Here is a 72,089-nt window from a genome sequence, read left to right on the forward strand (position 1 = left end):
TTCTTCCTATTGGAGTAAGTAACCTTTTACTCCAACTCTTAATTATTGATTTCATCTTAGTAAGTTTTTTATCAAAATTCATTCTAGGTATTTTATGTAAATCTACATGAAATTCAATCCCAAGAAGGGTAAATCTATCTACTCCCCATTTAAAATTCAACTCTGGTAGAAAAATGTCATTACTGTATTTTTTGCTGCCTATCCAAACAACTTGTGTTTTACCTGTATTGACTTTTAGACCTGAAATTTTTGCAAAAAAATCCAATTCCTCAATTGATTTCTTCATTGATTTCTCGGTTCCATCTAGTATTAGTGAAGTGTCATCTGCATATTGAGAGTTTAAAATAGGGCAGTTATTAACATTTATACCATTTATATCTTTGTTATTTCGGATTCGTATTGCCAGAATCTCTACACACATTATAAATAAATATGGGGCGATCGGGTCGCCTTGGCGACAGCCTCGCTTGATATTGAAGAAAGATGACAAATTACCTCCTTGATTAATGGCAGAATTACTGTTAAAATGTAATATTTTAACCCATTTTCTTATATCATTACCAAAACCGAAATATTTCAAAACATTATCAATAAATTTCCAAGACACAGAATCAAAAGCCTTCTCAAAATCTATAAGCAAAAGCATACCAGGTATATTATTTTCTTCTGTATATTGCATGATGTCATAAATAAGTCTAGTATTTTCTCCAAGATAACGACCTGATAGAAAGCCAGTCTGATCCGAGTTAATTAGTTTATCTAAGACTGATTTAAATCTACTTGTAATTGATCCAGAGGCAATTTTATAAACAATATTTAGAAGGGATATCGGTCGCCAGTTTTTTATGAAATATTTAGATTTATTCTGTTTAGGAATACAAGTAATAATGCCCTGTCGTTGGGTAATGGATAATTGGCCATTTACAAAACCAAAATTTATAGACCGTACAATAAAATTACCTATCTTTTTCCAAAAACATTTAAAAAACTCTGAGGTAAAGCCATCAGACCCAGGACTCTTATTATTTTTCATATTTTTAAGAGTTACAGAAGCTTCTTTTAAAGATATCATACCCTCTAGACCCAAAGCTTCCTCTCTATCTAATTTAGGAACATCAAACTCATCAAGAAATTCATCAATATTTACTTCATTGGTGTTACTATCTATTCCATATAAATTTTCATAAAAAGTTTTTACCTCAGTCAAAATATCTTCCTGTTTTGTTATTATTTCCCCATTATTTTGCTGTAATTTTGGAATTATCTTCGATGTAAAGTTTCTATTTTCTAAATTACAAAAATAATTAGTGGGTTTTTCCCCTTCCTCAGTCCATTGAGCCTTAGCTCTCACTATACTGCCCTTAATTCTATGTGACCTTATATCTTCCAATTCTTTTTTTTTTAGATTTAAAACTTCAATGTCAACATTATTTTGACTTTCTAACAATTGCACTTCATGTAGGAGTTTTTTTTCTCTTAGTCGACTTTGTTTCTTTTTAAAAGATGAGTAGGAAATAGTTTTGCCTCTGATTTCCATTAAAAGAGTTTCTAGGAATAGCTGATCATTTATAAAAAATTGCAAACATGAATCAGGGATATCAGTTATCCTTTCAGGATTGTAAACTGGAAGACTATATTGCATTTTGATTTGTTCAATAGTGTCATTTATAATTTCAAGATAGTTTTGATCATGCAACAATGAATTATTGAATTTCCATAAGCCTTTACCTTTTTTAAATTCATTAAATTCTAAAGTTATTTTTGGGAAGGAATGATCAGATCTATATCCTGGATCTATGGCTGAATCAGAGATACTTGGTAGAAGGTTTACAGATACTAAAAAGAAATCTAATCGTGCTTGTTTTATTGGTCTACTCTTTCTCCATGTGTATCTTGAGGTATTAGGATGTTGCTCTCTATACACATCAACTAAATTCAAATTCTCTATAACTTCTAACATCTTTTCCCTAGCTTTTGGATTATTTACCCGTTTATAATTTTTATCATAATCTATGTCAGGGTCAATCACTAAGTTAAAATCTCCACAAATTATACAATTCTGATTATTAAAGTCTGAGATAGTTTCCGAGATCTTATCAAAAAAGGAAGGAGTGTCCAAATTTGGACCATATAGAGTGATTAATGTGGTTTTATTACCTTCAATTTCTAAATCCAATGCTAAAAAGTTGCCTGTCAAATCTTTTTTTTCTTTAAAAATCTTCACATCAAAGTTATTATTTATCAGCACTGCAGTCCCTCTTGCATTAGATTTAAAAGAGCTAAAATAACATTTATACCCCCATTCTGATTGAATTATATTTTCCATTTCATCTGTAAAGTGTGTGTCCTGAAGACAGCAAATATTGTAACTTTTGTCCCTTAAGTATGAAAAAACATCCTTCCTTTTTAATTTGTCCCCAAGCCCCTGACAATTTGCTGTTAATATCTTAATTCCTTCCATAAAAGTTATAAGAAAGTAACTCTAATCTCCCTAAATGGATTGATAAAATCAAAACTATTGCATGAAGAAATAATATTGTCAACTTGGACAATCGGTAACATGGATACACTAAAGTATTTTCTACATGTCTAGATATTACATTTAGAGGACTACGTGGATCAGATAACGTGTTTGAATCCTGCAAGTATGCGGCGTACATACATGTATCTGGAGTATCATATTGAAATGCCTGACCTGATAGAACAGAAGAAAGGAAAGAAAGGGAATTTAAACGAGACACAATAAGTACAAAAACATACAACAGAAAAAAACATACAAACAAACGGGAAACGTAAAATCATTGAAATAGGTCAAAAAGACTTACCACCAGCCAAACAAACTTGCACACTCACTCAGTCCCTCATGTACATGTACTGTCATACTCTCACAGAAAAAAAAATCCAGATCAAACAACAATCCATCGGTTGCCGGTGTAGCGTGTACTTTGCAAGTCCGTGAGAGTTGCAAGTTCCGCTTCCGGTACTTGTAAGTTTCACGGAGGGGGCACCGGTCGCCGTGAGAGTTGCAAGAACCGTGAGACTTGCAAGCCAGAACAGTTTGTCATTGGAACAGGTCATGAGTTGTGTGTTTTACGTCATTAAATATGTTAACAGATATTGCACTGTTACAATGATCGCGTTACAATGTCGGCGGCGACTGTCATTGCGTTTTTAGAATGACTGTGTACAAAATAGCCAGTGTAGGCAATATACTGTACCTGCATATCGATCGGAGTTAAATAAACTCTAAATTACGCCATAGGGTAATCTTACCTGCCGTGAAATATTGGTCAGATAATTATATATTCTACCTGCTGTTTTGCCTGAGGAGACAGAGGGAGGGAACCCCCGGAACAGCATGATCAATAGCCTACCCCTGACAACAGGAATCGGACTGTCGAGATGATGGGGGTGTCACCACAGGCAGCGACACTTGTTATATATCCCTGTCACATGTGGGCGTCACTGTATACTTTACATGAGCCAAAATCTGTTGTTTTTCTTTATTTGATGAAATTATTTATGGACATATTCCAAATGAATATTTATAAACAACACAGTTTACTGAATTGTAAATCATTTTTAAATAAAAATAGAAAGGATTAAATAAATAATCGCATACCTCATGATGCATAGGACATAGCTGTTTTGGTGATACATGTAGCTCTCATATTATTTGAAAACAATAACCCACATTAAATCCTGGTACCATGAGTATAAACTATGACAAGCTACAAAAAAATAGTATTTGGGTTTTTACCTATTTAATTCAGATATCTGTATTCAAATAGAGATGCATATGCAAGCACAAGTTGAATTAAATGTCAAAAATCTGTTTTAGAAAATATAAATGTTATATAAAAATTGCCGTTACCGTGAGAATTGCAAGTCGCCAACAAAAAAAAATCAATTGTCCATGTCTAAGGACATTTCACTGCATTTTTGTCACCCAAAGATACAAGTTCTTCATTCATGTTACCAGACACGGACCGAAAAAAACATGGAATTTACATCATTTTCAGAGAGAATGAACTCAAATATGTTCTTCGATGCCCACTGTATATGTAAAATATATGCTGTGTTTATTTGACCAAGAAGTATTTCAAATCACATGCTCTCTCGATCTCTCTCTCTTAAGAATTCACAATTAGCGGCTGTATGAACTGTCAGTTTAATTACCGAAATGGACAATAATTTACCCATATCGATATTTGTTCCAGTGATTTTGGAGAAGGCAAAATGTAAATAGTTTATGGATGCACAAGAGATGTCGCACGCACGACAGACGAAAGACAGTTAGTATAAGTTACTTGAGACTTTGTCTCAGGTGTCATACGAGTTACTTTATGCACTGCCATCCATTAGTTCTGTCAATGTGTAGGAAGTATTTTCAAATTCAGTAAATTAGATTTATTAATTAATCAATACCCTGATAGTGCTGAATTATCTCATTCTGGCTATGGAATTTCCTATGTGGGGGATAAAAAATACAAACTAATAATAGGTATACCACATCTTTTTAAAAAATTGATTTCATTATAGCCTGAATTTTTAAATTTAAGGGTTAACTGTAATATTTTTTTTTACATTATTGAGCAATAACGCAAAAAAACTGGGGTGTACTCTTTTCTTAAACCGCGAGTATGTTTATTTTGCTCCAGATATTTAAAAACACATCGATAAATACAAAATCCCGTGAATGATTACTCCGCTGACGTCACAGTATTTTTTTTTATGTTATGAGATGATAACATAATTTTCTGAGCCAATGAAAATGCTTGTTACAAGCAAAATTAAATTATATATATTTACCAGCGAATGTCCTCTTCATAGCCAGAATGCCAAAGAAGTCATTAGCAGGATAGTTAAAAAGACCATTTTGTCTGATATTACTTTTAAATATGATACTATTCTAAGTCAATTCATATTGATGATTGTAAAAATCCTCAACATGCAGGATTATTATTATAATAATGACCATTTTTCACTTCCCATGATGATCACTAAAGACATTGTTGTTCAGACCTTAATCTTTGGTAAAAGTTTTGATTCCAATTTAAAATGTTGATATCATTTCATCAATAAAATTAAACATTGAATATAATACATGAGCATTTATGTTGTTTTCTTTTCTTTTACAAAATGGAAGACTGAACAACTATGTCTTAGTGCTTTTAACACTTTCAAGATCCAAATAAATGAAAGCTCTGTTACAACATGACAAGACAAATAATTATGGTACTTTTCACATTTTATTCAGCACAAAGGAAAAGTTATAATGAATATTTCATTTGTCACAGCTACAAGCTACATAGCGAAGCAAGTGACTTAATAACTTTATATGTAAGTTAGAGAATGAAGGCCACACCAAAGTATTTGTAACTCCAATTGTTCCTACTAATGAAATTCCAAATAGACTTCATCAAAAGCAAGCACAGGGATCATACATCTTAGAAGTAGAACATCAAAGAAAACTTCACTGAATTTAATGTTTTAATATTTTTTATATATATAACATTTCTATAGTTTTTGAAATGTTTCCTCCTTTTTAATGACTTATATATCTGAAAAGTGTAACAGTCATAGCTTGACAAATGAATCATAAAATTTCATTTGGTGTGGCAATGATATATACAATTTACATATAATTCCAAATCTTGTGACACAAGAAAATATAATACAGATTCTGTTACAAAAAAGTAAATGTAATAGATGCAAAAGAAATCTACAAATTAACAAGAGGCCCATGGGCCTTAACGGTCACCTGAGATTTGAAATATTTCAGTTAATCTAATTGACCCTTTTTAGCCCCACACATCAGTCCCTGGGGGTCTGTCAGGGCCAACATGTGCATATCATTAAGCTGTCATCCAATGCTGATAATGTTAACAAATTAAATGTCAACAATTAAATGATTGTCAAAAATGTGGAAAGTCATCCCTATATAAACTATTGTAAAGTCTACCCCCTCCCCAGTAATAATATTAAAGTATTCATTGGACCAATCCAAAATTTTTTTGTGGTGGGAATATAACTATGACTATAATGCATTCCATGTTCACAAAAAAATGGAAATCTTAGGACAACTATAAAATGCTCAAATGAACAAAGGGTAGAAACATTCATATGAAACAACTTCATATCTTATATAAAGCCTATCAATTAATTTTCAAAATTGAGGCTAACGAGTGATCCCAGGGGAAAATTGGTACCCACAATTCAATGATCGGTTCTGTGTCACACTGATCTTCTATAACTCTCCCTTATTTTTTCTTTCTTAATATTCTGATTCAAAGAACAAATGGAACCTTCATGTACATGTGAAGTTTGAGAAACATCCCTTTTCAAGAAATAGTGATAATATAACAAACTTTAATTCTTCAAATCTAAGATGGGTGTCTGACGACCATTCTATTTTTCTCATCAAAAATCTAAATTGAATTGACACAACTTGATACCAATGGGAACCTACAAGCAAAATTTGAGCAATATTCCTTCAGTACTTTTCAAGAAATTATTTATATCCATTTTTCTAATTAACAGGAGACCAGGGGAATCTTGGTGTACACCATTGAACAATCTCTAATGGTTCTATGTCAGACTGATTTCATTACTTTTCCATTTCTTTTTTTTCCCTCTTCATAATCTGATGACAAGAACAAGTGAAGTTTGCAAAACACTCCTCCAGTACTTTAAGAAATACAATGTAGCTACAAAAATCTTCTAGTTCTCAAAATCAAAGATGGCCACCTGTCAGTCATTTTGTTTTAACACAACTGGGAACTAAGGGGAACCTACTCATCATGTTATAGAAATGTACCTCCAGTACTTTGACATAATGATAACAAGGATTGTTATGGACATAGAGATGATGGATGCAGGGCGATTTGAATAGTCCACCATCTGATGATGGCAGGATAAAAATAGGAATGATGTGACAAGAATTTTCATCACTGAAATAAACTTGTTCAAAAATAATGAAATTAAAACCTTTTCAGGGTAATACAATTTCCTATCATAATTATAATGAATACCAAGTTTCAAAGAGATTGTTAGAAAAATGTAGGAGATAACAAAAATTAACAGACAGATAAACTACACCATAACACATTGTTCATCAAATTTGACCAGTCCTAATAGAAATTGGAAGAGGAAGCTTTTCCAAACCAATTGGTAGCAATAATAAGCTATGAATGTCTATCTATACATGGCTTCACAGAAGCAGCATTCGTATTCCTCCTCGATGGCTGCCTTTGTCGGAATCCTGCAACACTTTGTGTGGAGCCAACGTCCACACACGCAACACTGGACCCATCTTTTGTGTCCTTTAGGTATCCTACAATCTGGCATGTCACACTTAGAGTCCGACTTTGCTGCTCCAGCATTGAGCAAAGATGCCTTAACATATTGTCTATATCTTTGGCAATGCACTTGTCTCATGACTGCTATGGGAACATCCTTGGCAATGCATTCCGCATTCATCAGGGTGAACACACCGCATGAATTACTGTCGGTCTGTTTGCTGCTTCTGATCTCCGGGAAGTTCCACACACCAAACTGTTCAGTAACATCTGGAAGTCTGTCCCGATTGGCCATGAATTCTGCCCACATCCTTGTCCATTTCTGACCAACCTCCCCATTCATAGAGTCCAGAACGTAGACAAGTCTTTGCTTTACGTCTGCAACCAGCAACACCCAGTGATTCCCATTGATGCATATTGGCAGGAATACATGAGTGTATTTGGAGAACTGAACCTGAAAATAACAAAATAGAATTGTAAAATTTCTGCTTAGTATATATAGACCATGGGCTGTAAGTTGACAAAAAATGCAATATGTGCCAAGTTGCATTCCAAATTTGGTCAGTATGTATTTAATTAGTCTTCAATTCAATCAACATTACATTTGATAAGCTGAAGGTAATTCTTTGTATCAATGTAGAAGATCCTTATCTGAGTTTCCTCTGGCCCTGACACTAACATTAAGTGAGATGTTAAAAGAAATTGTCGGGTAACATGGGTAAAATTAATTTTGACTTTGTTTTTCTTACATCAACACAGCATTTAAAAAGTTAATTTCTCCTGCTAAATAATAACAATTAAGTAGGCTAAGTACACATTTAAATATGCACAGCTAAAGACCTGATATGATTACAGTGGGTTAATAGATGAAAAATGATCATATGCATGTTTATACCACTTGTTTTTATCTTAATTCAACCATAACAACTGCTAATTGTAATGTGGTTCCGTTACACATGTCCTCCAAATGCCCCAGTAGTCGTACCAATGTGTTTGGCATCCCTCAAAACCCCTACATAGCAATTTTCATTCAAATCGAACAATATCTGAACTTCCACCAATCATAGGCCATGAAATGGAGGCCATTTTGTTAAATTGTGAAAATGAGGCTACGACAGTGACCGGTGTCCAATACCCAAATTCATTAAAATCAAAAAATATTTAAATTTAAATCTGTGTCTAATACCCAATTTCATTAAAATCAGATACTATTTAAATTTTGACCTATCAGAGGCCATGATGGCCATCTTTGATTTCTGATCTACCTTGCATACATCCATTTATGTGAGGAAAGAATAAAATTTAATAGCGAGAACATTATGGAAAGATTTTCCTTGTCCATTATTTACCTTCTTAAACATCCAGTGATCCAGGTGACCTTGATCCCATTGAACGGCTGTGTACGAGGGAAGGACATAAATGTGTCTGTTTGATTCTGATGTGTTCTGCTCCATCTTTTTCAGTGCCAAGAAGGAGTTGATGACCTGAAACAGCAATACAATATTACCTGTTAACATCTCATCTTAAATTCGTGGTATCTTACAGATCCATTGTAGAGATAATTAGAACGTAGACCTGACCGTCCAGTTTATGTTGTGATAAATAGAACACAGAGTGACCATCTAGTATATGTTGTGATAAATAGAACACAGAGTGACCATCTAGTATCTGTTGTGGTAACTAGAACACAGAGTGACCATCTAGTATATGTTGTGGTAACTAGAACACAGACCTGACCATCTAGTATATGTTGTGGTAACTAGAACACAGAGTGACCATCTAGTATATGTTGTGGTAACTAGAACACAGACCTGACCATCTAGTATATGTTGTGGTAACTAGAACACAGAGTGACCATCTAGTATATGTTGTGATAAATAGAACACAGACCTGACCATCTAGTATATGTTGTGATAAATAGAACACAGAGTGACCATCTAGTATATGTTGTGATAAATAGAACACAGAGTGACCATCTAGTATATGTTGTGATAAATTGAACACAGACCTGACCATCTAGTATATGTTGTGATAAATAGAACACAGAGTGACCATCTAGTATATGTTTTGTTATTAGAATCGAGACCTGACCATCAAAGATTTTTTATCAGCCGATACATGAAAATATCAATCTTGGAAGGAAAACAAGAGCTGTTGGAGAACAGCAAAGCTGGTCTCGCAAATGTTTGTCAATAAATAATTAAAATATATTAATTGGAATGTTTGGCAAATTGCATTAATAATATTTTTATTGTTTACTTGATCAGATTATGTTTTTTGAATTTTCAAAACCATACCAATTTTTATACATATATATAAATTATTCATTGACAAACATTCGGGAGACAAGCTATGTTGTTGTAGATTAAATGAATATATTAGATACAAATGTAATTGCTTTTGGACATATTTCTTCAATTTTTTGAAAAAATATTATCCTAATGAGAGTTGTCTACCTTGAAAAATGTGGACCGGTATAAATTGTCTAATGTGAGCATTTTCACATTGTTTTATTTTCAGTTTCACCCCAAGAAGGAATAGTGTAACTCCATAGAGACTCTTTTAACAAATATCAGCACCCTAGTACAATCATAAAGTGATGTGTTAATAGCTGTCAAAATTTGCACAAAAATTTTAAAAATGTGTTTTTTCCCCCAAAAAATCTTTCAGTTTAACTCTGGCAAGGGATAGCTTAACCCCCACAGGGAACCTAATACCATGTATTACTATGCCTTTCAACACTTACAACATAAACTTAACACAAAGTCCAAAGATTTAAAAACAAAAACAAAAAAACACAGATTTAAAAAGAATAAAATCCATCTTTTTTAAAGTTTTACACCAGGAAGGGATTGTCTTACTACATAGGGACTCTATTGCCAAATATCAGCACCCTAGTACAATTATAAAGTGATGTATCAATACCTTTCAACACTTGCACCAAAACCTTAACGCAAATTTTTTTTAAGTCCAAACATTTTCAAAAATCTGTTTTTTTCCCCCAAAAAAATCTTTTAGTTTAACTCCAGCAGGGGATAGTTTAACCCCAACAGGGATCATATTACCATAAATTACTATGCCTTTCAACTCTCGCACCAAAAATTTAACATTTTAAAAACCAACGCTGACGCCGGAGTGACAATTAACATAAGCTCTCACTCTTCTTCGAAGAGACGAGCCAAAAATTGCACATACAAATTTAATTCAATGCTTTTAAGCTGAATAATTAAGAACTGCTTTTACCTTGTCGTTTATCCACTTCCCATCCTCTAGAGTTGCCATGTCCACCGCCTCTAGTGTCTCGCCGCCAACTGTGAGTCTTTGTGTTGGGTAGAGTTGTGGGATCTCGTGAATGTCAACATCCTCAAGATGGCTTGGTACCTCCTTGAGTGTTTGTGCAATGGTCATCAGTGGCTGAAACTGATGACTGGCCATAACACATACTGCAGATGTAAGCATAGCCACTGATGTTTTCACTGACAAGTCCAAATCCAAATGTCTCAGATGAGGTAACAATAGTGTACCAAAGCACTCTAACTCTGCCTCCGATACACTGATAACCTCCTTCAAGAAACTCTGTTGTGGACAGTGGTGATATTGAAAACCTAAAGTGTTCAGAGATATCTTTGATAAGTTCAGTTCACTTATAAACTTAAAAAGTTCATTCAGACTGCCATCTGAACTGACATCTTCAATGTATTTCCCAACAGTGTCCTGCATACAAGAAACTGTACCCTCTTCAGAAGTATTGTCACAGGTGTCCTGCGCACACAAATCTGTCTCATGAGCGGTCTGATCTTTGAACAGTTTCAGGTGGTCTATGTTTGTTTTCCTCTTTAGAGTATGTCCTGAATCGTTCTGAAGAGTGGCACACTTGCCATCTATATTGACTACTTTATATGGACCATGGTAGTTCGGATCTAGATTTCCCTTCTTCTTTGTAGCAGCCTTCCTTGCATTATGAATCAGAACCATATTTCCCACACAAATGTCCTCATAACGCCTCCCTTTTCGCTGTCTTTCTTTGAAGTTTTTCTTTTGCTTTTCATGGGCTTTATCAATGTTCACCTTAGCTGTCTGGGCAATCCTCAGCGAGGCTTCTTCCCTCTGCTCAACATATTGACGTTTGGCCTCTTCCGTTGTTGTCGATGCCTCATGATCAGCCTGCAGTTAAAAGAAAACTATTATAAATGGAAATGCATCAATTGAAAATAGCATTCTCGGTAATTAAAAAAGAAAAGAACATTAAAATCTCAGAGCAAGGTTACTTCTTTTTTTTTCTTGCAAAGTACATAATTAGACTGACTCCCTTTTGTCATTTCATTCAATATTAACAAGCTGGAACACTTGCCCACTTTCTTCTGTTTGATAAGTAATGGAACACATTGAGTTTACTTATTGCCGTTTTAAACAGAGCCTTGAATTGAAACTCTACCAGGCCTATTTTTGAAACATTTACAACATGTACATTCATAACGAACGTTATTTCAACTAATTTCACAAATATATTACTATGGACACATATTACGAGCACATCATCATAACAGGATAAAAAGAAAATAATGTCCTTTCTTCGTCAACAATTCTGCGACCTGAACATTTTGTAGTGTTATAAACCTTTACCCCTTGATAAAATGATTAAGCTATATTATCCCCAAATATCCCATTAACTTTACTTCTCACCAGTTGCGCAAGAGTCCATTGTAACATAATTCCCTATAATGGATGTATTGAACAGGTGCATACCATCAAACTGTCATCCCAGGCAGATAATGTTAATCATGTTAGAATGAATCCCAATAGAAATTGAACAAGAGTATTTGATTCCACCATATCTGAATTTGAGAAGAAGATTTTTGAATTTGACCCTTTTTGGCCTTGCCCCTCTGGCCCCTGGTAGGTGGGGACCATATAATTCACAATTTTGGTTGACGTTTATATAGCCATAGAAGCTTCCTGCCAAATTTCATTGAATTTGGTTCAGCTGTTTAGGAGAAGAAGTCGAAAATTTTAATTGTTTACAGATGCACGACGAACAAAGCCGATTAGAATAGGTCACTTGAGACTTTGACTTTGTCTCAGGTGACCTAAAAAGTTGGAAATTGCCCCAATTCAAATGCAAAATAGACTGGCAGACTTGCACAAGTCCTGCGTTTTTTGTTCCTTTTTTTCAATTTATTTGTACATCCCTGATATAGTTTTACCATTCTGTTTGAGCTACACTTACGAAAAAAAATATCATTTGCACAATTGAAATATAATATTAAGATAAAAAGTTTTTATTTTGAGTATCAAATAAAAAAAAAGAACACACACAAATCTGCAACTTCATGTATACATTATAAAAGCATAGCACCTATATATTTTTAAAATTTGTTTTGAATGTTTTACTGCAGAACTATTTTTTCCTGGGAACATTTTTGCTAATCTTCTTAATAAAGCAACACTAAAAAGATAAACGGCAATAAATCACACCTACATGTACATGATGACATATCATGACTAGATTGGAACATCATGAAATGGACACTTAACTGTGATTAGCTTTTGAATGATTCTTCCAGCATACCAAGTACGACATTCCATAAAAATCTATTTATATTCAGTAAACCATAAGTAAAAATGGGCAATAAATCAATAAATTTCTATTGAATTAATGTCATTTTTAAACTCATCTAAACTTGCTAATTAAATGACAGAAGACTTGATATATCAAATGCAGATCTTACTATTAAACCTTATCTATCACATTCAAAAGGTCTGATAAGAAAATTAAAAATGGCAATAACTCTTTACATACCAATTGAATAAGTCTTATTTTGAAGTTGTCCTTTAAGGCTGAAGTTTCATCACAGTTATTTTCCAAATCTTCAAGATCTTTCTGATTATAAGGCCACAAACAAATTTTCCCAAGTTATCATGTTCACAGAAACAAATAGTAATTTAATAACAAAGGGCGGCAATTCTGCAAATTACTGTTCAATAATAAGCGTTTGTGAACTTATCTTGTTTACAAAGACCAACAATAATATTATTACAAAGAGCAATAACAATATATACAGAGTTTCATATTCATACCTTACGTAATATTTACTCAAGTTATCATGTTCACAAGGTCTAATAATAATATTACAAAGGGTAATAACTCTGTTGGTAATTGTTGTATAAATCCCAATTTTAATACTTGTCTGATATCTTATTGACATTACACTGCACACAAAGTTTCTACATACCGGTACTTAGTTGATATTTATTCAAGTTATCATGTTCACAAAGTCCAATAAAAATATTATTGCAAAGGGCAATAACTCTGTAAGTTACGGTTGAGTTATTCTGATTTTCGAACTTGTTAGAGATCTTATCAATCTTGGTAAACATTTACTCAAGTTATTGTGTTCACAAAGAAAAGCTAACAGACACGACACAGGACAAAAGATTATCACAATAGCAAGGTCACCATGACCTATAGTGATAGTCCATCAATCCATTAATTTTCAAGTAAAACTGAAATTAATTGGCACAACAAGGGACCATGGGGAATCTACAAATGCAGTTTGAGGAATATCCCTCCATCTGATGATGGTGGGCTAACAAGAAGTCCAGAGAGCCTGTATTGCTCACCTAGTTTGATTTGACCCAATGTCAATAAAATGTTCAAGTTAAATTCATTAATAGTTTTCTTTGTTAAGGACAAACAATGCTGTATATAGTTATGTCTCTAAGGGTATGAAAAGACCTGAAAATCATGTTTACAACATGATGGTGTTTAAAAACCCCAGGGCCTATTTCTATAACAGGGTTGTGTTTATTTCTTGATGACAAGCAAGGCTATATATGATAATGGGGTATGGGTTATTTGGTCAGACTCACCATTAATGCAAAATCTGTTCCTTTTTACCCAGGGATGTTTTTGATCAAATTTGGTTAAATTTCTATATATTACTTTATGACAAGTAGTGATTTAAATGTTGACATATGCTGTACTTTGTATGGCATAAGCTCTCTGGCCCTTCAAGCCAGGTGAGCTGAAAATAACAGGAAAGTGTACTGGAACTAACCTGTAAGTTGTTTCCAAAGTCTTTTGGGAGCTGACTTGGGTACCTTGCTTCTCGGCCATACAGAAGAAAGAATGGACTGTACTTTGTGCTGGATTGTGGTTTGGTTCTCATGGCAAACAAAGCTCCATCCAAAAAGGCATCCCAGTTAGTCTGATGCTCATTGACCATCTTACGCAGAGTACTGAAATAATTATACAAATTTATCACATAACTGACCCATCCTGCCGTTAAATAATGTAATACACCCATATTCGATTGGATGACATCATGAAATGAAAATAAAGATTTAAGATGTTGAGAAATTAGGGATAAGATTCTATGTCAATTATGTATGAGCAGTGGATATACATCATCCACCCTCTCCCCATCCCCTTGAAGGATCGAGGGGCTAGTCCAAATTTACTGTAGGATATACAAGAAAGTCACAATTTCAATAAAACACCAGAAGATATCTATAAGATACCCGTAAGATATTCTATCCCTAACAAGATGAGCTGTTGTAGAACAACATAAGTCATATTGCAAATGTTTGTCAATAAATGATTTAAATATATCAATTGGTATTGTTTTGCCAAACATGTCAAAAAGCATATTAAATTCACAAAATATCTTTCAGTTCAACTCAGGAATGTGATGGTTAAACCCCACAGGGACACAGATGTCGAATATCAGTACTCTAATACAATTTTTAATGCTGCATTAATGCCTGTTAACACCAAAAGATATCAAAAAGCAGGGTTTTTTTTCCAAAAAAATGTAAGGTTAACTCTGAAAGGGGATAGTATAACACTGCAGGGACACTAACACCACATATAAATGTGCCTTTAAACACTTGCATCAAAATGTTAATATTGAAAAACCAATGCCAATGATATTTGATTCTGCCATGTCTGGGTCTGGGAGAAGAAAATTTTGAAATATCAGTTAATTTGACCACTTCTGGCCCCACCTTGAGGGCCCTGGGTGGTGGGGATTATACAATTTAAAATTTTGGTTAAATTGTTTAGCCAATAAAGATTTCTGTAAAAAATTCATCAAAAATGGTTCAGGAGTTTTTGAGAAAGAGATGAAAATGTGAAAAAGTTCTTGAGAAAGAGATGAAAATGTGAAAATGGTTACTAATGATGGGCAACTCCAAATTAGAAATGGTCACTGAACTTGACCTAAAAATAGGGGCAGAGATCAAAAGCAAACCTAGAGAAATTTGATCACATTTCATTGTTTGAACTTTCCAACTAAATTGCCCTTTGATTTTGATTCAGTGACCTTGATCTTTGGACAATTGATTCCTTGTTTAATTCCAACTAAGTTTGCTTACTGTATAAGGTCTAGGCAAAATGGTCATTAATAAAAAGCTAGATCTTGACCTTTGACCCAGTGACCGTGACAGTTGGCAAAAGGATTCCTTTTTTACATTCAAACCAACTTTCATTTCTTATCTCATGAAAAATGTAAATCAGTGATAACACAAACAAGAGGCGGTCACCTGATTTTTTTTTTAAATATTTCAGTAAATTTGATTGACACTTTTTGGGATCAGTCAGGGCCAACATGTGCATACCATTAAGCAGTCACCCATGCTGATAATGTTAACAAATTTATAGTGAATTTCAAAACAACTAAAACAAAATTAATGATAGTCAAAAATGTGATTTCCCTATAACTAAAGTAAAGTTTATCCCCTCCCATGGGGCAAATGTGAGAACCCAGGGCTAGGAAATTCACAATTATGGTAAAGCACCTTAAGACCCTTCCATCTGTGAAGAGTATTTGATTCTACCTTAATTGGGTTGTAAGAAGAAGATTTTTGAAATTTCAGTCAATTTGACCCTTTTTGGCATGCCCACCAGCCCCTGGGCATCAACCAGGGCCAACATGTACATACCATCAAACTGTCATCCTATGCTAATAATTTGAACCAAGTTAGAATGAATTCCAATACAAATCCAACCAAAAATAGTCAAAATGTGATTTCCTTATAGAAACTATAGTAAAGTTTACCCCCTCCCCAGGGGCAAACGTGAGACCCCAGGTTCATGAAATTCACTATTTTGGTAAAGCACCTTCAAGACCCTTCCATCTATGAAGAGTGTTTGATTCTACCATATCTGAGAGTAGAGAAGAAGATTTTTGAAATAATAGTCCAAAATGTGATTTCCCTATACAAACTATAGTAAAGTTTACTCTATGAAGAGTGTTTGATTCCACCTTATCTGAGAGAAGATTTTTGAAATTTTAGTCAATTTGACCCTTTTTGGCCCTGCCCCTCAGGCCCCTGGGGGATGGGGACCATATAATTCACAATTTTAGTTGACCTTTAGCCATAGAAACTCTCTGCCAAATTTCATTGAATTTGGTTCAGTGGTTTTGGAGAAGAAAATGTAAATTGTTTACGGATGGACGACACACGACACACGACGCACGACACACGACGGCAGATAAAAGGCGATTAGAAAAGGTCACTTGAGACTTTGTCTCATGTGACCTAAAAATGTAACTTTGACCTCTACACCATGACTTTGACCTTTGATCAGTTCACATCTTGCGTATTTCACATCTTTCACATCTTGTGTATTTGCTTCATCATATGATTTAATGTTTATAAGTAAGAGATACATATATTTGACCTTGACCTTTGACACCAAGAGCTTAGTTGGCAAACTACTTTAATTCTGATCAACATAGCTTAATTGTGTTACAACACAAAACTGTCAGTTCTCAAGTACTTTGAAAAAATCATTCCGCTTAATTCTTATTACAAGGTATTGTTTGAATCCATCAAAAATGTTGTACTATTAAATCAATGATCAATGCCATTACTATATCTTGTGAAATCTGTAATGTATTATGTCTTTTAAATGTTGTGAAGATTGAGCACCTAAAGACAATTTTTGCCATAAGGAAGAGGGTAAATTTCAATTAGTGATGTGAGCCAGGGTACGAGGTAACAACACAGCCAATTCCCTTCATTGACATCATTAGGGAGTTTTAGCCATTTCATGAGTATACCTATATCAGAGAGTAAATGAGTTAAACAATGAGATCTCATATTAAAATACCTTGATTTGCTTTAACTCAGGTTTCAGTCCTGGCTTCAGAGGGTCTGACTTCTGGCATGGTTCACATGACTTGATCTGTGTGATAAAAAATCTTTGTTTTACTTTTTAACAGAACTCTAATATTGAAATAAGAACAAACTCCATCCAGGAATGCAGACACTTGAGCACTGAAAACAATCTTAATATGCCCATATATAGATGTGTGCAAGTGAATTTCAGTGAACAAAAAATGATTCATATTTTCAGGAAACTTGTATATTTGAAAACAAGAGATCCCAGAGGGATCTTGGCGACCACCATTGAATGATCTTTATAGGTTTCATGACAGATTGATCTTCTCTCTATTTTTCCCTTCCTCTAATATATTACTAATCTGTGTAAATTGAGAAACATCCCTCCAGTACTTTTCAAACAAGGGGAAGCTACGTATGAAATTTGAGATTAAGCGATAATTGCTGTCTGTCGGCCATGTTGTTTTCAGATTGGTCCTAAATGCAATATCAGGGAACTTCAATTGTCAGATGGTGGGCTAAATAAAGTATGAATTCTCAATTTTCTTGTCTATAGGACATTTTTGTTGACAATGTTGGACGTTTTTGTTGTCTACAGCATAGACATGAAGTACATATACAAGTGTACTAGATATACTACATGTAGCAATTATTTAAGTCACACCTTTGACCTTGATCTCTGACCTTGAGATCAAGGTCACCAAACTCCAATGACACTTCACTTTAGAAAGGGTGATGAAGCTACATCTTAAATGACCTTAAGCTTATATCCTTTTATCTGGACGAGACGTTATTATTAAAACTTATTTGCACTTATTTTACCTGTCACAGTGACCTAAAGTCATTTCATTGCAAATTGGTGATCATGCTATAATTTCATCAAATAATGTCAAAAGTTTAGAAGTCAAGCTCAGACAATACCAGATCAGAGACTTAAAAAAAAATCAATCAAAATACATATTTAATTGTCTTCCTTAATTCCCATTTGAAACATACTGTAATAACCAAATTACAAAACTGATCAACTGCATTATATTCAATTTACTTACATAGTCTTTCACTGTGTCTGTTAGTCCAAACCACCAATATCTGGCCCTTATGGATTGGATAGTCTTGTTTATTCCGCTATGTCCACCAAAGGCACTACCATGGAATTCAGCTAGGATGGCTTCTACTCTGTCCCTTAGAAGTACTTCAGCTCCATTTACATTTCCAGGTATAAACCGATACAAGACATCACCTGTTAAATAGCAAGCATTTCCAACAACTTAGTGAATATCAAAGATAATTCTCAAAACACACTATTAAATTATTTATGGACTGTGACAGTATATCAACTCAATACAGTAATAGGAAGCCAACGGGAAAGACTAATCAGTGTCAAATATGTCTAATGTCACTGTTTTAATGGTTTATAATGGTTATTAAGGAATGAGCCAATATGATCCAACCATGAGAAATGCAAGCCAGTGTTAAATATGTCTAATATCACTGGTTTAATGGTTTATAATGGTTATTTAGTACTCAGCCAATATGATGCAACCATGAGAAATGCAAGCCAGTGTTAAATACGTCTAATATCACTGGTGTAATGGTTTATAATGGTTATTTAGGAATGAGCACACATGATTTGGCCATGAAAAATGCAAGCTAGTGTTAAATATGTCGAATATCACTGGTTTAATGGTTTAAAATGATTATTTAGGAATGAGCACACATGATTTGGCCATGAGAAATGCAAGCCAGTGTTAAATATGTCTAATATCACTGGTTTAATGGTTTATAATGGTTATTTAGTACTCAGCCAATATGATCCAACCATGAGAAATGCAAGCCAGTGTTAAATATGTCTAATATCACTGGTTTAATGGTTTATAATGGTAATTTAGTACTCAGCCAATATGATCCAACCATGAGAAATGCAAGCCAGTGTTAAATATGTCTAATATCACTGGTTTAATGGTTTATAATGGTTATTTAGTACTCAGCCAATATGATCCAACCATGAGAAATGCAAGCCGGTGTTAAATATGTCTAATATCACCGGTTTAATGGTTTATAATGGTTATTTAGGAATGAGCACACATGATTTGGCCATGAGAAATGCAAGCCAGTGTTAAATATGCCTAATATCACTGGTTTAATGGTTTATAATGGTTATTTAGTACTCAGCCAATATGATCCAACCATGAGAAATGCAAGCCAGTGTAAAATATGTCTAATATCACTGGTGTAATGGTTTATACTGGTTATTTAGAAATGAGCACAAATGATTTGGCCATGAGAAATGCAAGCCAGTGTTAAATATGTCTAATATCACTGGTTTAATGGTTTATAATGGTTATTTAGTACTCAGCCAATATGATCCAACCATGAGAAATGCAAGCCGGTGTTACATATGTCTAATATCACCGGTTTAATGGTTTATAATGGTTATTTAGGAATGAGCACACATGATTTGGCCATGAGAAATGCAAGCCAGTGTTAAATATGTCTAATATCACTGGTTTAATGGTTTTAAATGGTTATTTAGTACTCAGCCAATATGATCCAACCATGAGAAATGCAAGCCAGTGTTAAATACGTCTAATTTCACTGGTGTAATGGTTTAAAATGGTTATTTAGGAATGAGCACACATGATTTGGCCATGAAAAATGCAAGCTAGTGTTAAATATGTCTAATATCACTGGTTTAATGGTTTAAAATGATTATTTAGGAATGAGCACACATGATTTGGCCATGAGAAATGCAAGCCAGTGTTAAATATGTCTAATATCACTGGTTTAATGGTTTATAATGGTTATTTAGGAATGAGCACACATGATTTGGCCATGAGAATGCAAGCCAGTGTTAAATATGTCTAATATCACTGGGTTAATGGTTTATAATGGTTATTTAGTACTCAGCCAATATGATCCAACCATGAGAAATGCAAGCCAGTGTTAAATATGTCTAATATCACTGGTTTAATGGTTTATAATGGTTATTTAGTACTCAACCAATATGATCCAACCATGAGAAATGCAAGCCGGTGTTAAATATGTCTAATATCACCGGTTTAATGGTTTATAATGGTTATTTAGGAATGAGCACACATGATTTGGCCATGAGAAATGCAAGCCAGTGTTAAATATGCCTAATATCACTGGTTTAATGGTTTATAATGGTTATTTAGTACCCAGCCAATATGATCCAACCATGAGAAATGCAAGCCAGTGTAAAATATGTCTAATATCACTGGTGTAATGGTTTATAATGGTTATTTAGAAATGAGCACAAATGATTTGGCCATGAGAAATGCAAGCCAGTGTTAAATATGTCTAATATCACTGGTTTAATGGTTTATAATAGTTATTTAGTACTCAGCCAATATGATCCAACCATGAGAAATGCAAGCCAGTGTTAAATACGTCTAATATCACTGGTGTAATGGTTTATAATGGTTATTTAGGAATGAGCACACATGATTTGGCCATGAAAAATGCAAGCTAGTGTTAAATATGTCTAATATCACTGGTTTAATGGTTTAAAATGATTATTTAGGAATGAGCACACATGATTTGGCCATGAGAAATGCAAGCCAGTGTTAAATATGTCTAATATCACTGGTTTAATGGTTTTAAATGGTTATTTAGTACTCAGCCAATATGATCCAACCATGAGAAATGCAAGCCAGTGTTAAATATGTCTAATATCACTGGTTTAATGGTTTATAATGGTTATTTAGGAATGAGCACACATGATTTGGCCATGAGAAATGCAAGCCAGTGTTAAATATGTCTAATATCACTGGTTTAATGGTTTATAATGGTTATTTAGTACTCAGCCAATATGATCCAACCATGAGAAATGCAAGCCGGTGTTAAATATGTCTAGGTAGCAGTATACAGTAATCAAAGTACTGAAAGTACTGAAGACACAAACGAAAACAAATTATTTTAACTGCTTTTGTTTAGTGGGGACATGGTCAACTTTGTATGGAACATCACCAATACCTTATTAGGACTAGGACAAAATATTGGCAAGAAAAGAAATTCATATCTACTTTTGATTGCAAGTGCGTCTTGGCAGCTAATTTTCAGAATAGGTACTCGGGTAATCTTATTTGACATCTTCAATGGGTTAATGTATACGTAGTTGTAGATGTAATATGAAGGTCCTAGATTACCTGTAAAATTAATGAGGCCTTTCTTTTCAAACTTTTGAGGATCCCATGCCTATAAGCGCTTCACAAATTATCATTATCATTAGCATTTGAAAAAATATTTATACATTTGATGTAGCGCCCCATCTAGCTACCAGCTTTTAGATAAGAGAGAGCTCAGGTTAAAAACATTTGTGTGATTGTTTTAGGATTTTATCGTGTGTGCGAGCCCTGGTTTGAATGATGTTATGTCAAGGTTTTGAATGATATTTTGTGGCAGATTGTTCTATCCCTTCAGTGCCTTCTGTAAAATAGCGATAACAAACTTCAATTGTCAAAATACAATATGGCTGCCTGTCGGCCATGTTGTTTTCCGATTAGTCTCAAAATGCAATATCCATAACTAGGCACCGAGGGGAACCTACATATAAAATTTGAGAAAGATCCCTTCAGCACTTTCGGAGAAATAGTGATAACAAACTTCAATTGTCCAAATCCAAGATGGCTGCCTGTCGGCCATATTGTTTTCCGATTGGTCTCAAAATGCAATATGCATAATTAATGTAAGCACCAAGAGGAACCTACATATGAAATTTGAGAAAGATCAATTCAGTGCTTTCTGAGAAATAGCAATAACAAACTTCAATTGTCAAAACCTAAGATGGCTGCCTGTCGGCCATATTGTTTTCCGATTGGTCTCAAAATGCATTATGCATAACCACCCACCAAGGGAAACCTACATATCAAATTTTAGAAAGATCCCTTCAGCACTTTTTGAGAAATAGTGATAACAAACTTCAATTGACAAAATCAAAGATGGCTGCCTATCGGCCTTATTGTTTTCCGATTGGTCTCAAAATGCAATATGCATAACTAATGTTAGCACCAAGAGGAACCTACATATGAAATTTGAGAAAGATCAATTCAGTGCTTTCTGAGAAATAGCAATAACAAACTTCAATTGTCAAAACCATTCTCTCTGAAAATGATGTAAATTCCATGTTTTTTTCGGTCCGTGTCTGGTAACATGAATGAAGAACTTGTATCTTTGGGTGACAAAAATGCAGTGAAATGTCCTTAGACATGGACAATTGATTTTTTTTTTGTTGGCGACTTGCAATTCTCACGGTAACGGCAATTTTTATATAACATTTATATTTTCTAAAACAGATTTTTGACATTTAATTCAACTTGTGCTTGCATATGCATCTCTATTTGAATACAGATATCTGAATTAAATAGGTAAAAACCCAAATACTATTTTTTTGTAGCTTGTCATAGTTTATACTCATGGTACCAGGATTTAATGTGGGTTATTGTTTTCAAATAATATGAGAGCTACATGTATCACCAAAACAGCTATGTCCTATGCATCATGAGGTATGCGATTATTTATTTAATCCTTTCTATTTTTATTTAAAAATGATTTACAATTCAGTAAACTGTGTTGTTTATAAATATTCATTTGGAATATGTCCATAAATACTTTCATCAAATAAAGAAAAACAACAGATTTTGGCTCATGTAAAGTATACAGTGACGCCCACATGTGACAGGGATATATAACAAGTGTCGCTGCCTGTGGTGACACCCCCATCATCTCGACAGTCCGATTCCTGTTGTCAGGGGTAGGCTATTGATCATGCTGTTCCGGGGGTTCCCTCCCTCTGTCTCCTCAGGCAAAACAGCAGGTAGAATATATAATTATCTGACCAATATTTCACGGCAGGTAAGATTACCCTATGGCGTAATTTAGAGTTTATTTAACTCCGATCGATATGCAGGTACAGTATATTGCCTACACTGGCTATTTTGTACACAGTCATTCTAAAAACGCAATGACAGTCGCCGCCGACATTGTAACGCGATCATTGTAACAGTGCAATATCTGTTAACATATTTAATGACGTAAAACACACAACTCATGACCTGTTCCAATGACAAACTGTTCTGGCTTGCAAGTCTCACGGTTCTTGCAACTCTCACGGCGACCGGTGCCCCCTCCGTGAAACTTACAAGTACCGGAAGCGGAACTTGCAACTCTCACGGACTTGCAAAGTACACGCTACAACGTCATACAGACTATGGTGTGAGTAAAACAAGAGTCCAGCTGACCGGGACCGCACCGGAAACCATAATGCATCAATATAAATATTGACTTAAGATCCGGTTTACATGTATGCAAACTATCATTATAGAGATTATCGGGTAAGTACATTTTCAAGTACAGTAAATCAATGCTGTATCTGCTCATATTTTTTATGCCTGAATTTAATCACACTAAGCTTCATTTTCTTTGTACGTTATTATTAATTAGGCCATAATATATGTCAATGATTAGGCTAATATCCAAGTACATAAGGTTAAAACATTAATTATACTTAAAATATTGGACAAAGCATACCAAGATCTGGACCAAGGATAACCAAACAGCACACATATACTCTTTAATTGATAGACTCGTATTACTATTTGGTAATACAGTTAAAGAACTGTATAAACATCATATATATATAAAAATCATCATTATTGCCAACATAAATCACCCAAAAGAAAGCTAAATGCCTATATACATGGATGTTACATTCCTTAATAAATGAAAACATCTCTATATATGTAAATGTACTTATACATGTATAAGATATTACTTTAAGGTATTATACTATCGGATATTACTTTAGCTTACAACACAGCTATATACATGTATATATATATATCAAATTATTATTGGAAGGAGTTGCACTCTCTTCAAGATTATATACCAATTACTATCTTTATTTTGTACGAAGATAGATACATGCCCTAAATAACGTAAGTAGATTCACATGTACATAATTGTGAAGTTACCATAGATCCATACAGTACAGCTAAGGAGTAAAAAAGAAAAATAATGGGCTAAAGAAAACCCCTAAAAAATGCCACCATAATTTTACTATTTTATCGGACTGAGAAGAGTATACATACTTGCATTAACTAGTATAAGTATTAATCCAGTTTCGACTCGCATTCATGAATAGCCTCAACACTTCACTATATATAAGTACATTTTAGGAGTAAAACTAACTCTCCTCTGTGTTGAACATAATACTGAAGCTATATTAATTTGAACTACCCAGAATATTAAAATAATTCTTTATATAGATTACATATTTTTGTAAAACATATATGTAAATGCATGCATATCTTAATCTATATTTATGTATTTTATGAGTCAAAAGTTTTACAGAGTTCACTTGTCCTTGAAAGATTGCACAACGGAAATATTAATAGCTCCTTGGGAAGTTTCTGTCATTTGTCAAGAACTCCTCAGTCAGTTCTGTTGTGTAGAGAAGTTGTCTCTTTTTACCATTTTTCAGCAATACAAAAAGTTTACCCTCCATACTCCAGGATTTCTCAACACAAGGTAACTCATAGGCCAATTTCAGTCTTTGTTGGTTAATCCTAGTGAGGTCCTCTGTGATGACAATTCCTGACTTTTTGAGAATTTTTCGGTTCCTGATAATCTCCATTTTCTTCCTTCTATGTGTAAATTTACATATCAGATTTCTCGGTCTTTGTCCAGTATACGGTCCAAGTCTGTGAGCCGTATCAATATCAGCCTCAGTAATTGGCACCTTCAATTTGTTTTTCACAAAATTAACTATCTTTTCTACACTCTGTTCTACAGTTTCATTTCTGTTTTTATCCTCAAGACCAATTATTCTAATAGAATTTTTTCGCCCTTGTTGTTCAATATCATTGTCAACCCACTCTTGTTTTCTTTGATTTTCCTTTAGGTCAATAACTTGTTGCTCCAACAGGGTCACTTTCTTATTAAGAACATCATTTCTTAGCTCTAAGTCCATCACTCTACTTTCAAGCCTTTCAACAAGATCTCTATTTTCAGCTTTCATCTCATCACCGAGTGCCCTTATCTGAGATCTCATGTCATCTTTAAGTGAGGCTAACACTACGCAGATTTCATCTAGTCTTTCATCAGTTGATAGTTTTCCGGATTTTAAATTAGCATCACTCAATCTGGGGTTATTATTTTTAGCAGTTTTTCCACTTGTACTACCACTCCTTAGATTACTAGCAGCCATGTTGGAAGTAGACAATAACTGAGGTAGAGTTCTCTTCAATATAAATATCAACTGGTCAGTATTTATGATACAGGAGAGAGTCACTTATGACTCCAAATCAAAACATATGTAAGAATGGCTGTTTGACTGCTCAGGTAGAATACATGCTGATCAAATTGTCTATAACATTGTTGTGTTTACCTGGCTGATGGTAGTCTTTCTAGTGTGGTCACTCAACCATGTGGAGTCCTGATCATCAGTCTAGTATTTTGAAATATTTTGAAGCTCATCAAAATCACCTTTCCCAAAGAAATTCACTGTCCAGTGTATGCACATTCCATTGTGAAGTATAATCATTAACCACACCTCAAACTAGAAGTTAAACAGTTGCTGATTTTTTCAAGTAAATAGAGGTTTTGATAGAGCACATGAAAACAAACTCCAACCAGGTCCTCAGTGACCTTGACCCTTCTGAGAGATTTAGCGATAATGGCTGTCTGTCCGCCATGTTGTTTTCGGATTGGTCCCAAAATGAAATACCAGGGACCAAGGGGAACCTACATATGAAGTTTGAGAAAGATTCCTTCAGTACCTTCTGTAAAATAGCGATAACAAACTTCAATTGTCAAAAACCAAGATGGCTGCCTCTCGGCCATGTTGTTTACGATCCGTCCCAAAATGCAATATACATAACAACAGACCAAGGGGAACCTACATATGAAATTTGAGAAAGATCTCTTCCTTCCTTTCTCAGAAATAGCGATAACAATCTTCAATTGTCAAAATCAAGATGGCTGCCTGTCAGCCATGTTGTTTTCCAATCGGTCCAAAAATGCAATATGCATAACTAGGGACCAAGGGGAACCTACATATGAAATTTGAGACAGATCCCTTCAGTACTTTATGAGAAATAGCGATAACAACCTTCAATTGTCATAATCCAAGATGGCTGCCTGTCGGCCATGTTGCTTTCTAACTGGTCCAAAAATGAAATATGCTTAACTTGGGACCAAAGGGAACATACATATGAAATTTGAGAAAGATCCCTCCAGTACTGTCTGAGGATTAGCGATAACAAGAATTGTTTACGGACGGACGGACCACGGACCACGGACGTAGGGCGATTTGAATAGCCCACCATCTGATGATGGTGGGCTAAAAACGACATCATGAAGTCGGACGTCACAGCTGATGACATTGTATATAATTGTACAGTCAGATTTAGTTATCGGTCCTTTCATGGAGTTCGTAGACGGTAGATACTACATGTATGCTATATTATGGAAATTTCATTTTCTTCGTACGATATATCAACGAATTGTTTGGTGTTAATTGAAGGGCATTTTTATTGCGTTTACGGTGGTATGTACGCAATGGGATACACATCGCCCCACTAACAAACACGGCGAGTTACTGGTAAACAATAGCAGTATCTACAATGCACTATATTAGAGACTCTAGGATATCCCGAAACTTCATCACTAGCCCTTCAGCTCTGGGTTGCGAGTTCGAAACCTGTCTGGAGCAGTTGCCAGGAACTGACTGTAGGCCGGTGGTTTTTCTCCGGGTACTCCGGCTTTCCTCCACTTCTAAACCTGGCTGTTAATAGGACGTTAAACAAAATAAACCAAACCAAATCTCGGCCAGGAGATAGAAGAACTGCGAACTCGGCCAGGGGACAAAACCCAAAACATTCCTCACAGGAGCGAACGCTCGACTCAAAGGCCAAAAGTAAGGTAGCTCAGTGTCATAAGAAAACGTAAGTTGCAAAGAGGGGAAAATTCAAATTTAGTTGAATCGTCCTAAATCATGAAATTTGGGCAACAAATACGATATCAGATCATAACAGAAATAGACGACTGTACATCGTCCATACCGCGATAGGAAATAATTTGAATTGTATTTAATCGTTTACTTATGAAATGATTGAAAGACAACTTTCAGAAATACACATATATTTTGGTAAATCTGCAGTGTACTCCAACTGGCCTCATTTAGTTTCAACCAATCAAATATTAGAAAGAAGATTTTATCTTGTAAGTCCAATTTGAATTTTATCATTTATTTTTTAACAAAGAGAGTGAAAAATGGCGTTCCCAATTTCGTTTTTTCTTTTCTTTCTGTTTCATATATCTACCGTTACGGACTTGTTGCAATTAATCTAAGGTTAAGTGTTTGTTTTTAACCATTTAAATTGATTGGGTTATGTTGGGAACATGGCGACGTCGAACATACAAGGCACGGAAGTGCAGATTGAGCACTTTTAGATATAACGGGAATTAGGTAGGCCTACATGCTGAGCTCTGCATAAACATCACGATTTCGAGGTCACAAAGAGCTATAAAAATCTTTGGTTGGCAGCTTGCCAATACATTGATAAAGGAATCAAAGGGCATCATGTTCCCCGTACCTGTACAATAGACAATACCCTTTATATAAAAACCTATTGTCCATGTGTATGTAATTCATATACTGACTTTGGTTCGGTTGATTCTAACATGACATTGACCTGGGAATTTTAAAATTCGGTAAAAAAACAAACACCCCTGTGTTCTTTATAACAAGGATGTAATGAACACCACAGTTCACTTCATTTGCACGATTTTCACTTCCCTGCATCAGTCCATGGAAGCAACAAAATTGACAATCAATCCTTAATTAGCCAAATCTACCCCTTTCCCAAGGCATGTTTTGTTCAATGTCCAACATGCACTAGCAGATCCAGGAGGGGGAAGGGGTGTTCATGGGGGTCAGGAACCCCCCCCCCCCCCCCCCTCCTTTCGGAGGAGGAATTTTTTTTATAGCCTTAACAAGAGGCCCAATGGGCCTGTATCGCTCACCTGGCTCTACAGCAAATTTGCAGTTGATTGAGGTCATTTCTACAGATACTATGCTGATAACAACTTTATTCAAATATCAGAGTAAGCTAGGTTTATTCATGTCAATATATTTTTTAGTCCTTCATTCCAGCATACTATTGGCCTAAGATCGGGTCTTGGCTCTTGGCTCTAAGCATGCTACAGACAGGCCCAATATCAAGTCCCTGGGCCTCTTGGTTATTGAGAAGAAGTATTTTAAAGATTTTAACCTATTTGACCCATGTGACCTTGAATGAAGGTCAAGGTCATATATTTGAACAAACTTGGTAGCCCTTCACCCAAGCATGCTACAGGCCCAATATCAAGTCCCTGGGCCTCTTGGTTATTGAGAAGAAGTCCTTTGAATATTATAACCTATTTGACCCATGTGACCTTGAATGAAGGTCAAGGTCATTTATTTGAACAAACTTTGTAGCCCTTCACCCCAGCATGCTACAGGCCCAATATCAATTCCCTGGGCCTCTTGGTTATTGAGAAGAAGTCGTTTGAAGATAATAGCCTATTTGACCCAGGTGACCTTGAATGAAGGTCAAGGTCATTTATTTTAACAAACTTGGTAGCCCTTCACCCCAGCATGCTACAGGCCCAATATCAAGTCCCTGGGCCTCTTGGTTATTGAGAAGAAGTCATTTGAAGATTATAGTCTATTTGACCCGTGTGACCTTGAATGAAGGTCAAGTTCATTTATTTTAACAAACTTGGTAGCCCTTCACCCCAGCATGCTACAGGCCCAATATCAAGTCCCTGGGCCTTTTGGTTATTGAGAAGATGTCGTTTGAAGATTATAGCCTATTTGACCCCTGTGACCTTGAATGAAGGTCAAAGTAATTTATTTTAACAAACTTGGTAGCCCTTCACCCCAGCATACTACAGGCCCAATATGAAGTTCCTGGGCCTCTTGATTATTGAGAAGAAGTTGTTTAAATGAAAAAGTTGACGCCGGGCGGATAGACGGACGGACGATGGACGCTGCACCATGGCATAAGCCTTCGGGCAGGTGAGCTAAAAATGGAGAAAAAAAATCGCACACACACTCTTTTGAAAACCTGGATCCGCGCCTGAACATGTGTTAGGAAACCAGAGTACCCAAAGAAAACCCACGTGGTCAAGCAGGTGCATGACCCCAAACTTATTGATGTCACGTTGGGGAATCAAACCTTGGCTTCGTAGGTGAAAGGCGAGTGTGTTACCACTGTACCACCAGATTACCCTTTGGTTTAGGTTTAAGATTGTGACTGTATTCCTAACGCAACAATGACAACAAAATTAATCAATAAAATCAAAATAAGCTTTATTTCCATTATAAACTTTCAATAAGAGGCTAAATTTGTTGACAAGATGAACATAAAATTATCTGTAATCCATAAGTTTCAGTAAATTACAACAATGACAAGAACACATGTAAATATAAAGACAAAAATGAGATTAACAAATACAGACTTAAGTTAACTTGGGCCTGGTTCCAAAGCCTGGTTAACACAACGGTATATCTAAACTTTCATTTGGACACAGGGACTTGACACCTCTATTACCCAGGATAAAATATTGAGCCACAGGGTTCAACTCCAAGATAATTAGGCCTATATGTGATCTGAGGGTCACACCCTTGGGGTTGAGATCTGGGGGTTCGGACTCTGGGGTTAAATAGTTAATCTGGGTCAGAGGAAGGCATCTAGCCCCTGTGCATTTGGTGTACGCTAAACATGTTTTAAGACAAATATAAATTGAAGAGAATACAAAATTACAGATTTGTTAATTTTCATATTTTTCAAAAAATATACCAATTATTGTAATTTTACAATTTGACTGAGCAACCATTTGACTTACCAGGATTTGAACAACTGAGTCAAGTTATTAAAGCAAGATGAAATAAAACGTCGATTATCATTAAGAATACAATGTACATCTAAAAGAATTCATAAAATGATGATTTTAAAATAAAAATATCTGACTGAATTTAAAGTAATTGCCACAAAAAAAAAAAAAATTTAAAATTGGAATTTAATAATAATGTTAAATTTGACTTATTCTGATAACTATACACTCAAAAAATTGAACATGTTATAATATAATAAACATAATAAACAAACACTTTTTATATTTATTGATTCTTGGATACTCTTGATCCAAAGTGACTACATATATGATAAAAATATGGAAAGAAAAAAAAAAAACTCAAATTATGATCAAACCAAAATAAAAGAATGTTCAGTGCTCTACGGTAATAAAATGATATAAAAATTCAACTACAAAATGTATATTGTAAACTAAAAGTTTAGACATAAAATTTTTTTTTTAGAAGTACACATCTAAATTATTCCAAGACAATTAATTTAATAATCATAACAATAATAAAAAAATACTCTGATCATGTACAGAAATAATTTCAATTTTCCTGGAAAGTCTACCCTGATCAAAATCTCCATATGTACTATAACCAATAGTACTACCCTTTTTGCAGACTAGAGGACACAGCTGACAAACTATGCTAGGCAAAGAAGGTAATAATTGTTCAAATGCAAGAAAAACTAATTTTTTACATGTAAATTTTTGGTTACCTGGAAAAGTAACTTATAAGATAATAATTTTTAAAAAATCAAAGAAAAACAACAAAGTTTCATGTACATTTGTATATGTGTGTTCTTTGAACAGTTTTATAACTGAAAAATATTAACTATGTAAACACCCATGTTGTTCGAACAGTTTTACTGCATAACACAAAATGTTTGTGTGTACTTTCTTTCATGGTTTCGAGCTTTCAAATTATTTCATAGTTATAAACTTTCTTGGTTAGCCGATGTACCAATGATATAACAATACTACATACAACAATATTTGTTGCGTTTATATCTGTGGTTCCGTAGCAACCAAGAAAACAATGAAAGTTTATATACAACAAATATTTCATGTTATATCGCAGCTGAAAAGCAGAATTGGATATATAATTATTGTTGCATCGGACAATGAAATATTTCATTTTTATTTGATCAGACTAGACATCTGTCTCAAAAATAATTTTGAAACAGACTGAATGGAACCACTTTGCATGGCAAGAGACATTTGAAGTGTAGTATTGTACCAGGGGAGGTAACCCAAGCAAAAAAACTGTCCTTTAACAGGAATAAGGAGTGCTGTTGCAAGTACACAGACTCATTTTAATATTGTTTCTGTTGATGTATACATACATAAATAATGACTATAATAGAAGTTAGAACTGTAATACTAGAATACACATAATATCACATACAAGACTAGGAGACTAAATACTGTATATCTAGCAATAAGCTGATACCTGTTGATAATACTATGTCTGATAAATTATAATAGGTCAATGACTGGTAATAAGCCCATATTTGGTAATAAGCCAATGACTGGTAATAAGTCCATATTTGGTAATAAACCAATGACTGGTAATAAGTCCATATTTGGTAATAAACCAATGACTGGTAATAAGCCCATGTATGACAATAAGCCTATATTTGGCAATAAGCCAATGACTGTTAATAAGTCCATATCTAGTAATAAGCGCCCACCCATGATTAAACGCATGTGAGCTAAGCTAACAAAAACCTATTTCACCGCCCTTCAGATAAGCACATTACCTTAAATGCAAGTGATGTGATGGTCTCTTGGGATTATCTCAGGATAAATATGGTTTAATGTCAGTGTATAGTTTGTAGCAAATTAGACATTCAAAAACCCATCTGGCTAGAACCCAACATGCATGCGTGCATATAACACATATAAAATTTACAGATCATTTTAGGTACAACTTCTAAAATCAAACATACAATTTCACTGATAACAAAAATGTTATAATTATATATATATATAACTAATCTGCTCAATCCTTTAACATGAAAGACGAAAACAAAAACATAATATATAAACTAACTGGGCAAACCAAACATAACATATATACAATGGTGATTGTGTGACTATACGATTGTGACGAAAACACTAGCAAGAAATCCTCAATCCTGTGTTGGAGGAAAAAAAAGATCTATTGGATAGTATGGCTTTTCAGTAAAAAAAAATGATACTACTACATTGTATATGTATTATGCAAATTTATGATAAAATATTTTGTCTGCAGAACTTAAAAGACCATTAATTTTCATTGGTCAAAAGCTGTACATGTTTAATAAAGCAGAATAAGGGATTAATACAACCAATAAAACACAGGGACTTGTCACAAACCCCAAGCTATACAGTTATATACACAGGTATAGACTGTGGATTAGGAATTTGTTTCAATTCAACGCGCAAAAAACAAGAAAATATATAAATAAGCTCACAAATTCCTCTCACAATTTTTCAATCATTTCAAACCATGTAGTCAATTTTATTTTAAAAGCAATATCAAGTGAAAAAAAATCAAATATCTAACATATTTTTCTAAATTAAGAACTAATTGTATTTATATTTGTTTTAAACATTTTTTCTAAATTTAGAAATAATTGTCTTTTTCTATCAAAACTTAATATTTATTTTAGTATATATATGGTTAAAATAGAAAAACATATTTCATTATAAAAAGAAATCAAATATGACATCAACCAGTTATAATTGAAAAAACATCTGACTAAAAAATGGAAAGTATATATCAAATAAGCTATCGGTGTGCTATATATTGGCTCACAGGAATTTACTGTTGAGCAAATAAAATAGAACAACAACACTATCTGAAATATATAGATCTATCATTATAATATAATGATACCACTTCTTTAACACTGGATCAATCAACTTTACCTGGGAACTAGGACATTTTGGGAAAAAAATTCTAATTACAACATATATAGTAAATGTGAAAAAAAATATATCACATTTTGATACACTGTGAAATTCTATGCTACTCTCTTTTTAAAAAGGTTTATTGCTTTGAAAATTTGATCAACTTACTCTTTTGTAATTTACAAATTACAAGAAATGAGCAAATATATCAAGATTGTATCAAAACTGGTCGCGAATGTGTCATGACAAATTGGGAAAGAGGTCATGACAAACTGGGAAAAAGGAGCTTAGGAATTAATTTCATGTGGGATAAGCTTTCTGAATTACAGTGTACATATATAGAAGCAACTTAATTAATGGACTGAGCTTTGACTGCAAGACAGATCTAGAGGACAAAATGGATCCAAATCTGTATATTGCTGGATCAAATATATATTAAATGTCGAGTTAAACTATATCTTTTATAGTTAAATCATATAAAACTATATCACAGTTGGACTATTTTCGATATAGAGATCATCCTTTGTGCAGGGCCTTGACACATTCCTATGACTCGGAATGAAAAATTAATTAAAAATAAGTTGCCTAGGATTCAGATCCCGGGGATAATTTCTTTCAAAAATAAGTGATCCAGGTCAGATCTTAAGGTTATTTTTTTTTCAAAAATCAAGGCGTCATACCCCGAGGTTAATTTGTCATTTTGGGTCATAGGATTATGTCAAGTCCCTGTGTATTAAACTTAAATAATAAGCTAAGTATGTCATAATTTGTATTGTCTTTTTTTTCTCGAAATATACAATGAAGGTACATCTTCATAGATCATATATCACATTTCATTTTGGACGATTTCAGAGATATTCACCTGAAATAATATGTTACCCCTAACTTCTGCTATCATCAAATTATTTATAAAAAATAACTGTTATGTGTACATACAAATCTTGCTCCTTTTTATTTTTTTCATTTCTTTAAACAAATTATTTTTTGAGTAAAAAAATAAAGTATTGTCAAAATTTGAAATGCAAAATCAGGGATATTTATTTTCTATGTTTAATTGTATTAACATTTACAGCTGAAAACAAGCTGTTTCCATTGATCTACATGTAGTCTTGAGAAAAAAAATAAAAAGATAGTCTGAACGAAAAATAAATATTGTATTACCGGTATATATATGTGATTTTCTTTACTGAAGAACAAAAGGAGGAATGATTTCTTATTCATGCTAACACAGGCTGTTGCAAAATAAGGAAGAAATTTAAATAATATTGATGATTGTACGACATCCTCTGGATTTTGGCTAGTGCTCTGTTCACAGCTGTATAATTATTTATTGAAGATTGCACTTACTACGTATACCTTTAACATTGAAATCAAGGTTATGGGTTTGTGTTCAGTGTAAATGAAATGGTTATAATTGATCGATTCTGTCCGGTCATTGTTCTAATATCTATAGGTATTTAGCATGGCAAGTTGACAGGAATGTAGCACATTAATATGCAAAATTCACAGCTGGATATGTAAATTTACACACTTATATTATCAATCAAATTTTGTACACATGGTCAAGTAGTAAAACATGTACATGTATGTGGGTGCTTAAATATATTAAAGAACATGAATTCAGGTTGTATACACAGGGGCCTGACATGTTTGTATGTGACACATACATTACATAAATTACATACATTACTACATGTCAAGCCCCTGTGGTTGCATATCATACATACAGGAAATTCCTCAATAGTGAACTCTAATACATTCAATGCAAGTACATAATGTACACATAAAATTTGCAAAAAAACCTTGACCCTCTCACAATGCTCTTATATAATTACCATAAGAGCAGGATCTGTGTACATGCGTTGCATTAAATTTACATATATATTTAAGGTTCATGTAAATAGCATAAAGCCCTACTCTGGTGTAATGGACCAAAAGTAACTTTGTCAAATGTGAGAATATAGCATGGCTAATTATATATAATTATGAGTCTTGCTGTTGCCATCATGTAATTTGTAAAGCTGCTTCTTAATTTCAGCAAAAAATGCAAGTTTCAGAATCGAAGAACACATTAAGATCATGTATATTGCACAATATAGTCATGTCGTAACTGTCGTTATGCTAACAAGTGTCTATATCAGGTAAATTGTGGGGAAATTTGTTCTGGATTCGACATAAAAGCAGAAATCATTGGTACTCTTTTGTACTTCAATTATGCAAATTGCGACTGTGAATAATATCACACAAATATGGCATATAAATGAAGGCTTATCAATCATCAAAAATGCTCTTTTTATTATATACACAATGAAATCGAAGAACTCTTAACATAGGACTGTTTTCACAGAGTTTGAGGTAAAATATGCAGATTTCTAAAAATAGCCCAAACCTCGCAGTTTAACTGTTTGTCTTGAAAACACTCTTCTTACTCTGCCCATGCAGTTGTCTTAATGGTATCTAATATCGGCATTTTTATTAATTGAAATGTTTCTCTATATGCCATACAATTGTATTTGTACGATATATGTGATTTACATGAGCTTGATGTGATCTCCTAAAATTTGCATTTTACGCATGTTTTGTCGGAATTAACAAGTAGCTTAACAGATTACATATCAACAGCAAAACCCATGGTTGGCCATGATACATACTGATAATTGATTAAGTTATTTCTGGTCAATTGAACTAGAGTAGTCATGTATAGGCTTGCATAATATCCCTAGTTATGCTATTTAGATGAATAAACCTTTAAGCAAAATATGTCAAGGTCACATTGGTTGTGACATTGGTATATATGGTTATATACGAGTATACAATGTCTGACCACCTGCAGCCTCGTCCCTATCCTCTTTGAGACAGTCCCCTATGAACATCCAACATTTGGTAGCATATGCCTCGGGATTATCCCTCAGAATTGACACATGCTTTGACGTTTCCCAGCACTCAGACTGGATGTGTAGTTTAAGCTTGTCCCGCCGGTAGCTGACTATCTCCTCGACGTCTGTGTGAGGAATGATTTCATCCGATCTGGAGTACAAGTACAACTGTGGCCAACGTGCCTTATCCTCTTTGATGTATTCGAATACGGAATAAGGATTTACGGTGATGCCAGTAGATCTATTGAAAATTCTTGACAAAAACAGATAAATTCTCATAAAGAATAAGTATGTCACCATGCCTATGAAATAGGCCATTTTCATGAAACCCGAATTGCCAGTAGAGAGTGCAAAAGCTTGGGCAGCTCTTAAGATTCTGCGTTTTCCCGGTGCACTGTCAACAATCAATCCTTTCACTTTCAGTTTGGAGTATTTCCTGCCTTCCACTGAATGAAGAATTCTGGAGATTTCCGAATACACAAAGGCGCCGTTGTTGCTGAAGATATGGAAGAAGACCGGACTTTCCTCCAAGTTGAAGTCACTGATCAAGTCCAGTACTCGAATCCCTATTCCATGGAGAAGATGAGGTTTGAAGAATGTTATTTCTCGAGGAGGAATGTAACGGATAGTTATGCACCTGGAGAAAAAAGGAAAGAAAATAAGCCTCATTAAAATGTTTAAGTAGTTGTGGATGCAATCAATTTGGTTTGGATGCTGTAAGACATAAGAAACTGAAAGAAAATATAATTGATGAATACAAGTCACTATGTTCAACAAACAAAGGGAAATGTAAATTAATTTATTTTGTAAACAATTATTGATTTATTATCATTTTCACTTGAAAGAATGCATATTTTTCATGTGTTCCACAAAGCCTTTCTTTTATGCAAATGTAGACTAGGTCACATATATATGCTAGAAAAATCAAAATCAAAAATAGTATTGGGTATATATGGATAGTCATATTATAAATTTATATATCTATTGCCATGAAAAAACCCCACAATATTCTGATTTCTCCATTATGTTTTGTATATACATTTATGTAAATATGTTTAAGATATTAAACAGACATAGATGTTATGAATTTAAACACTGCATACAATAGATATTACCTGACTTTGTCTGATAAAATTCCCAAACAAGCCACAACATCTTCAATTTGTTGTAGAAATAAATAGCAATTGTTTTACCATTTAACTTGATGACCATGACAATTTTACAACTGATCTATCATGACTTCTATGATTCTGACCAATCTTCCTGATAATGTTGATATAATGCATGCATATGCTTGACCTTGAAATTTGACCCAAACATCTTGATCATGACCAAACTTTTACATTTTTATTACAGTCAAACTTCGATGTTTCGAAGCTCAAGTGACAAATAGAACAATTTTGAAACAGTGGGACTTCAAATTATTCATGGTTGACAAAAGATCAGTGTTTTCTTGATAATGACCTTAGCCATTAACGTTACATGTCCTCTGTGTCTTCGTGTTGATCATCGCCTGTCAGACTCACATCGAAAAGTTTAGTTAATTTACCTCAAACCCAACAAAATAAAAATACTTTTCAACAATTACACCTAAGCATTTTTATTAATTAAACTATGTATCTGTCTATCTATATCACGTTTAACAGATCCTTTCTGCTGAAGACACCTGTTTACGTTACGTGCATATAAAATATGAAATTCTGATCATGATCACCTGGAAAATGCACGATTGATGACAAATAATCCATTTACATGGATATTTATGTATAAATTTAAAACGTGACATTTTGAATATGAGTGAAGACATCGCTAACTGTTCGTGTTTAAAATTGATCTTGTTTTACTGTTCCGTAAAACTTACTCATAGCTAATTATATAACGGGCCATGAAAAAAGTTTGATACATCGAAAACTTCCGATTTGTAAAAATTTGAATCATACATAGGTTTGTTAGTAGCGTTATATAGTGAGGAAATTCGGGACCAAGCAAAAAGTTTGATACAGCGAGAAATTTGAATCACCGAAGTTGGAATCATCGAGGTTTGACTGTACATGAAGTGTTACATCAAATAGTATTTTTAACATGATAGTACCATCATAGCATGGCTGCCAACTAAAAGTGATTTTGCTGCTAAAATCATTTTCTTTTGCAGAAATATATGTTCAAATATTGACTTGACCATTTAAATCATAAAGTGTACACATTCTTGTCAGTCAGTTGACATTGACTTGTTTAGAATAATTTTACTTGTAATAATGACTTGTAAACTGATATTTTTGCATGTCTCAGTATCAATGTAAAAGGTGGGATCCACTTATTGGGACTGGTGAACTTTTTATGTAGAAAACAGTGTACCTACATATGTAATTAAATTATGATACAATGTATTACATTTTTGTCTGTTTCACAGACACTTGAGAACACTAAATGAACATTTTGTTGAATATGCTGTATCTTTTTATTCCAATTTCACTAAAATATGAACGACTTGACAGTACAAATATTACATACATGTATATACACTGTTTTATTACATGTACATACATACACACTGTACACACACAAAAAATACAATTTACATTTGGTGTATTAATAATTGGGCATCAAGCCGCATGTGTATAATATTTAATGCATACGACTCCTTATTTCGAAAATAAAATGCCTAGCAGTGTTACGTGCAGTATTTTGTTAGTGAACGCTATGTACACTGTATGCATGCGTATTGATTTGTGACTTTTGTCCAACCTGTGTCAAACCACAGGGGGCATGGTCTACAAAACATGCCCGTGGTCAAACTGAAAGCACGCTCGACTATCGTGTTTTGCATCATCAACCTTTCCCCTCATGCGCGTTGTTATCACAGTCACAATACATTCGTAAGTGCTTATGCAGTTTACTTAAAAAGTTACCGGGCAAGGTCAGCGGAAGACAAGTATACAAATGCATATATACACACCTATTTTGTTCATATATCTTGCTATACTTTGCAAGATACTGGTCTTTACAGCCTGCCCAGCCGATAAGAATGACAACAGGTTCAACGACCTCTCCGCTAACATCGACGAAATCGTGCAACAAATCCGCATCGTCATCATCGAAAACATCTCCTGAAGTCGGGGTAGGAAATGTTATGTGGTAGTCAAGTTCTAAATCGTCCTCTCCCTTCTCCATGTTGGATTTGCACAAAACCGGAAATGATAACGCGTAGTTTGATTGGCAGAGACATGCAACTTTTATCCAATGAAAATCAGTGTTACAATATGAAAATTCCAATATGGCCGTGTAGCAACAAATATCAACAACGTTAAAGGTGAGAGCTTCGGTATTACAAGAAGAACGTGTTCAGCATCAGGATTTAACTATTTTTAAAGATGTAAACCTTTTATCTAATGCTTAAGATCGTGTTTGATGTTGATCGACGCTACGGAACGCTCAGAAGTATACATTTATTTGAGTTTCATTACATCTGTTACTGAGCAGTGAGCAAACCACTCAGCTGCTCAGTTGTCAGTGAATGTAATCTTTGAAATTGAGCCAAGAAGAAATCGTAATTTCGTGACAATAACGCAACTATGGGGTCAGCGAAACAGCAATCGGCTATTTCAAAGGTAATGAGCCTTCTTCAAGAATGGGACAAAGGAAGTAAAGTGGTCAGAGGAAAAATTCTTAAAGACTTCATTTCACAAAATCAAAACAAGACAGGTCCTGAGCTTGAACAGGAGTTTGCTCAGGCTGCAAGTCTTTTTCTAGCAAGATTAACAGCATGGCTTCGACTGACGTATCCTTTTACCATCAATTATAAACACGATCTAGTAATTAATCTCACTGACTCATAATGCATAATATTTATATTATGATACAATATATGCAAAAACAAACAAAAAAACATTTAAAAATTAACATTTTGTTACAAATAGAAAGGATTAATGACCAGGATTTAAGTATAGTTGTGCTAATAATATTTATACATCAGCCCATTTGTAAGTTACATGGCTTAGAAGGAGTTAAAACTTTTTACTTTCATGTAAATTTAGTACTTTTTTACATTCAGGTAATATTATCAAACTGTTATATTCATGTAAATATAGTATTAAATGTCAATTGTGTTTCATTGTGACTATAAAACAATATACTACTTATTGCATTAGTTTTATGTTTAATTGAGATAGGTATGTATGCACAGTATAGTTCAGTTACAGAAATGCTTAACTCACAGTAGATATATGATTGGTACCAGTCTGAATGACCAGTTGAAGGCAATATCAATATTTCTGTCAGCTTCAAGTGGGTAAGTAATATAACTTAATATATATATGTATTATATAATATATATACATAAAGTACACAATTTGCAAGGAAATTCAGGACGAGAAAAGTTCAATTATAGAAATGCTACTTATTCAGTTTGACTGGACCATTATATTTTGATTTGGGGTACTCAATATATATATATACTCATTAACCCAAAATTGCCTCGAAGGACCAGTAATACTGAAATTATATTTCTTGCCCTGAAATTTCTAGTAGAAATTACTCAGTGATTTGTCTGTACATGATAATGTTTATCATAAATATGACTAGGCATTATGCTTGTGATATATATGCTTTGGAAACATGGAAATATGAGGTTCAGTACACAGGCGTCTGAAGTTCTGACAGTAAACTGAGATATAATACCATATAAAAAATAAGAGTATCTACTATAAAAAAAGAACAGGTATGCAACGCCTCCGATGACAACAATCACTTAAATCTCTGCAAACGGGAAAAATATACGATTTACAATATAATTTTTTCCCGTTTGCAGAGATTTAAGTTAATGTAAATTCCTATAGATATGTTGTTACTGGTATTCACAGCGGCTTGGCACGATTTTCCAAATGATGGTCCATATATGTATTATAGTGTCAATTATAATACATATATAGACCGTTATTTGGAAAATTATGCCAAGTCCCTGTGCTGGTATTTATTGAAAAAAATATATAACTGTACAAATAAACTGTCTTTGTTAATAATTGTTTTATATTATCTATCAATAAATCTTGTTTAATTAGCCACATAAAAAATTTAAAAAGAAAATGAATACATTTTAAAACATGTAATGTTATCTTACCACTACAATTTTGTCATTTTCAGACATAAGTTTATGGCAGAGTTTCTGGAGGTTGGAGGAGTTCTAACATTACTTGAGATAATTGGCTTAAAACAGGCAAAGGAGGCTGACAAACTTGAATCCCTGAAATGCCTGCAGGCTATTGCTAATGCTGGACGAAAATACAAAGAACTCATCTGTGAAAGTTATGGTAAGTATCACACAAGGGAGATGTACTAATGATGATGATGATGATGATGATGACGATGATAAATTAATTGATACGTTAATAACTTATTTTCAAAGTGATGATCATTTTATGGGTGAGGTGTAATGTGCCAATGAAAACGATTATACATGTACACATCCATGCAATATTCTGTGTTTGGATCTTTATGTTCCCAAAAAAGTCTAAAATGATAAGAAATTATATTTTGCCTTTGAAATATGCATATGTGGTTAAAGAAGACTGATTTTTCAGATTTTTTTTTCTACCAGGTATCAGGGCAGTGGCTGAGTGTCTGGCCAAGTCAAAGACAGAGGAAACTCAGGATGCCTGTCGAAACCTGCTGCTGATGCTGGCTCAAGGAAACCCGAAGTTCCAGACACAGGTCTACAAGGGACTTATTGCTCTTCTTCCCTGTAGTTCTCCAAAGGCTCAGCAGATGGCAGCACAATCGCTTCGCACTGTACAGGTATAACTATACCAACTTTGTCATTGTCATTCCTTCCATAAGGTGTGATAACTATCTCCAGCCTTAACATTAAAATTTTCCTCCATTGGATTATTCTTAAAGATTTACTACAGATATATAGTACATGGTATATCTATAATATAGACATTTTCAGTTGATGAAAATCCTGTTATTTTCTGTGATTTTTGAGAAAAAAAGAAAGACAGAATTAAAGGTGATGTTTTGTTGATATTTTTGCAAATTACAAAAAGATATGTCCAATTACATGCATAAGGTTTTCAGGGTTGTTTTACATATTAATTTGTTGGAATGAGTCTTCTTTAGCTTAAATGATAATTTCAAATGCTTAAATTTATTTGAAAATGAGTAAATTACAAATGGTACGTGTACGAGTGTTGGTTTGGTAATTCTACAATATGATATTTTGAGTACTTCAGACCCTTGTCAGATTCTGAAAAAAAAATCTAATGCCCACACCCAAATTTAATTACTGAAGAATTTTTGACAAAATTAAATTTACTAGTGACATAAAATCTTCCAGCTCGGTCAACAGGATTGTAGCATTGTAATACATCTCTGAATTGTTGCTACAATGCAGAATCTTTCTGAGACATCAATTGAATTACAATTTTCATAATGTGAAAATCATGGAGTTGAACTTTACAAAAATCAAATTTAGTCTTTCAGATTAGAATTCTAGACAATTCAACATCAGATTAAAGTGAGAAATTATCTATTTTAGCCAATAGTACAGACAGCCAATGTCAGCATTGTGGAGCCACTTCTCAACCTGCTAAAGACTCTGCATCTGGAGGTCCAGTTTGAAGGTAGGGTGTAAACCTGTTTTAAAATTAGTCTTGTCCATGTACATTGTATAAAAACATTTTTTCACTTAATTTCCTGTATGGTAACTCTGCATCTGACAATGGTAATAAAAATTAATTATAGAATGGATAGATGGAAAAATATTAATACATTGACGGATAAATGAATGAATTTAAAGTCTGATAATCAAGGCAGTATATTTTTTATCTTATGAAGTATTAATGATGTCTTTGTGTTTATTTGTAGGAATTGAACTAATCAAGGAGTTGATGGCATATGATGAAGTTGCAGCTCTGCTACAAAAAGGCCTGGTAGGCCTGTTGCATCCATCCAAGGAGGACACCATTCGCAGACCCGAAATCCTGGAAGGTTTGCATATACATTTGTATTGATCTTACTTTGGTGGTGATCAATGACTTGTAAGCTCAATGATCCTCAGGCAGTACTTAGTCTAACAGTAGGGACCATATTTCAATGCATCATTTTATTGTCACTGAGGACATAGTTATATGAACCTTTAGTTTATTTACATTATGTTAAACTTTCAAGGTGTATCTCATCCAACCTGTACCTGGTTATTGTATAATTTATCAAAAATATGTCTTAGGTGGTATGATTAGTATATTATGCTGCATATTAACGGTTAAGTGTAAAAGTTGATACTCCAGCAGTCTATCAACTCTAGAAATTTGAAACACAATATAATGCATATAATTACATCACTTCCTTGTCTATAGAGAGACAATCTCACATCTTGCTAAAATATCTTTTTATGCCTCTTATTTCACCGTGGCCACCACCAGCCCAGAAGTTTTTGCTAAGAATTGCTCAGCTAAATTCAAATACTAGATTATTTCTCCTAGTTTGAAACTTATACAAATCTAGAGTCAGACATATTCTAGAGACCAAAATCATAAATCTTCATTTTATTTATGATTTTAATATTCTAGAGACAGGGGGCCAGTCTACTCCCGATGGTATATACAGAGTTATGGCCCTTTATTGGTTAATACATATATATATATACATATTACAACAGGTTATCTATATTAGACACAGAGTCACTCAGGACATACTGATGACCAGCTGGTTGTAACAGGTATGATTTTTTTTGTTGGCAGACCCAGATGTACCCAAGATCAATGCCCCACTGCCAGTTTATGTACAACAGGCTGCCGCCGCCAAAACTATTGGGTAAGTGCTCACTCAATCACACTTACATAAACATATATAACTTACAGTAAAAGGAAACAATATCATTAACCATTACAAAGACTCTGAAAACTATTAATACAAATTTAATCACATCCTTGAATTTTGCATTTTATATGATTATTTTTATCTCTCCCTAACAGGATTCTTGAGAGGGAGTCAAACGAAATTGCAGAGAAGTTAATACAGGTATTACACAATTATTTTATCAAGATGTTTTATCAGTTATTTGGTCGCAGTCAAGGAGACCTCTTGGCTCCTAGCTACTGCAACGGAAACTGAAGAAGTATTTGATAATAATCAGATAATTAAATTTATAGCACCCAAGATATAATTGAAGTTAGTATGCTATGTTTCTTCAGACATTAAGACTAAGCTTTCAGGAAATAATGAATCGGAAATGACTTTGCCGTTTAAACTGTTGTAATTGTCTTATTAAGCCCATCAAAACAGAACATATAAATTAGGTTTACTTATAAGTCTCTTGAATTGGGAGGGAAAAGCTTGAATGTTTGCTCTCATTTTACAATTAAGAATTTAATAGTATTTCATACTACTATATGCATCTATTTTTACTATTATGGAGCCCTATTGGTTTTCATTTCCTATCTCTTTAAGCATGAGCTTGTGACTGTGACTTTCTCAAACATCACCTGCTGAATTGTAATGAAACTGGGATTAATAATGAAAGAGCAAACACATTTTTGCAATTGTCCCATATTTATTTGTCAATTAGATGTACATTGACCATCATGGCCTCTGCTTGGGTAAAGAGCTTTTCAAACTATATTTTTTGTTCCAGTGCACACATTGTATTCAAATATATATGTACTAGCACTACTTCATACTTCACTCTACAGATATTTGTTCCAACCTCACCCTCCAAAAATTGGCCACCTTAGCTTGTTATGTACACAAAATGGCTACCAGGTATCAATTTGCTTGCTCAATATTCTCATTAAGTTTTCAGACAGGTGACCATGTTAGAGTTTATAAATAGCTGGTTGAAATGTATGTTTCTGTATGGTGTAAAATTAGACTATACCTACAAAAGTATCATGAAAAATAGCCAGTTCAATTTAATTAAGTCAAGGAATATCAGGCTGGGTCTGCTGGTAACCAGCTTTTCAGCTTCCAATTGGTCATCATTTTCTTACTATCTGATTTCATTAAAATTTCTTCTCAATTATACCTTTCATTTTCCTGTCTGAACAAAATGACCACAAAATGCCTGCTTCTAGTTGGTCAAAATTTATGTCCAATTTCAATCAAATTTCGTTTTTTATGTATATATGTTGGTACTACAAACACAAATTCTCTTACTAAGTACATGTAGTATAATTTATTACTGAAGTTAATTGATAAATTTTCAATTAAAACATTCTATTTGTATAAGTTGAAATATAGCATTGCTGGTTTATTTTATTTTAGCTGAAAGTGACCCACAATTTGTTGTATGCGATGGGTAACCAGGACCACGCTGACAGCCAGAGACAGGCCAGCATGTCACTAGAGGTAGGTATTGTTACACCAGGTGACATTTCTTAATATCTACATCTGTGATAAGTACTAAAATCTCACAGCTCACAAAAGGTCACATTTACAATCATACCATTTGTGCACATGTACACCCTTTCACCCCTAAAAATTGTTAGTGGACTCTGCCATTCATTCATCATTTGAAGTCCAATATGTTCAGTAGGGGTGAAAGGGTTAAGGAACAAGAATCAGAGATGCTGTATAATTTTTACTTATGTCAATGGTCTCATTTGCAGTAATAAGAATTTATCAAAATTGATTAATTATCAAATAATATACCAGGTGCTTGTACATACATAAATACAAATCTAACTACAATATAAATACCTGTACGATGTATATTTATTTCCTCTAAGTACCCATGTTAATTAGACATTCCTAATTGGTTGTCTCCTGAATGTAGTGTGAACTATGCAAAAATTATCAAAATTGAGCAAAATGTAAAAAAAAAAAGAAATATCGTAATCGAAAATGGTACGAAGATATAAATACAGTCATATTTTTAATTCACAGTATCTGTGTCGGACCTTCCCAATTGTTGATGAGAATGTTCGGGAAGCCATGGGGGAAGTATTGTACAATATTTTCATGGTAAGTTCACTGATGATAGTAACTTGACCCATGATGGTTAATTTGATATTGTAATAAATTTAGATACGCTGGTACAAAATTTTATCACTTAATTTAGCTTTCATTTACTCAGATTGTAAAATTATTCAGAATTCAGCTAGCACATATTAGTAAAATGTAGATCTAGTAGACAAAAAATAATTAAAGATTTTTTTCAATTTGACTGCACATTAAGTTTGATGCCAAAAGAATATCATGCAAAATATCAGTATCCTGTTAAAAAATGTGAACCTCACAAACTGAACTAAGTTTGATGGACAGATGGACAAAGGATGAACAAATTTTTGTGGGGACATGAAAAATTAAAAACTCATTTAGATCGGGGGGGGGGGGGGGGGGGAATGATATTAATTTTGTGCAGCAACATTTGATGTTTTTAATGGGTCCATAACTGTTGAAGACTAAAGTTTAAATGATAAATATTAATGACAATGACATGTTTGTTTCTTACAGTCTAACCCAGAATCTTTGTACATGAATATGACACACATACAGGCGGATGTATTAGTATCAAACAAAGTCAACATTCCTAACGGTATGTATGGTACTAACTATGACATTACAGGTACAACTGTTGAATAAGTTTGTTTTGTTTTTTTTTATTTTTTTTTGAAATTCTTTAAAATGATAATCTATTTACTGTGATTTAAAAAAGAAATCTTTCTAGGACTCGTTCAATATTCAATAACATTTATCAAATGTCAGTTTTGTGATTTTTCATAAGAATTCAGATGTCAGTGTTATTTTTTTTTATGAAATGGATGATTGGCATCTCTGGTATCTTTTTCGTACTGTGTCATTTTGCCTAGTTAAAAAATGCAGAAAGGTCAGGTTAAGCTGACAAAGTTATCATGACATTTACTTAAACTTTCAGTTTTCACTTGACATAAGTCCTTAAATTAAATAGAAATTAAGAGTCTTTTTCTCATAAACAAGGTCAGCATCTTTCTTATTTTTCTTTTTTTTTCAAGAAACAAAATTCTATGAACATTTTCTATTTCTAATTTCAGTGGTTGAAACAGTGGACTGAGACCTAACTTGGAAACATTGATACCAATGAAAATTGGACATGAACACTTACCACTAGTACGGTCAATCCTACATCTGCTGACTCTCTGAAACTGTGGATTATAATTTGGTCAGAGACATATATAGCCATTGTTTCTTGAAGAACTCGAATTGACTTCACTTTTCAGAAGACAAAAAATGAAAACAGAAAACAAAAGCAGATGAAGTTCCTGTATGCAATTAAGTTTCACCAATGCAGTGATAATGTTTTTTGAAGTTAATTTAACAAAGATCCACCGTGCTCCCTTGTGGTGTAAGAATTGAATTAAGCTGTGATATACTGATATGTTGACATTCCCTTGGGAACCTTTTACGATGTAGCAGATTACTTGATTTATTTGCTACAGCAATCAAAGACTCTTCGGATCGATTATTATACAGCTTTAGGATTCAATCCATATCAACAAAATATTCAATTGTAAATAAAACGTATATAGATTTTATTGTGTTGTGTTTTTTGTTTGAATTGTCTCCCTTCCATCAGCCTTTAAACTTTAACCTGAAAAAATTTTAAGTTGAAAAAAAAATCTTGTATTAACAACACATCGACAATAAATTTAAAAGACCTACAGATGTCAACAATTTGATGAAAACGAGAATGTTTGAATATAATTTAAAAGAGATTAAAATTCAGCTTGTTATATAGTCATTATATGTAAATGATCTAAAAGAAGATTAAACAGCGGCAAAGAATGGACTAAACGGACGGTGAACAGAGACGTGGCAAAAACTCTCTACTCGTGGCGACCTTTGGTTTGAAAATTGTGCCAATTGCATGTCCCTGTGGTATGTCTAAAGTTTGGTGTTAGGGTCAGAGGAAATTCGGGCTAGGACAGCAGGAGAACAGTATTTGAGCTGCTGTAATTTCGCCCTTGTCCTATGCTTTTTAGCTCACCTGGCCCGAAGGGCCGGTGAGCTTATGGCATGGGGCAGCGTCCATCGTCCGTCGTCCGTCCGTCAACTTTTCCTTTAAATCGCTACTAGTCCTAAACTACTCAGTGGATTTTGACCAAATTTGGTCTGAAGCATCCTTGGGTAAAGTGGAACCAATTTTGTATAAACAGTGGGTCTGGCCCCCCAGGGGCCTTAGGGGCGGGGCCCAATAGGGGAAATATAGCAAATTCTTTAAAATCCTTCTTCTGTAGAAATGAAGGGATTTGATTCATATTTGGTTTGAAGCATCCTTGGGTGAAGGGGAACCAATTTTGTATAAACGGTGGGTCTGGCCCCCCCAGGGGCCTGGGGGTTGGGGCCCAATAGGGGAATATTGCATATTCTTTAAAATCCTTCTTCTTCTGTAGGAATAAAGGGATTTAATCCATGTTTGGTCTGAAGCATCCTTGGGTGAAGGGGAACCAATTTTGTATAAACGGTGGGTCTGGCCCCCCAGGGGCCTTAGGGGCGGGGCCCGATAGGAGAAATATAGCAAATTCTTTAAAATCCTTCTTCTTCTGTAGAAATGAAGGGATTTGATTCATATTTGGTCTGAAGCATCCTTGGGTGAAGGGGAACCAATTTTGTATATACGGTGGGTCTGGCCCCCCAGGGGCCTTAGGGGCGGGGCCAAATAGGGGAAATATAGCAAATTCTTCAAAATCCTTCTTCTTCTGTAGAAATGAAGGGATTTGATTCATATCTGGTCTGAAGCCTCCTTGGGTGAAGGGGAACCAATTTTGTATAAACAGTGCGTCTGTCCCTCCAGGGGCCTTAGGGGCGGGGCCTGATAGGAGAAATATAGCAAATTCTTTAAAATCCTTCTTCTTCTGTAGAAATGAAGGGATTTGATTCATATTTGGTTTGAAGCATCCTTGGGTGAAGGGGAACCAATTTTGTATAAACGGTGGGTCTGGCCCCCCCAGGGGCCTGGGGGTTGGGGCCCAATAGGGGAATATTGCATATTCTTTAAAATCCTTCTTCTTCTGCAGGATTAAAGGGATTTGATCCATGTTTGGTCTGAAGCATCCTTAGGTGAAGGGGAACCAATTTTGTATAAACGGTGGGTCTGGCCCCCCAGGGGCCTGGGGGGTGGGGCCCAATAGGGGAATATTGCATATTCTTTAAAATCCTTCTTCTGCAGGAATAAAAGGATTTGATCCATGTTTGGTCTGAAGCATCCTTGGGTGAAGGGGAACCAATTTTGTATAAACGGTGGGTCTGGCCTCCCAGGGGCCTGAGGGGCGGGGCCCAATAGGGGAAATATAGCAAATTCTTTGAAATCCTTCTTCTTCTGTAGGAATAAAGGGATTTGATCCATGTTTGGTCTGAAGCATCCTTAGGTGAAGGGGAACCAATTTTGTATAAACGGTGGATCTGGCCTCCCAGGGGCCTGAGCGGCGGGACCCAATAGGGGAAATATAGCAAAATCTTTAAAATCCTTCTTCTTCTGTAGAAATGAAGGGATTTGATACATGTTTGGTCTGAAGCATCCTTAGGTGAAGGGGAACCAATTTTGTATATACGGTGGGTCTGGCCCCCCAGGGGCCTTAGGGGCGGGGCCAAATAGGGGAAATATAGCAAATTCTTCAAAATCCTTCTTCTTCTGTAGAAATGAAGGGATTTGATTCATATTTGGTTTGAAGCATCCTTGGGTGAAGGGGAACCAATTTTGTATAAACGGTGGGTCTGGCCCCCCAGGGGCCTGGGGGGTGGGGCCCAATAGGGGAATATTGCATATTCTTTAAAATCCTTCTTCTGCAGGAATAAAAGGATTTGATCCATGTTTGGTCTGAAGCATCCTTGGGTGAAGGGGAACCAATTTTGTATAAACGGTGGGTCTGGCCTCCCAGGGGCCTGAGGGGCGGGGCCCAATAGGGGAAATATAGCAAATTCTTTGAAATCCTTCTTCTTCTGTAGGAATAAAGGGATTTGATCCATATTTGGTCTGAAACATCCTTGGGTGAAGGGGAACCAATTTTGTATAAACGGTGGGTCTGGCCCCCCAAGGGCCGTAGGGGTGGGGCCCAATAGGGGAAATATAGCAAATTCTTTAAAATCCTTCTTCTTCTGTAGAAATGAAGGGATTTGATCCATGTTTGGTCTGAAGCATCCTTGGGTGAAGGGGAACCAATTTTGTATAAACGGTGGGTCTGGCCTCCCAGGGGCCCTGGGGGGTGGGGCCATATAGGGGAATATAGCATATTCTTTAAAATCCTTCTTCTTCTGCAGGAATAAAGGGGTTTGATCCATGTTTGGTCTGAAGCATCCTTGGGTGAAAGGGAACCAATTTTGTATAAACGGTGGGTCGGCCTCCCAGGGGCCTTAGTGGCGGGGCCCAATAGGGGAAATATAGCAAATTCTTTGAAATCCTTCTTCTTCCGTAGGAATAAAGGGATTTGATCCATATTTGGTCTGAAACATCCTTGGGTGAAGGGAAACCAATTTTGTATAAACGGTTGGTCTGGCCCCCAGGGGCCTTAGGGGTGGGGCCCAATAGGGGAAATAGGGTTAATCCTTTAAATCGCTACTAGTCATAAAGTTTTAAATGAATTTGAACCAAATTTTGTCAATAACATTCTTGGGAGAAGGGGAACAGAGTTTGTATACATTTTTACTCTGAGCCCCCAGGGGCCTGAGGGGCGGAGCCAAATAGGGGAAATAGAGATTAGTCTTTAAATCGCTACTGGTCATAAAACCTTTCATGGATTTTAATTAGATTTGGTCAGGAACATCCTTGGGGGAAGGGGAACCGATTTTGTATAAATTTTTACTCTGAATCCCCAGGGGCCTGATGGGCGGGGCCAAATAGAGGAAATATGGTTAATCATTTAAATCGCTACTAGTCATAAAGTTATGGATGAATTTGAACAGGAACATCCTTGGGAGAAGGGGGAACAGAGTTTGTATAAATTTTACTCTGAACACCCAGGGGCCTGAGGGGCGGAGTCTAAGAGGCCCAAGGGTCTTTCCCCACCCTAAGGGACTAAGTTTCTTCAAACACAATTAGGTTGTAAAAATAATCCATAGGGTCTTTCAGTCCCTTAGAGAGTATGTGTATGAATAAATTGAACACGAACATTATTTTGACATTTGGTCAAATCCAACCAGGTGAGCGATACAGGCCCCATGTGCCTCTTGTTAAAATATATGTCTATGGTTATTTTTGGATAAGTAACTTTCATAATTTATTTTGAACCTTCAAATGCATCAATTTTGGACTATTTCTCCCCTTAATTTGTTCTGTGGCAACTCCCTTAGAGTTTTGCTGTTCAAAGAAAAAAATAATTAAGAAATGAACTTTTATTCTGTTTAATATATTCACAACAAAGTGTACCGCGGAAATCTCCGAAGAGACTAATTTTTCAGTCCGACATCTTATTTGGTCAACTGAAACATCGTCACCACATATAATACTATACTGCAACAGATGTTGATACTATACTGTAGTTCCACCCCTATCAGTTGGAGAGTTGCCGAAAAACCAAAACGCTTAGTATCGGACGGGTTGTGAAAATGAAAGAGAAAGTTACTCATTCGAATTGATACTAGCATGATATGTCGTTCTATAACTCGTTAAAAGGGGTATTGAACAGTGCTTCGATGTTGCTGCACACAAACACAATAATTTTCTATAGATATACATGTACATCTACATGTATAGGTTTCCGATGACATTTATATTTATACACAGCATTTCTCAACTTTACACAAGCGAGTTACCTGTTCTGTCATTTCGTGAGTCGAAGATACACAACTGGAGAGAATCTGTTAAAAAGTGAGTTTAGAAAGTAACAAAGTGTACATAAAACAAGAGCTGTTGGAGAACAGCATAGCTCGTCTCGCAAATGTTTGTCAATAAATAATTAAAATATATTAATTGGAATGGTTTCGCAAATTGCACTAATAATATTTATATTGTTTACTCGATCAGATTATGCTTTGTGAATTCATGCAATTTTCAAAACCATACCAATTTATATATATATATATATATATAAATTATTTATTGACAAACATTCGGGAGACAAGCTATGCTGTTGTAGATTAAATGAATATATTAAATACAAATGTAATTGCTTTTGGACATATTTCTTCAATTTTTTGACAAAATATTATCCTAATGAGAGTTGTCTCCCTTGAAAAATGTGGACCGGTATAAATTGTCGATTGTAAGCATTTTCACATTGTTTTATTTTCAGTTTCACCCCAAGAAGGGATAGTGTAACTCCAGAGGGACTCTTTTACCAAATATCAGCACCCTAGTACAATCATAAAGAGATGTGTTAAATAGCTTTCAACATTTGCACAAAAAAAAATAAAAAATGTGTTTTTCCCCCAAAAAATTATTTCAGTTAACTCCGGCAAGGGATAGTTTAACCCCCACAGGGAACCTAATACCATGCATTACTATGCCTTTCAACACTCACAATATAAACTTAACACAAAGTCCAAAGATTTAAAAACAAAAACAAAAACAAAAAAACACAGATTTAAAAAGAAAAAATCCAATTTTTTTTTTTAAAGTTTTACTCCAGGAAGGGATTGTCTTACTCCATAGGGACTCTATTGCCAAATATCAGCACCCTAGTACAATTATAAAGTGATGTATTAAAACCTCTTAACACTTGCACCAAAAACTTAACGCAGAAATATTTTAAGTCCAAAAATTTGAAAATTTTGTTTTTTTCCCAAAAAAAATCTTTTAGTTTAACTCTGGCAGGGGATAGTTTAACCCAAGGGGGAGTCTATTACCAACTATCAGCACCCTAGTACAATTATAAAGTGATGTATTTATATCTTTCAACACTTGCACCAAAAACTTAACGCAGAAATATTCCAAGTCCAAAAATTTGAAAATTCTGGTTTTTTCCCAAAACAATCTTTTAGTTTAACTCCGGCAGGGGATAGTTTAACCCAAGAGGGAGTCTATTACCAATTATCAGCACCCTAGTACAATTATAAAGTGATGTATTAATACCTTTCAACACTTGCACCAAAAACTTAACGCAGAAATATTCTAAGTCCAAAAATTTGAAAATTCTGGTTTTTTCCCCAAAAAAAATCTTTTAGTTTAACTCTGGCAGGGGATAGTTTAACCCAAGGGGGAGTCTATTACCAACTATCAGCACCCTAGTACAATTATAAAGTGATGTATTTATATCTTTCAACACTTGCACCAAAAACTTAACGCAGAAATATTTTAAGTCCAAAAATTTGAAAATTCTGGTTTTTTCCCAAAACAATCTTTTAGTTTAACTCCGGCAGGGGATAGTTTAACCCAAGAGGGAGTCTATTACCAATTATCAGCACCCTAGTACAATTATAAAGTGATGTATTAATACCTTTCAACACTTGCACCAAAAACTTAACGCAGAAATATTCTAAGTCCAAAAATTTGAAAATTCTGGTTTTTTCCCCAAAAATGTTTTTAGTTTAACTCTGGCAGGGGATAGTCTAACCCCAGAGGGACTCTATTGCCAATTATCAGCACCCTAGTACAATTATGAAGTGATGTATTAATACCTTTCAACACTTGCACCAAAAACTTAACGCAAAAATTTTCCACAAATTTTGACAAATCTGTTGTTTTTTTTTTCAAAAAAATCTTTTAGTTTAACTCCGGCAGGGGATAGTTTGACCCCCACAGGGACCATATTACCATAAATTACTATGCCTTTCAACACTTGCACCAAAAATTTAACATTTGGAAAACCAACGCCGACGCCGGAGTGACGACATAAGCTCTCACTCTTCTTCGAAGAGACGAGCTAAAAAACCTCGAGGCGCCCGTTACAACATCGGCGACCCGATGTACCTATTAAATACCGACTCGTTGATAATCAATATCAGCAATCAACGTCCAACACTACAGGTCGGTCTGTAGAACATTAACACAAACAATCACTTATTACTTAGATATCAATTTGTACTGGAAGATTGGACAAAAATGTTCATATTAGAACAAAAATGCTTGCTATCAAAAAACGACTATCGTCGGTATCTCCACGTCATATTTGCCGTTTTCGATTTGATGTTATCTTCAGGTAATAGAAAGACTTTTTTTTTTTTTTTTTTTTTACATTTTATCACATTTGTTGATATTTTGGTTATAAATGATTAACTGTAGCGTACAATGTACAATAAATAAGAATTGGGAATTTACGTTAATTTGCTTTGTCGATTTTGTTTGTTTGTTTTCCTTTTTTATACAGTAAAGCGAAAATGCGGCATGTCTATATATAACCCAATATAAAAGACAGACTAGGGAAAGCTGATGAAGAAACGAATACTAAAGAACAGATACTTTGATTTATATCGGATCTAAATTTCACTTTGATTATATGGGCTGTGAGAAGATAGCATATGTCAATCAATGACGTTTTCTAACTCAAAATCGATAGATAATAATATATGTACATTTACACTCGAGAAAAACACAAGGAGAATTAAACCAGATGTTTCGGAATGGTAAGCGTCTTATGCCAAACAAATCTGGGTAAATCAAGGAAATGTCATGTTTTCAATATAAGAACCGGGGTAGTGCCAACGGAACCACAAGACATGAATAATGAGCACGTCCAATTTCGTACGCACATTTTATACATTTTATGTAATACAATTCCAAATTCTTTACACGCAACTTCACAATTAGAAATAAAGACAAGCCGTAACCTGTGGCCAAGGCGATTAAAGTAATCATTCTTTTATATTCAGTATAACATATTTTTGATAGATTATACAAAATGCAGGAAAGTGGATACATCTACAGCGGTTACGACAATCTGGAAATGACTTGTTCATGGTGAAAATTAATAGTCTCAACTACCAAGAAAATACCGATGAGGAAACAAAACTATTTTTCAATCAAAATCGAGGGCAAACTATGAACAAAATCCATATTAACTACTACTTAAAATAGGACCAGGTGTTCCTAAAAAGTAAGCGTCTTCTTTATCGACGCCATACAAATATAGGTCAAATCCTGGTTTAGTCATGCTCTCAAAATAAAAATTAAATAAATAAATAAAATATCATGATGTGTGATCAGTAGATTTCAAATTTGAGAAACTTACTGCGGCATTTGCGTATGCAATTTCGAGACAAGTTATATAAATCATTCTTGTTGACACGGATGGAAGCGCTCGAGGAGTCTTACTTTGGGAGGAAACCGGAATACCCGGAAAAATACCTACAAGGTTAGGCAGGTTGGAAATCGAACCCTGGCCCCCTTTGTGAAAGGCAAGTGTGGTACCACTGTGCCACCCGACCATCCGTATGCGATACGTGCGTGGTATATTTACTACAATTTTTGTTCTTTCCTAGAATTGATCTAATTCAAATTTTGTTTAAATATGTATATTTCCGTTAAAGTAGATATATTACGCGAAAATACTAGTTAGCAAGAGCGATTCTATAAATAGATTTATTTCTAATTCTATACATGCAAATGTGTAATCTATACTAAAAACAATTATTTCTTCATAACAACGTCATGATCAAAGCTGTCGCTCTGAGAAAACAAAAACAAAACAAACAAAAAACGAAAAAAAAAAAAAAAAAATAGCGAAAAAAATAAATAAGAAAATAGCAAAAAAAATAACAACAACCAAAAAACAAAAACAGACGTTTATTGTTGGATTCTGAATAATTGCAATTTCCATATATATCATTCGTCTTTGATCATTGGGGAAACGAAGTATTAATATGTATTTCTCTTTTTATTTTAATCAGACCTCACACGAAAACAAATTAAGATAATGGGAAAATAACTGTTTAAAAGACATTTTTGTCTATTCAATCTAATCTGAAGTGGACAAACTTATTAAAATAAACGCTTAATGCGAAACTAATTGCCTCATTTAGGGTAAACAAGTTTGTTTAATAGATAACCACCCTTTTAACTCTAAAGCCCTTAGCTAGAGAGGTAATTATTTAAAATAAGGACTATAAATTTGCAGTTACATCAATACGAGAAGAATGATACCATTTGTATTGATTAGCAAAACAAAAAAAAGACATTTGCTGGAAATCAAACTTTCATTACAGCGCAAACGGACAATAGTGTACACAGGAAGTTTGCCAGCAATGTTGCTACGTGATTTCATTGAAAAAAAAGAGATGAAAACGGCATACCCTATTTGACATTATTGATGTTTTAATTGCAATTAATTGGACACGTAAATCAATCTAGAAAAAAGCTGTTTTGTTTCACAAATTGGATTGACCCTCTTTGTTCAAGCTATTGAAATCGTAATCGTTATAAAGTGTTTTAAGACGAGTAGACTGGTTCGTGTCAAAATTAAAACACAACTACAAAATTATCATTGTATATACAAGTGGAACAGTTAGGTTTCATTACTAAAATGACGTCAATCTTTGCTGTTCGAGTCCTAGTTTAGGCTATCAATCATCAACCGGATTCCATCAGGAGTTATCCATTGTTTTCATTATGACAATGCATTGTAAATAAAAACATTAAATGTATTGTAAAATGAAGAGCTGTGGTTTTGTTCCGCTGAAAACAACGCAATAGAGTTCATTTTGTAATGATTGTCTTCGCCTAAAAACCAAATTGACAATGAAGACTCTAAGAGGTTACCCAATTGTTTAAGAAATCAAAAGACCCGTTCGCGAGACGGTACAACCATTTTCTTAAATATTAAAGATAGTATTAAACAGTTCTTGAATGAAGGATTATCAGCAGCAAAACATGAAACGTCATAAATATTTCCTATATTCAACCTATTTGTTTAATTTCGATTGTATATGTATATATTAACTTGTCTTTTTAAATAATAAATCGCTCTGTAACGCCCCTTTTCCTTGCTTGAAACTGTCTTAATTATCTCATCTCGTCCGGATTTTAGATTACGTCACGGGAGTATATAATACAAAGCAGGAGGTCAAGGTCATATGTCAAGACCATACCTTATATTGTTGTGTATTTCAGTTTCTGTTCAAGCTGGATATTGCCTGTTTCCTAAGACCATGGATTAGATTAACCTTGCCCATGCGTATGAATACGTGTCCTATTTCACACCGTTTAAGCATTATTAATCCGCCACATAAAAGTACAGTGAAAACTTTTGAATTATTTCTAATTTGAAGAAACTGACAAAATGTTGTTTTGTGCAATAAACATATTGCATTAAGACTAATGCTTTTATTGCATTCTGTGGAAACGACCATTCAATGACGGATTATATAATCCACAGTTTTGCGCAAGTTGTAGCGTCTAGTCATCAGTGGTAAACTTGGAGAAATCACGCCCAGTTGAAAACGAGCGTGATATATAAGTATTTAATCTGGCATTGTGGATCTGATATAATGGGGTGACGGGTTCAAGTTGGTCTTGACGAAATGTATCATGAGAACCTTCCCAGTCCGTAACATTAGTCTCTAGATGAACTCTATTCATCACCCTCTGAAATCGACAAATGCAAGACCCAACCCTGAAATATTTATGGCACAGAGGAATGCATCGCTGTGAGTTTCGGCATCTTTTTCCAAGAAGTGACAACTGTAGTGCAGGATCAAAGGTCAGACGAGTACATCGTGCAATCCCTCATGTTGTGGTGGTGTACATACTGGCCTATATCTATAGGGTCAAGATCACAGACGAAGTTGTCAATTCACAAATGCATTTTCACTTCTTTTTGAAGATATCACGGCGAGGACCAAAGTTCAAGGTCAAAGTTCAGTGCCATCAGTTCTCACGTTCTGATATGAACCTGTAATAGAATGATGTTTGTTTTCAAGTACCTTGATACCCTTTTTTACATTTTCTATAATACATTTAACAAAATGGTCCTTTGTTAGCCTACTGCATGCCAATACATCTACACATTATAAAATCTAAACCTTTCGACTACATTATCTGACTATAGCTTGGCGTATCATGACACCTATTGCTATTGCAATATACGCTGACTTCAATATATCGCTTCTTTTAGTAACATTTGAAATGGCTCTGACTTTTTTTTGTTCCAAGAAGATGATATTTCATGGCCGATGTTGTTTCCAAATGTTATATTTTTTTCGTGATGGGAAACGTTCTGTTCATTTGAACCCTTATTTGTTGAACAACGTCTTGAACATGATTATGAAAAAAGAAGCAGTGTTTTCACCAGCTCTATTACACTTGCAACTCACCAGTTTAGATGCAAAACTTATTAATCTTTATGCTATACCAGAAATATTGGCCACATGCAGTTACCGATGCATGGATTTGATTGATAGGTGTAGCTATGATGAAAGGTCAAGGACGCTCATTTCTATCGTAAATGACATGCTTTACAGAAGAATTGGCACCATAAGAGATTCTACGCTTAAAACAAAACCGACAATAAAAACACAAAACGGCCAATCAGAGAAAATAATAGACGTGCTGTGCGTGAAGAAGGTTGTGGTCCGGAATATTTGATGATAGGTTGAAGACAAAATCAGCCAACCAGCTACTGCATAAGTAGCGGCTAGGGCATACTGGCAAACACTCGCGATGTTAAACGAAGCAAGCCATCAAAACACCGCAAGCACATGCTAGTTTGCCAGGATAAAATCGAAACGCAAGAACACGGATACTCCATATTGATTATACATGCTCATTTCCTTCAAAAATGTTCGATGTTGAAACAGGAGTTCAGATTTTGCGGCATGTAACCAATTTAATTCCGGGAATGACTTTTCACATTTAATGATTTCTGGATGCTGGTTTCATCAACCGATATTGTGACATTTTCTAGTAGGCAATTGTCATCGAAACAGAAAATGTCAAGTTGAGAATTGTGTGGGTGTAGTCTATCTTCGTCTGCAAAGACAATAAAAAAGTTGTTCATTGGTATAAATTCAATCATATTATGAATCGCAAAAAAGTCCTGCAACATTCCACCATATGCGACCAAATACCATGAATTCAAATCACACTGTTTTATTACACAACTGAGCATGCCTGCCAGTCGTTTTCAATCGCTTTTAAAACCTTATCGAAATGCCATGATTCTAACCGACGCCTACCATCACACCTGCGTTCAAACAATGGGCAAGAAGAATGGGCGAGAGCTTATATAACTCTTCTAGGAAAACAATATCGCAAACAATGAAAAGGAAACGAACGAACTTCGAAACGGCTATATGCTACACAGTCTTATTCATTATTGAGAATGTATTGTTTCTATAGAGAGTTCAAGCTTTTCTGTGGGTTTGGGGGCACTACTGATGGAACTTGAGTCCTCGACGTTTGTCGAAATCCTCCATGCCATTTTAAATTTCTATTGAATGCCGACATAATAACGAAACCGTAATTCTCACTCTAAACCGATAAAACGACTACAAATAATAATAAGAAGATTTTGATTTGCATGGAGACATATTGGAAATGTAAAAGCAAGGTTAATAACACCAGGGGTTCCGGAAGAGTAAGCGTCTGCAGCGTCATGGACAACACCCGCCATACAAATCTAGGTCACGGCGACACCCGCCATACAAATCCATATTAAATCCGGTTAAGTCACAACCTCAAAATGAGAACTAGGATGCGACAACGCAAACACTAGGCATTTCGACAAGTATCGAACACGTCTGACTTCATACTGTAAACGTGGTTATTTTCGCGGGGGTTAATTTCGCGATTTCGATATGTAAACTATACGCGTTGGGGTAATTTTCGCGATCGATCCACATTCGTTTGTAGTTCGAGATTACGCAAATTGATATCAAAATAATACGCGTGGGGGAAATTTTCGCGATCAAAAGGACTCCGTGTAATTAGCGTAAATTTCCCCCCTCGCGTAAATTTCCACGTTTACAGTATCGCACAAGGAAATTAAAATATTTCTAAGTGAGATCATGCTGTTGACCAAAAACCTCTCCCATTGTCCTCCTCGTCAACCTGCATCTTTCGAAACATTGTGTTGTTAATTTTTTCGTTAGTAGTCGGCTTCTGTCACGTAAAATAGTGGCAGAATTACGATTGTTTTTAAAAATTTATCCCAATATAAAAAATATTTAATTCATTCAAATTTAAGGTAATTTATATTCCCTTATGTGCTTTTGAAATTTGTCTAGACCTACCAAATATCATTCACATATTTGGGCTCTAGCATCACTGACGAGTCCCAGAAAGTCGAAACAGGTGGATGATGTAGCTGTATTATAATTTGGCATACTTTGTATCTGCTGTTTATATCATATATTAACGTGCTTTTCACAAGTGGTTTTCCCCCACAATTATCCTAAATGTGTTCTTGTTTGATATATACTCTGTACAATGACTCTGCCAAATCGTACAAATACCTGAGGAAATCTCGAAGCATCGTTGGGTATTGAAGGTCGAAACTTTTCTGACATTGACCTATATCTTCGTAGTGCTTCTATTCTGGAATCTGATAGTTTCCAAGCGTTTTCTGCCGTATCTCAATGTGCAAGTTATGTTTTCCAATCCAACTTTAAACGATCTAATGAAAATTGTCGATCATCGCCGCAAGGAATGCTGTTCGAGCCAGTGGATCGGCTGATAGAAGTAACGACCCCATCATGATAACAGAAACCGCTAGTTATAAATAATACCTGTCCCAAGCACATGTATTCAAACGTAATCAAAACACTTGTACCAAAGTGGATAGTAATAGTCCTAAATCAATTCATTGTTATTTGATTTGGTCGTGCTAACCACGCTAAAATGTCAATTGTTAAAAAAAATCGTTATTTTGCGTATTACTGATGGAAATTCTGGATATTGTAAATAAAAGCATGCCTTAACACAAAGATTGCTGAAATGACCTGATCGCCACGAGGCGTCTGCTCGAGTTGACTTCCTAAGGGGTTTACCGAATTTGAGTATGCTTATTGCGTTTATTTTCCCCAGTTGTCTCGTTTACAAAACATTAAGGTTCTATACACAGATGTCCGCGATACATATATTCCCCATTAATGCTTTTCACTTTCATCAGTTGTGATTTTGGAGTTGATGAAATCATCGGAATTCTTATCAATATATCAAGACCCCATTAAAAGTTATTTACAAATTATAAAGAGAAACGTTAAACTAGCGCTTGAATTGTAAGACAGCCTGGTTACTAAGCTGTTCTAGAGTTTGTGTGTCAGTTACAATGTGGATCTCGTCCTCTTGATCCGGATCAGGTCGACTACAAACGAGCCGTGCACGCGCAGAGCCCCAAATCGTTACGTCAAACCGTAATACCGTCAGAATAATTCGATTCCAATGCTCTATCAGAGTTGCTGTGTCATCAGGATGCAGATTAAGTATTGTAACTCGCAGCCAATTTTGGATTGAATTACGACAACGGTATTGATTTCGTATCAACCATGTTCTCAAACTTTTGGAAGCGACGTTAGGTGTGTATGCTCACCTAATGATTTTTTATACATTTGCATCTATCCGGATGACATTCTAGGCCGTAGGACGTCATCGCATGATGCTTGTATCTTCCCTATGTTTTTGTTATTAGGGGAGTCTAGGCATACAATCAGTCATTCTGGGAACTACAGTCCCCCTAAGGGCTGTGTGTGTGTGTGTGTGTGTGGAAGGTATCTGTTTATTCTAACTTATAGTAACCATCGATATATTCTTTGTTTCTGTTCATTCTAGTTTGAATTACTAGACGGAGCGTGAGAAATTTGTATGGTTATATAAAATAACCTTATATTAAAGCAATACTGATAAATCTTTATATACAAAATGGTTCGTAAGAGATGTTTTGTTTTTTGTTTATTTATTCATTTATATATATATTTATTTATTTATCTTATTTGTTTAGTTTTAGTTGTTTAATTCTTAGTTTCATCATCATAACATATTTAAATTGCAAATGTTCGGGGTTTTTTTATGAATAAAAACTTTGCTAGAATTTGGAACACATATATGTGTGTTAAATAAATGAATTGTGTTTACCTAAACGAATGTACAAAAGATATCAACGAGAATTTCCTTGCGACGAATGACCTTGACATTCCTTGATGAAAATCCTATTATCTTTAAGGTTACCGGCGATTTGGCTGTCACGCTCGTATCCATTAATATAGCAGGTTATGTGATTAACTCCCGACTTCGCAATCATTATCCCTCTGCATAGAGATTCATTAAGATAATGTGTTATTAATGTAGAATTTGTCTACAAGGTGTTTCCTCTTTATCAGATACGAAGTGGAACGGATGCCTATTTTGGTATTCAATGCAATCGCCGACACTTAGCATAGACACCTTCTTTGATAGAACATGAAAATGATCAAGTCCGCATGTCATACGTGTAGATTCCATTTCCGGCCCCAATAGGCTGTAAAGCTTAACATTCTACCACAAGATGGCCTCAGACCCCAATTATACTTCCGGGTCGTTGTAAACGCATAAAGTACATACAATGTAAGACAATTTCAGGACTGTCTTTAGATATTTTTCCCGAATTACATGTTGCAGATATATGTGCTTAATTTTAACATAAATCTATAGTGCAATATTTATTCTAGTGATAAATAAATAGTTTTGACACCATTTTCATGTTTGTTTGTGCGGCAGGACACATGCAGGGAGTTATAAGGCTTGAGTAGTGATATTTTGTAATTTTCCAGCTATTTCCGTAATATAGTGGGATGGTGACACTTAAATAGAAATATCTTTCTTAAATGCAGACCATGAGGTACTTTCCAGTTCACTTTAAATTCAACTTGAATAGTTATACATGATATGAACACTAGAGTTTAAGCAGTTTTCAAAAATTACAGTTCTAATTATTCTTTGTAACATCAGAGTAATATCCGAAATAATGAAAATGATCAAGTTCTGATATCAACATCATTCATCATTGCGATCCACAATAATGATGGTACATTTGTGGATGATCAAGATGATGATGATGATGATGATGATGATGATGATGTTGTAGATGTATCTGGATGATGATGATGATGATGATGATGATGAGGATGATGATGAGGATGATGATGATAGGATTATCATAATGTAGAAGATGCATATCTTGATGATGATGATGATGATGATGATGGAGATTGATGATGATATACTTCAATTATGATGCTGAAGATGATGATTATCATACATGGATGATGATGAAATCAGGTGATATTTTGATTTTATACATAATGTTGATGGTGTGTATGTGTGTGTGTGAGAGATCGTATGTATTTTTTGTTTATATGCAAAAAATGGTGAAAAATAAAAAATTACAAAAAAAAAAAAAAAGTTCTGATATCAAATCTATAACATGATTCCGATTATATCCAAAATAATCTTACGGGTTTGGAAGACGAGACTTTCAATTTGTATCGATTTCTTCCGACCTTATTTTTATTCATTGGGGTCACTTGGCGGAAGGATAATTACTACCTATACATGTAAACAGTTCCTAATCAAAGCATAAGTACAAACTGAATCCCTCCGCTCCGAACCTGTCTATGGGCTGTACTTTTAAAATTAAGGAGAATAAGAACGTAATCAACCTCGACAATTTCTCACATTTAGGAGCAGACTTCGATCGTCCTAGGAATTTTATTCCATCTGGTCCTAAATCATGGACTTACGTCACTAGTCGCGGACGCAGATAAACGATTTAGAGATCGGAATTTCCATTACAGAGGAACTTCCAGATTTCCCGTATGTAACGCTAATTCCGATATTGCCTCCCGGAGATTTTCAGGAAATTTCCCAGTAACTGTATTGATGTTCAATTACAAGAACAGATTCGTCTTTTATAGATAATTATTACTGACAGGTTGTACCTTCATTATTTACTTTGAAGCTACTATATTTAATCAAAGTCATTAACATCCAATTGCGAGTTACATTATATTTATAGGCCATTATATCCATTGATGATATATCTATGCTATTTCAAGGCAGTTATGAAAATAGAATAAAAGAACAAAAATCAACCAAACTAATAATACGATGAAAGAACAGATGCTAAGATTCTGTAAAACATGGACAGTTCGTCGTGTACATACGTTAAAGGATTTGAGTTGATTAGGAACCGCATTATGGCGGTCAGTTGGCACGGAGACAACAAATTCACTTTTAGTGACCAACGTTTCGACTTCTCGATCGGACGTAAAAAGACACGGCGGTGACTTGTCCGTCCATGTTGGTTTTCCCGTCACTCCGGTATTCTCTCTCAGAAAGACCCCTGGCGTGCTTCCATCCGTGTCAACAAAAGAGTGACATAAAGCGAGATAACTAGTTTCATAATTGTCGTAGATTTAATAACGTTTACAGTTGTGAAGAATCCATCACATCTTTACAACAAAAGAAAAAAATAGATTAGTGTCTGATTTATCTGGGGCGTCAACGAAAATCTGTATATAGAAGGTATCTAATTAACATGAAACCGCAAAAGGAAGTACCCACGAACATTTCATATTATGCTGTATTTCGCATTCTTATCAAATCCAAAAGATGTTTAAATTTCTATTTCTTACTGTAAATCACTTATATTTCGCGTTAGATTTATTTTCGCGTTAATACGCGAGGACCACTACGCGAATTCATATCCTTCGCGATTATTTGTACAACAATAACACCTCAGGATGGCGATCAAGCTGTCGGTTACCGATATAGACATCTTACAGATTTTATGACTCTAATAGCTCATCATTCGCGAACTAAAATGTATTTCTAGATAGGGTTCGCGAAATCATGTATTCACGAATATATCTAAAGAGGTAAGTCCGCGAAATAAAGTATGCGCGAAAACTTAGTGATTTACAGAAAACAAATATATATGAACATAATATGTACATTGATAATCTGATAACAGTTATATATGAAGAAAAGACACTATTTTACCGTTGGGACCAGTAGACATTGCATGTAATCCAAAGTTTCCATGTAATCTACCATAAAAAGTTAGAAATTGGAATCTATTTATTTTTCCGAAAAAGAAAAAAAAAAAAAAAAAAAAAAAGTAGTAACTCCTTGCACAATATCACTAACATACAGAATACAGATCAGTACCAACGGAACTTAAGTATTTCTTGGCTTTTTATTGGAATGTACCCTTAATGCTTGCTTTACATAGAACTTCTCCAATCCCACGAGCTTCTGGAAATAATGGACTCTGGTTAAACATTTGGGAAAATATGTTTAATATGAAGCATACCTTTCCATCGACTTACACAGAGTCTTCAATTAAAACAGATCGAAGGTGCCGTTTAAAAAGCGACTTGATTTACAGTTTTCTTCAAATAATTAAGTTCCCTTAATCGATGCTGGTGTGAAAATTCGTTACAATTTATGACACAAATCGATACATTATCTTGATGAGAATACCAGAAAAAATGAGGATATTTTGGAATGTGCAACAACTGAAAATGAACATTCGTCAATGGGTGGGAAATCACCCTCTCATCATGAGGAGTGGACTCATCTCCCGAAAAGATGCGGTTAATTACTCCTTGTCTTGGCTATTCAAATACCATTCAAATCCAAAATTCGCAATCTATGCGGGGAATAAAAACTCGATGAGTTTTTTCATTAGTTGCAAAGACTGCCCTCCAAAGGATAATGGTTTAATTGAACAGATGATCCAAAAATTGATTAAAATTACGAGAGAGTGCATCACCCACACTTCATTTGTACTCATTTTGATGGCATAATCGGTTTAGGTGAGAACGCTTGGCCAGTATTTATGAAACCGTACTTCATGCTCATATAATGACCCTGGCTGTAAATAGGACGTTAAACAAACCAAACCAAACAAATTGCTCATATAAACAATATGCTCATACCAAATACTTTTGGTGGTAAATCTGAGCTCCTAATTCATTTTTTTTTCAATGACTGAAATTATTTTTTAAATTGCTATTTCATGATTTCAGCAAGGTTAAAGAAAATTGGGTTTTGGATTCCATACTTGAGCACGAGAATGGTTTCATGAATACGGACCCTCATCCTCGATACTCCAGCGGTTACGTTCACTGCGCTAGTCACTGATATTATGCTGTACAGGAAATACCACAGCAGATATCACGTGTGCAACTTTTGTCGTCATTAGTACATGTCTCTAGTGAAATTCGGTATTGTAGTGCCTTTCCAATCTCAGTTCTTGTTCATATCAATTTTGTGCTGCTTTTTGCCATTAAGATTTTTATTTTATTTTACAATGCTTTTTTTTAGTTATACCAAAAATATATCATCAAAGAGGGATTTTGAATTAGCTTCCATCAATTTTCAGAAATGCCTATAGGCAGAGCCTCGCTGAAATGAGTTTTTGTGTAGTCGTGCCTTTTGTCGTACGGCACAAATAATTAACATTTTGTAGCAACTTATATCTATCCCTTACATGTGTCGACTGCTGACAAAAAAGAGACACTAAACCTCAGCGATATGAGAGATGAACATTGATGAAGACTATGGAACATGATATTGATCTCCATCAAAATGCACATGCTGGAGTTGTGTCTTATCCCCTATTTGACCGACATTAGTAGGGTGTGTGTCATCGATTAAACGGAAACGTTTACTCTCCCGGAACACTTGGTCCTAAATCCCTTGTACAAATGTATTTCTGCTATAATCTCCATACACAGCCTCTATTTTGGTCATATTTTGCCACTGTTTTATTGGGTTATGAGTTTGTATCTTTTTATAAGGCAAGAAATGACGAGATAGAAAATTGAAATGGACTACAGTTAGTGTGTCGATAAGCACGGCAAAATGTTAACCCCAAATTTGGAAACAAACTGCAATTCCATCGCGGAAATAATTTAAACTTATCACTAGTTTACTTTTCAATTTGTCTGAATGCATATATTTCCCTTGTGTACCGCGTCAGTTTCGGCGGATCACGCGTTTTGTTATTTGGTATAAATACAGCTGAAAGAAGAATTGTGGGATGTACAACTGAAATAATGTTTCACTTAACTTATATTATTTTCTGAAACAGATTTGTTTGTGTAACTGTTATTTAGAAAATGAGCTGAGGCAATATGAATGCATTTAAATTTTTAACTGATTTCAAATATGACTACATCTGACATGTGTCTGTCTGAGTGAATAAACACTATACGCTTTTCAATTTAGCATATATCCAGAAGTTCATTTTAACTTTCTCGAATTATACTGTACATGCATGTGATATACTTCCCCATTACAGCATTTTAATACACAATGTATAAGCAAAAAGGAATATTTTTTCACATACTGTAAACGTTCAAATTTTTGCGGTTGTCATATTTATTATGGCAATTCATCATTGTGCTTATCTGTTTAAATTTGGTTATGCGCCAATATTTGAGTGAGCCAAAAAAGCAAAGTAGTATAAAATCTTGGAGCACAACCTTCCAGATATATGTTGTTTTGTGATCTGCCCAATAGTTGATACGGATAACAAATCAAGTTTAACAAATGCCTAGAGCTTCACATGGCATTTTGTCTCTTGCTCTTAAAACATTTTTTCATGTAAAATTTTGATGAAATTTGAGATATCACTTTAAATATAACATTTTTTGTCAACATTTCACGAAAAAATTACTAATGACCTATTCCAGCGGAAATACTTTTATTGCGCTCCCCTTAACGTTAATGGTCGTGCTCGTCATCGAGACATCATTTTACAAATAATTATGTTGAAATGATATGGATGATTAATTAGGATATCCTACGGATACAATCGATATCAAATTAATAGCTTTGATTTCATTTGATCAATTTAGAAATGTAATTACTTTAAAATAACAGTACTCGTCGCCACTGGTCATTAAATGATAAATGAGCCTTCCACTTTTGAAACTAATAGAATATGACGTTCATGGTTGTTGACAGATGTTACGAAAAAATGCACTTTAAAGAAGCACAAATAACGTGATTATATTCAAAGATAACTGAAAGGAGCGGTGAAAAAAATATTCAGTGCCGCAAAATAAGTAATTGTTTGGACAATGTTCCTGATATAAATAAATATTCAAAAACTAGGAAACTTTTTTTCATTTGGAAAGACCGGAAGCCATAACTTTGACTTTACATAAACTGATTTCTGTTTATGTTTTATCATCTTCAGCCCTCGTGATATTTATAAATGAGATCAGATAACATTACTCTGACGTCACAACATATTTTTACGTGTCATCAAACATCCGTTGTTCTATCGGTGAAGCGGAAAGGGTGCGTTGAGTGTGGGACCGAAGAGAAGAAAAATAACCTTGTTTTGAAGTAACATTGTGATGTAGCAGATCAACCAGAAATTTAATTCGGAAGGAATAAGAATTTTATCCAGTCTTGTAGATTAATTGCGAAATAGGAATGAAGTTCTTAACACATTAGTATAGACTGGCCATATGATTCTAGAATATCATAATTATAAGTACGATTGCGCTTTATTTGGTCACAGGAAAATTTCAAAGTAGGGGAGATAATCTATTATTAGAATTTAGCATAGCAATTCTTAACAAAAAGGTCTAGCATACGTAAGGTAGCGATCATATTTTATCGTGTTCTGTTGGATATGTTTTGAAGCCTCTCTATGTTTTTAATTATAAATATAAAATTTTGTCCAATCAAACTCCGTTATCTGTCAAGTTACGTCTACAATACATAAGTTAAGTTTGTAATAAACATCTAAAAATGGAACGTGAATCAACCCTGCACGCGCCGAGTTACATCCCCGGATGATACACAGAAAAGCATGGCTTTGTTTGTCTTGATTTGAGAAGATTCACTACCAATTCATGATGGCTTTTTAAGTTAAACCTATCTTTGTTTTACTAACACACCCACGTTGACTCTGTAAGTCGTTTATGATGTTGTTATTTGAACAGAGCCATTTTTTTGCCTTCGCGGCAGCAACTAGTACGTCCATACTCACTACGATATACTTGTTGGATGAATTAACGATTCATTCCGTGCAAATATCTTCGTCGCCTATAGGAGATGAATTTAAATGTAATTTAGTGTTATTCCCATAATTCATCATTACATCTCACTGCTCGCTCATGTGCTTTTTTGCGACGGAATGAACGGAAATTAAATGTGATGTCCAAAGCTCATTAAAACTTGTGCGTTGCACCCAAAACGCACCCCACAAGGTCACAGACAAAATACTGCACCCCATATTTCAATGTTGTCTGTAGTCCGATCGACTTGTTTTTTTTTCGGTTCTAATTGCAATTATAAAGAAATACGGTATTGATTCGAATATAACATTATCATTAGGGTATATTGTCTATCATTCAACATGTCATAATTCATATGCATGCATTTGATTTCCGGAAAGCGTTGTGATACTTTGAATTAGACTGTATACAAAATTATGGCACTTCTTGTGAAATATTGGCAATGTTTATCAACTTCAAAACATCGCTGAACAACACTGATTTCTTGATAGGAGCTAAACATCAACATTAAATTCTTAACATAATACGCAATGTTACTGTGATATTCATATTGATATTTAACTGTAACGAAATTAGGAGTATACTGTGAACCGACCCCTATCGAGTCGGTCGGCATTGATGAAAGAGAGTGAGGGTTTTATTTATCCCGGAGAGATTTCTTGTTAAAACAGTTTCTAATTAGTAAATTAAAATTAAAAAAAAACCAGAAAAAAACCCAATATACGTTTGTTTTTTAAGGTATCGGTTACCATGGCAACACATTTCGATCGCCACTATTCTTCAAATTTGGTTTCTCGTCTCTTCCAGTTTTTTCCTTGTTCTGACGTTGTGATACTTAAACATTATGAGTGTGAATCTCTGGAATTTATGTTGTATTCATTATCGTGAAATTTTCCCTGAAATGAGAAAATGTCGCCCTATTTGACTTAATCAATTTCATCATGTTTTATTTTATAGCTATTCTTTGTTCTGTTTGTTTTGTAAATATTTACTTGCTGAATTTCAAATCATCATTGACGAAACGTATACGAAGGTGGGGTCATTGACTCTCGATTGAACAGCGAGTTATCATAAGTGACCTTCACCTTCACAGTACGCTACAGACATTACCAGAAATCCAATTGGAAAGGACATAGCTAAATAAATACACAAAGCATATACGAATATTTCATCTACAGACAAATCAATCAGTTTAATGGATAAAGATGATAACTGGTAAGACTATAATTAGATAGATATTCCGACCTTCTCCAATATCCTCCGCCAGATACATTACAAGGTCGTCATTTGTCAAGGTCGAATCACAGCTGATGTCCCTTATAAAGACTTCTGGCGCGGAAGAAATAAATTGTATTTCATGTACAACATTGTCACGTCATATTACTAGATAAATATCCCTCTGTGGGCTTGGTATCACGGTACAGACACATTTGTCGTCTGCTATAAAAATAATCACCCACATCCAGCCGAATTAACTATTGGCATGTATCCACCGAGCCCGGTAATGCTTTTGAAAATCATATTTGGCTGACAAAATATTTGATAGAGGAAACATTTCCTTTGGCCCTTTAAGGTCATTAGCTATTAAGCATTCACCAGGAATGATTATTGACAAAGGTGTCCATATTGTTGAAGATGAGTCCAAGGGAGTTTAGAATTGACAGCATTTCTTGGGAAAATTTTAGCTCCTCAATTATAGGAACGTCTTGCAATGTCGTCTACGTTTTGCCGAGGTAACGCCCATCTTATTTAGAAGCACATTAATTATAGACAGATATAAGCCGGAAAAGAATGATGAAAATTTTTCGAGATTTATCAAGATTGACAAATGACTTAGTGAGAAATAGGAGATGTAGCGATAAGTTTATACTACCTGAACACGTGTGACGACCATGACTCAAATGTCAAATACCATCGGCTGCAAATCATCCATACTCTTTTATTTGACGCAAAAATATCATAGTACGAATTAGAGAGATCAGTTCTGGGAAGTCAAAAGTCACAAAGTCATGCCCAAATAGAGAATCTATCAATTCAAATGGGTTACACGTATCTATAAAGCTTTCATTACGTGATAAGAGCCATCCACACACTGTATAAAACATATTTCCTGAAGAGAGACATGCTGTTATAAAAGGTCAATCATTTTTTAAGTTTATTACTTGCACGAGTTATATGATCCAAAGTTCACCATTCAATCCAATGAAATTACTTAAATACGTAGATGGGCTATTTTCGAACAACTAAAACAATGGGAAAACAACCAACAGCGCAAAAAACACAAGGCCATTTCTAAATCCGAAAATGGGAATAGAGCTCGAAATGAGGAGATACAAAACAAATGAAAACACATTTCTCCCATCATTAACAGATTTATCTCCTTTTAACCCGTTCATTTTTCCCCGTCGGCCCCTCGGGTGTGACTTTTTTGTCAACTCCGTAAGATATGACAGGTAACACGCCCCGGTAACAATACATGGCGTCATGGCAACAATACAATGACATCACTTCGACAATTTGATTTAGTCACGCCAACAGTGTGTTGCATTGCAATATTTTTTCAACGTTTGAGCATCTTGGTCCTGTTAAACAAGAATACCGTTATCGGTACTAAGCTCGTCTAACATGTTATATCACTATGCTTTACACTAGAATTAGGAGGCGAGTTCACTAACTGTAATCTATAGTGGAATGTACAGATGTATACCGGTATTGCAACACATATATTGCAATATTTTAAGGTAAAATATATATAGTTTTCATTAGGTTTTGCATTGTAGAAATCATCGAAATTTTTATAATTAAGAAAAATATTCGAAGTCGGATAGTAATAGTTAATCCTCACAGCAACCTACAAATTAAATTTTAGAACCCTAGTACAATTTCAAGGTGTTTTCTTAAGCTTTTCAACACCAAAAACGTAACATTTAGAAATATGCGTGGCAACATAAGCTCTCCTCTCTTCGAGAGGCAAGCTAATAAAATAGTATGACTGGAGAAAAATAATGATATCCTACCTTTTGCACGTGGCAGAATAATCTTGAATCCTCTTAATTGCCAATCAAGAGTATCAGCTTTCGGGTTGGAGATTTTTCTCTATTATATC

The 72,089-nt window shown here is 34.6% G+C and overlaps 3 protein-coding genes across 3 annotated transcripts; 1 reads left to right on the plus strand and 2 right to left on the minus strand.

Moving 5' to 3' along the window:
- Positions 1-5,233: 5,233 nt before the first annotated feature.
- LOC117326136 lies at positions 5,234-14,569 on the minus strand. Its single transcript, XM_033882769.1, has 4 exons — positions 14,360-14,569; positions 10,545-11,465; positions 8,651-8,785; positions 5,234-7,755 (listed from the first exon to the last, which is right to left on the minus strand). The coding sequence occupies exons 1-4, from the start codon at positions 14,525-14,527 to the stop codon at positions 7,198-7,200; spliced, it is 1,782 nt and encodes a 593-aa protein (XP_033738660.1). The 5' UTR covers positions 14,528-14,569; the 3' UTR covers positions 5,234-7,197.
- An 18,423-nt stretch (positions 14,570-32,992) lies between these two features.
- Positions 32,993-39,298, minus strand: LOC117326139 (transmembrane protein 53-like). The gene is made up of 2 exons (XM_033882771.1): positions 39,084-39,298; positions 32,993-36,764 (listed from the first exon to the last, which is right to left on the minus strand). The coding sequence occupies exons 1-2, from the start codon at positions 39,296-39,298 to the stop codon at positions 36,050-36,052; spliced, it is 930 nt and encodes a 309-aa protein (XP_033738662.1). The 3' UTR covers positions 32,993-36,049.
- LOC117326138 (armadillo-like helical domain containing protein 1) lies at positions 39,293-47,634 on the plus strand. Its single transcript, XM_033882770.1, has 12 exons — positions 39,293-39,905; positions 40,347-40,415; positions 41,267-41,433; positions 41,721-41,917; positions 42,660-42,744; positions 42,989-43,111; positions 43,864-43,936; positions 44,098-44,143; positions 45,386-45,469; positions 46,007-46,084; positions 46,577-46,658; positions 47,134-47,634. The coding sequence occupies exons 1-12, from the start codon at positions 39,700-39,702 to the stop codon at positions 47,151-47,153; spliced, it is 1,230 nt and encodes a 409-aa protein (XP_033738661.1). The 5' UTR covers positions 39,293-39,699; the 3' UTR covers positions 47,154-47,634.
- Positions 47,635-72,089: the final 24,455 nt, after the last annotated feature.

Source organism: Pecten maximus, chromosome 4 (genome assembly GCF_902652985.1).
Source record: "Pecten maximus chromosome 4, xPecMax1.1, whole genome shotgun sequence".
In the NCBI taxonomy this organism is placed as follows: Eukaryota; Metazoa; Mollusca; class Bivalvia; order Pectinida; family Pectinidae; genus Pecten; species Pecten maximus.

Excerpts from the sequence above, each read along its gene's own strand:
- LOC117326136 (XM_033882769.1), bottom strand. The coding sequence starts at position 14,527 with ATGGTCAATGAGCATCAGACTAACTGGGATGCCTTTTTGGATGGAGCT. Across the intron at positions 11,466-14,359 it reads ACTTTGGAAACAACTTACAG|GCTGATCATGAGGCATCGAC; the intron begins GTTAGTTCCAGT and ends TTTTAACTGCAG. Across the intron at positions 8,786-10,544 it reads GGAAGTGGATAAACGACAAG|GTCATCAACTCCTTCTTGGC; the intron begins GTAAAAGCAGTT and ends TTGCTGTTTCAG.
- LOC117326139 (XM_033882771.1), bottom strand. The coding sequence starts at position 39,298 with ATGGAGAAGGGAGAGGACGATTTAGAACTTGACTACCACATAACATTT. Across the intron at positions 36,765-39,083 it reads AAGATATATGAACAAAATAG|GTGCATAACTATCCGTTACA; the intron begins GTGTGTATATAT and ends TTTTTTCTCCAG.
- LOC117326138 (XM_033882770.1), top strand. The coding sequence starts at position 39,700 with ATGGGGTCAGCGAAACAGCAATCGGCTATTTCAAAGGTAATGAGCCTT. Across the intron at positions 40,416-41,266 it reads TTTCTGTCAGCTTCAAGTGG|ACATAAGTTTATGGCAGAGT; the intron begins GTAAGTAATATA and ends TGTCATTTTCAG. Across the intron at positions 46,659-47,133 it reads CAAAGTCAACATTCCTAACG|TGGTTGAAACAGTGGACTGA; the intron begins GTATGTATGGTA and ends TTCTAATTTCAG.